This window comes from Scyliorhinus canicula, chromosome 13 (assembly GCF_902713615.1).
Source record: "Scyliorhinus canicula chromosome 13, sScyCan1.1, whole genome shotgun sequence".
NCBI classification, from domain to species: domain Eukaryota; kingdom Metazoa; phylum Chordata; class Chondrichthyes; order Carcharhiniformes; family Scyliorhinidae; genus Scyliorhinus; species Scyliorhinus canicula.
Window position 1 is genome coordinate 158,450,899 of NC_052158.1, and position 67,626 is coordinate 158,518,524.

Here is a 67,626-nt window from a genome sequence, read left to right on the forward strand (position 1 = left end):
ATATTCTGACCCTCTTGACATGAATGCTAACATTGCATTTGCCTTCTTAACTGCTGACTAAACCTGCCATTAACCTTAACATTAACCTTAAGAGAATCGTGAACAAGGACTCCTAAGTCTCTTTGTGCTTCTGCTTTCCGAAGCATTTCCCATTTAGAAAATTTTCTATGCCTAAATTCCTCCTTCCATACGTCATAACCTCACACTTTTCCACATTACATTTCATTTGCCACTTCATTACCCACTCTCCTAGCTTATCCAAGTCCTTCTGCAGCCCCCTTGCTTCCCCAATACTACCTGTCCCTCTACAGATCTTTGTTTCATCGGCAAAATTAGCAACAGTGCCTTCAGTACCTTCTTCCAGATCATTAATGTATGTAAAAAGTTGTGGTTCCAGCACAGACTCCTGAAGCACACCACTTGCCATCCTGAAAAATACCCCTCTATCCCCACCCTCTGCCTTCTGCCAGTCAGCCAATCCTCTATTCATGCCAGGATCTTACCCTGAACACCATGAGCTCTTTTAACAGTCTCCTACGTGCCGCCTTGTCAAAGGCCTTCTGGAAATCTAAATAAATCACATCCACTGTTTCTCCTTCGCCTAACGTGCTTGTTACCTCCTCAAACAACTCTAAAAGATTTCTCAGACACGACCTCCCTCTGACAAAGCTGTGCTGACTCAGTCCTACTTTACCCATGCACTTTCAAGTGCTTTGCGATCTCATCTTCAATAACAGACTCTAAAATCTTACCAATGACCAAAGTCAGGCTAACCGGCCTATATTTTCCCGTCTTCTGCCTCCCTCCCTTCTTAAACAGGGGTGTTACATTAGCCACCTTCCAGTCCTCTGGGACCCTTCCTGCCTCCAGTGATTCATGAGAGATTATCACTAATGCCTCCACAATTTCCTCCGCTATCTCTTTAAGGACCCTGGGGTGTAGTCCATTCATTCCAGGTGACTTATCCACCTTCAGACCTTTCAGTTTCCCCAGAATCTTCTCCTTAGTACTGGTCGCTGCACTCACCTCTGCCCCCTGGTTCTCCTGGAGCTCTGGCATCCCACTGGTGTTGTCCACCTTGAAGACTGATGCAAATTAACTATTCAGTTCATTGCCATTTCTTTGTTTCCTATTATTACTTCTCCAGCCATATTTTCTAGTGGTCCAAAGTCTATTTTTACCTCTCCCTTACCTGTTATATATTGAAAAAATATCTTCCTATCTTCCTTTATATTACTAGCTAACTTGCACACATACTTCTAGCACACTGGGCTAAATCACTGGTTTTTAAAGCAGACCAAGGCAGGCTAACAGCATGGTTCAATTCCCGTATCAGCCTCCCCAAACAGGCACCAGAATGTGGTGACTAGGGGCGTTTCACAGTAACTTCATTTGAAACCTACTTGTGACAATAAGCAATTTTCATTTCTCCCCCCCTTATTGCTTTTTTAGTTGTCCTCTGCTCACTTTTAAAGGCTCCCCAATCCTCTGGTTTTCCACTTATCCTCGCCACTTTGCATGCTTTCTCTTTAGCCTTTATGCTGTCCTTGACATCCCTCATCAACCATGGCTGCCTTGTCCTCTCCTCAGCATGTTTCCTCCTCCTTGAGATGAATTTCTGCTGTGCCTCCCTAATAACCTCCAAAAACTCCTGCCATTGCTGTTCCACTGTCTTCCCTGCTAGGCTCCATTTCCAATCAACTCTGGCCAGCTCCTCCCTCATGTCTTTGTAGTTACCCTTATTTAATTGTAATACCGTTAAATCTGATTACAGCTTCTCCCTCTCAAACTGAAGAGTAAATTCTTTCATATTGTCGTCACTGCTCCCGAAGGGTTCCTTTACCTTAAGTTCACTAACCAAGTCTGCCTCATTACACATCACCAAATCCAGAATTGCCTGTTCCCTAGTCGGCTCTGTCACAAACTGCTCCAAAAAAACATCTCTTAGACATTCCACAAATTCCATTTCTTGGGATCCACGACCAACCTAATTTTCACAGTCCACCTGCATATTAAAGCCCCCCATGATTATTATAATATTGCCTTTTTTACATGCCTTTTCTATCTTCTGATTATTTTCTGCCCCACATCCTGACTACTGCTAGGGGGCCTGTACATAACTCCCATCAGGGTCTTTTTACCTTTGTGATTCCTCAGCTCTACCCACAGAACTTCTGTACTCTCTGATCCTATATCGCTCCTTGCTATCGACTTAACTTCATTCCTTACTGACAATGCAACCACGCCCCTTTGCCCATCTGCCTGCCCTTTCAATAGGACATATATCCTTGGATATTTAGATACCAGCCCTGATCCCCATGCAGCCATGTCTCTGTGATGCCCACAACATCGTACCGGCCAATTTCAATGTGCACAACAAGCTCATTTACCTTGTTGCGTATACTGCATGCATTTAGGTACAACACCCTCAATCCTGCATTGGCCACCTCCCTTTTCACACTTTCCAGCTAAAACCCCCCCCCCCCCCCCCCCCCCCCCCCCCTTGCAGGACATTGGTTCCAGTCCTGCCAAGGTGCAGACCGTCCGGTTTGTACTGGTCTCACCTCCCCCAGTACCAGTTCCAATGCCCCAGGAATTTGAATCCCTCCCTGTTGCACCATCTCTTGAGCCACACATTCATCCTATCCATCCTGATATTTCTACTCTGACTAGCTCGTGGCACTGGTAGCAACCCTGAGATTACTACCTTTGAGGTCCTACTTTTTAGTTTAACTCCTAACTCCCTGAATTCAGCTTGTAGGACCTCATCCCGTCTTTTACCTACATCTTTGATGCCTATGTGTACCATGACAGCTGGCTGTTCACACTCCCCCCCCCCCCAGGATGTCCTGCAGCTGCTCCGAGACATCCTTGGCCCTTGCACCAGGGAGGCAACATACCATCCTGGAGCCTCGATTGCGTCCGCAGAACCGCCTGTCGATTCCCCTTATGATTGAGTCCCCTACCACCATCGCCCTGCCATTCTTCTTCCTGTCCTCCTGTGCAGCAGAGCCAGCCACGGTGCCTTGAACCTGGCTGATGCTGCCTTCCCCTGGTGAACCATCTCCCCCAACAGTATCCAAAGCGGTATATCTGTTTTGCAGGGAGATGACCGCAGGGGACACCTGCACTGCCTTCCTACTCTTGCTCTGTCTTTTGGTCACCCATTTGCTATCTCGCTCAATAATTTTCACCTGCTGTGTGACCAACTCACTAAACGTCCTCAGAATCACGGATGCTGCAAAGTGAGTCCATCTGCAGCTCCAAAGCCGTCAAGCAGTCTAACAGGAGCTGGACACGCTTCTTGCACGTGAAGGAGCCAGGATCAGTGGACATGTCCCTGAGCTCTCACATCGCACACGAAGAGCATGACACGGGTCTGGGATCTCCTGCCATGTCTTAAACCTGAAGTTAACTTATACAACTACAATTCCAAAAAACGAAATAAAAAATAATTAAATAAATAAATAGACAAATGAAAGTATAAACTACTTACCAGGGATAAAAAGCACCTCCTCCACAAAATTGTATCCTCTCCTTCTCAAAGTACTGACACAGACCAAGGGCCTTTAACATTTCTATGTATTAAATTTTACACCGGGATGCAGCAGTTAAAGAGTATCGTTCGAACCTATGAACATGCAAACATATAAATTAGAAGCAGGTGTAAACCATTCGACACATAGAACCCGCTTCACCATTGACAATAGTGGCCGATCAGATGTGGCCTCAACTGCACTTTCCTGTTTACCCTCGATACGTTTTGACCCTATTGTCTATCAACAAGTTATTTAACACCGTCTTAAAAAAAGAATTTTGCCATCCTGTGGAATTATCAATGGAGGAGAATTCTACAGCCCAACAACACTCTGAGAGAGAATAATAAACTCTGCATATCTCCATTTTAAATGAGAGACCATTGGTTTTTTAACTTGGTCCCCTAATTCTAAACTCTTACATAAGAGGAAAACTCTCTTTGAATTCATCTTATCAATTCCCTCAGCATCTTACATGTTTCATCTGAGATCACCATTAATTCTTCAGAATTCTACTATGGCCAGCCTATCCCACTGTGCCTCATAAGATAACAGCCTCACCTGAGGAATCAGTCAAATGAATCTTCTTTGATCTATTTCTGGGCTATTTCCCCTTTCTCAAATAAGGGGACAAAAACTGCATGCACCACTCCAGATGTGGTCGTACTAACACTTCATACAATTTTGCCAAACTTTCTTAATTGTATATTCTACTCCCCTTGTAATTACCTGTACCTTTCATTATCTTTCCCAATCTCTTGCTGTACCTGCACACTACTATTTTGTGATCCGTGTGTTAGAACAGTCAAAGCTCCTCTGCACTGAAGAATTTTGCAACATTTTACCATTTGTATCCTGCTCTCGATTCTTCTTTCAGATTATTTTGGCCTCAGGAATGTTCCTGATTTTGATGTTCTTTAAAAGGGAGATATTGAGCTATCGCCCATACCGCACGGTAAACTGTTAGGTATCTTGTGGTACTGTTGCTTCCATCAAAATTAGTAGGTCGAGCTGAATAAGTGTTTGCATCACTGTCAGAGGGGGATTAAAATGAGCTAAAAAAGCTATTTTAACTGCATACGAACTCGTACCTTTCGAGAAACATTAATAAATGTAGGGAAAGAAGCAGGTCAGGTGAATATATAAGTTGAAATAAGCAAACAAAATAATTTTATAAGCGGAAAGAGCATTAAAAATGTACCTAAATTAGGACGTACTGGGGGAAATGATTATTCTGGAGGCATTTAAGGATTCACTTCCTCTAGTTGTATGAAAGCATGTGGGGTTAACACTGCTCGACGGGCAGCAAATCATTTTGAATTAGATTTGATTTAGATTTATCATCATGTCGACTGAGGTACAGAGAACAGTATTGTTCTGGTTAGATTCCAGGCAGATCATTCCATACATGAAAAGCGTAGGATTATTCCTAAATCATGGTTTGGGGTTCGATATCATTTTCAGTCAGTGAAGGATAATAACTGGGGAATTGTAAAATCGGCAGGTGGTCAAGGCAAATGAGGTATACTTAGAGATATTAAAGAGTTAAAAGGGCAACTTATGAGTGGAAGAGAGATAAGAAAACGTCAATGTTTTCATTATCATAGAATTTACAGTGCAGAAGGAAGCCATTCGGCCCATCAAGTCCGCACCGGCCCTTGGTAAGAGCATCCTAGCTAAGGCCACACCTCCACCCTATAATCCCACCTAAGTTTTTGGGACGCAAAGGGCAATTTAGAATGGTCAATCCACCTAACCTGCACATCTTTGGACTGTGGGAGGAAACCGGAGCACCCGGAGGAAACCCACGCAAACACGGGGAGAACATGCAGACTCCGCACAGATAGTGACCCAAGCTTGGAATCGAACCTGTGACCCTGAGAGTTGTGAAGCAACTGCGCTAACCACTGTGCTACCGTCCTGTCCTAATGTAGTTGGGCACACAGTCATACTGTTGGGAGTTTATGAAAGGCACTGCAAAGACAGACTGTTTAAAACAGGATACGCCAGTGCAATTTATTCAAGTGCCAATGAAACCATGGTTCAGAGGAAGAGGTGCAAAAGTGCGTACAGCCTGTTCAGAGTTGGTTGACACTGATGTGTCAGAACTGTTGAAATATTTCATTTGTGATGGGAAAGTTTACTCGTGGAAAGATGGAGTAAGTATGAATTTTAAAATTTTGAGGTCTACGGGAACAAACCAATGTTTTTGATGAGAGACAAAGATAAATATAGTTCAGAAGGAGCATTCCCGAAAAAAGTTGATCATATGTGGGTCTAATGGTAAAGTGAGTAATATTCCATTGTGGACGGTAGTGTTAGAAAGTCCGCTGAAAACTGGTGAAGGAGTGGGTTGTAAGAAATTAGGTGGGATTCTCCAGTTTCCCAGCACGTGTGTCTCGATGGCGAGCCATTTGGTGGTGGCGTGACTCTATCTCATCGCCGCTTGTCAATGCGATTTCCCATTGCAACCACCCACCTGACCAGGAGCCGGGGGAGGGGGGGGAGGGGGCGGGGAGGGGGGGAGGGGGGGGGGGGGGGGCTGCACTGCCTACGGGAAAAGTGAATCACAACGGCCCAGATAATTCTTTTTTTTCAAATTTAGAGGAGCCAATAATTATTTTTTTTCCACTTAAGGGAACTTAGCGTGGCCAATCCACCTAACCTGCACATCTTTGGGCTGTGGGGGTGAAACCCACGCAGGCATGGGGAGAATGTGCAAATTCTACACGGCCTGTAACCCAGGGCCGGGGTTCTAACCCAGGTGCACAGTCCCAGCTCTAACCACTGTGCCACATACCGCCATAAGGACCAGATAATTCTGGTCATGACATTCTTAAAGGGCATACTTCATCCAGAGTTATGCTATAGCTGGATCAGAGGTCGGACCGATGCCTGCTGTAGTTGATGGGAAGTCAAATAGCTGAGGTGATGCAAGAAGAATATCCTGAGGTGCTTCCAGATTGTGTGTTTACAAGGTCACAAAGCCACACAGTGAGAAAAGATGAGGAGAGATCAAGGGTAACTATCGGGAGACTGAAGTTCAGTAATCAGAAACAATCTCAGATCAGAGCATTGATAAATAACAAGGGCAGGTGCAGGATTAAGCTGATATGTTTATATCAGAAAAGTTGGCAGAATAACAACAATGATTCAGAGATAGAGTGGTTGTATCAGAAACATACACAGAAATAGAGTCAGAAACTATATAGAACATAGAACATTTCAGCACAATACAGGCCCTTCAGCCCCGATGTTGTGCCGACCATTTATCCTAATCTAAGATCAACCTCGCCTACACCCCCTCAATTTACTGCTGACAATGTATCTGTCGAAGAGTCGCTTAAATATTCCTAATGATTCTGACTCCACCACCTTTGCTGGCAGTGCATTCCACACATCCAACACTCTCTCTGTAAAGAACCTACCTCTGACTCTCCTCTATACCTTCCTCCAAACGCCTTAAAATTATGTCCCCTCGTGACAGCCATTTCCCCCCGGGGAAAAATCTCTGGCTATCCACTCTATCCATGCCTCTCATCACCTTATACACATCTATAAAGTCACTTATCTGCCTTCTTCACTCCAGTGAGAAAAGCCCTAGCTCCCTCAAACATTCTTCATGAGACATGCCCTCCAGTCCATTCAGCATCCTGGTAAATCTCCTCTGTATCTTCTCCAAAGCATCCACATCCTTCCTATAATGAGGCGATCAGAACTGGACACAATATTCCAAGTGTAGTCTAACTAGAATTTTATAAAGCTGCAGCAAAACCACACGGCTCTTAAATTCAATCCCCCTGTTAATGAAAGCCAACACACCATACGTCTTCTTAACAATCCATCAACCTGGCTGGCAACTTTGAGGGATCTATGTACGTAGACCCCAAGATCCCTCTGTTCCTCCACACTTCCAAGAATCCTGCCTTTAACCCTGTATTCAGCATTCAAATTCGACCTTCCAAAATGAATCACTTCACATTTTTCAAGGTTGAACTCCACCTGCCCCTCACAAAACCATGCTGACTATCTTTAATCAAAGTATGCTTTTCTAAATAATGATATTATCCTATTTCTCAGAATCCCTTCCAATATTTTGCTCACCGCAGACATAAGACTGATGGGTCTGTAATTCCCAGGGATTTCCCTATTCCCTTTCTTGAACAGAGGAACAACATTCGCCTCCCTCCAATCATCCGGTACCACTCCAGTGGAAAGTGAGGATGCAAAGATCACCGCCAACGGCACAGCAATCTCATCCCTCACTTCTCGTAGTAACCTTGGGTATATCCTGTCAGGCCCAGGGGATTTATCTATCCTGATGCTTTTCAAAATTTCCAGCATATCCTCCTTCTTAATATCAACCTGTTCGAGTCTACTAACCTGGGGCGGATTCTCCCCTACCCGGCATGACGGGGGATCCCGGCGTAGGGGAGTGGCGCCAAACACTCCGGGGTCGGGCCTCCCCAAAGGTGGGGAATTCTCCGCACCTTTGGGGGCTAGCCCCGCGCCGGAGCGGTTGGCACCAGAAGACTGGCACAAAAAACCGGCACCCCCGGCAGCGGGGCTGGCCGAAAGGCTTTCGCCGGTCGGCGCATGCGCCGGCGGTGACGTCAGCGGCCAGCTGCAGCTGACGTCACCACCGGCGCATGCGCGATGTGGGTTTCTCTTCCGCTTCTGCCGTGGCGGCCGCGGAAGAGAAAGAGTGCACCCAGGGCACTGGCCCAGTGTCTGAGCGGGGGGGGGCCCTGATCGCAGGTCTGGCCACCGTGGGGGCACCCCCCGGGGTCGATCGCCCCGCGCCCCCCCAGGACCCCGGGGGCCCGGTCGCGCCGCCAATCCCGCCGCCACCAGAGGTGGTCAAACCTCGGCGACGGGAGAGGCCTCCCAGCGGCGGGACTTCGGCCCATCGCGGGCCGGAGAATCGCCGCAGGGGCCTCTCCGATCGGAGTGGCGTGATTCCCGCCGCCGCCACCTCCCGGGTGGCGGAGAATCTCTGCCACGGTGGGGGCGGGATTTTCGGCGGCCCCAGGCGATTCTCCGACCCTGCTGGGGGTCGGAGAATTTCGTCCCTGGTTCATGCTGTTCTCATGAGCATAAGGTCCCTCTTTCTAGTGAATACTGAAACAAAATATTCATTTTGGGCCTCCCCATCTCCTCGGACTCTAGGCACAATTTCCCTCCACTATCCCTGATCGGCCCTGTGATCGTCCTCTTATTTCTCACATAAGTGTAGAACGCCTTGGGGTTTTCCCTAATCCTTCCCGCCAGGGCTTTTTCATGCCCCCTTCTAGCTCTCCTCAGTCCATTTTTGAGTTCCTTCCTGGCTACCTTGTAACCCTCTAGAGCCGAGTCAGATCCTTGCTTCCTCAACCTTATATAAGCTTCCTTCTTCCTCTTGACTAGAAGTTCCACTTCACTTGTCATCCAAGGCTCCTTCACCTTACCATTCCTTCCTCACCTCAGTGGGATAAAACAATTCAGCACTCGCAGCAATTGCTACTTAAACAATCCCCACATTACTGTTTTGCATTTCCCCAAGAACAATTGTTCCCACTTTATGCTCCTCAGCTCCTGTCGAATAGCAGTATAATTTCCCCTCCCCCAATTGAATACCTTCCTATACTGTGTGTTCCTTTCCCTCTCCATGACTATGGTAAAGGCCAAGGGATTGTTGGTCACTGTCACCAAACTGCTCTCCCACTGAGACATCTGACACCTGGCCTGGTTCATTGCCGAGCACCAAGTCTACTATGACGTCTCCCCTAGGCGGCCTATCGACATATTGAGTCAGGAATCCTTCCTGTACACACCTGACAAAATCTGCTCCACCCATACCATTTGCGCCAAGGAGGTTCCAGTCAATATTGGGGAAGTTGAAGTTACCCATGACAACAACTCTGTTACTTCTGCACTTTTCCAAGATTTGCCGCCCAATCTGTTCCTCTATCTCTGCTGCTAGTGGGGCATTTATAGAAAACTCCCAATAAAGTGACTGCTCCTTTCATATTTCTACCTTTCACCCATACTGTTCAGTGGACAAACCCTCCGCAACTACCTCCTTTTCTGCAGCTGTGATGCACTCCCTAATTAACAGTGCCACTCCCCCTCCTCTTTTACCTAACTCCCTATTCTTCTGAAAACATCTAAACCCCGGAACATCTAACAACCATTCCTGCCCCTGTGAAATCTATGTCTCCACAATGGCCACAAAATCGTAGTTCCAAGTACTGATCCATGCTCTAAGTTCATCTCCCTTATTCCTGACACTCCTTGCACTGAAACAGACACACTTTAACCCATTCCACTGAGTGCAACTTTGGCTCGCTGCATACTATTTCTGCCAAATTCAACAGCTACCCTATGCTCTGATCCATATCTCTGGTTCCCACCCCCCTGCCAAACTAGTTTAAACCCTCCCGAAGAGCTCTGGCAAACCTCCTCCCCAGGATATTGGTGCCCCTCCAGTTTAGGGGCAATGCATCCGTCATGTACAGGTCCCACCATCCCAAGAGGATAACCCAATAATCCACATATCTGAAACCTTCCCTCCTGCACCAGCCCTGTAGCCACGTGCTCAGCTGCACTCACTCTCTCGTCCTTGCCTCACTTGCACATGGCACTGGGAGCAATCCTGAGATCACTACTCTGCTTGTCCTGCTCTTTAGCTTCCAACCTAACTCCCTAAAATCACTTTTTAGATCCTCATCCCTTTTCTTAATTATGTTGTTGGTGCCTATGTGCACCACGGCTTCTGGCTGCTCCCCCTCCCCCTTAATAACCCTGTCGACTTGATCCGAGACATCCCTGGCCCTGGCACCCGGGAGTCTTGCTCGCGACCACAGAATCTCCTATGCATTCCCCTAACTGCTCAGCCTCCTATCACTATTGCTTTTCTATTCTCCCCCCTTCCCTTCTGAGCCACAGAGCCAGACTCAGTGCCAGGGACCTGGCCGCTAGGGCCTTCCCCCAGTAGGTCATCCCTCCCAATAGCATCCAAAACAGTATACTTGTTTTGAAGGGGAACGGCCGCGAGGGATCCCTGCACTGTCTGCCCGTTCCTTTTCTTTCCCCTGACTGTAACCCAGCTACTCTTGTCCTGTACCTTGGGTGTGGCTATGTCTCTGTAACTCTTCTCTATCAACCCCTCTGCCTCCCGGATGATCTGAAGTTCATCCAGCTCCAGCTCCAGTTCCCTAACACGGTCTCTGAGGAGCTGGAGTTGGGTGCACTTCCCACAGGTATAGTCAGTGGGGACACCAGTGGTATCCCTCACCACCCACATCCTACAGGAAGAGCATCCACCTGCCCTAGCCTCCATCTCCTCTTATCTGAACTCACAAAGCGATTTAAAGGGGGGAAAAAAAAGAAAGATTAAACACCCTTTCGGCCCTTATACTGTTGCTACTCTCCCAAGTGAACCCTAAAAAGTTGGTGATTCTGCAAAATGAAAGGGTTTGCTGCCCATCCCAAAGAAAAACAAACACAACAAATAAAAAAATTTTAAATTAAAAATTAAAAACACCAAATTAAAAAACACAAAAACAAACAACTCTTCCCTTACATAATGTAGCTGCCCTGTGGATCAACTGGATCTCTGCCCTGGAATGCTATTCCGTTCAAAATAATGTATTCATGAGAAAATTGAGACCATCGCATATCCAGGTCGATGTGAAATGGGCAATCGTTCGTCAAGTTGTAGAAAGGCGGTTTTGCTGGGAGTTCTTGAGGTTCCAAGAAAGGACAATTAGGAGTAAGGAAACCTCAAGCAAAAAGAGGGGGTTTCAGGCCGGGCAGGGCGCCCTGGGGTGTGGAGAGGGGGGTGTAGGGGTGGGGTGCAGTTTCCGTGCCCCTGCCCCCCTCCAGTTGCTGAACCTGGAGGTGATCAGAGCATCCCCTGCACATTGGCCTAAGCACGCACGTCCTGTGGCCTCCCGTGCCTGCCTGGGCCACATGTCCTGCCCACCCTCGCCCTCCCTGAATCCTCCTTATTGGAGGTGGCCTCGTCCTCCAGCATGTTGGCCCTCTGCTGCGCAATGTTGTGGAGGGCGCCGCAGGCAGCCATGACAAAGGTGACCATATTAGCGTCATAAAGGAGGGCACCTCCGGGGCGGCCTTGGCATCTGACTTGCATCTCTAGGAGGCTGAAGCTCAATCATGCTCTTGGTTGCTGCATGGGCATCATTTTAGTGAGACTTGCATCAGTCTGTGGCCACGGGAGAGTCGTCACTGCAGTGAATAGCCCCAGTCCCGCAGGAGCCAACCCCCCAGCTTGTGGGGCGTCACGAATATGTCAGGAATCATCGGGGGGCCAGCATGAATGTGTTGGGCACACTGACCGGGTGTTGGGTGCAGACGTGTATGATGAGCAGCTTATGATCGTATGTCAGCTGCACATTCCTCAAGTGGAACTCTGTTCCCTTGTGTAGAGTGGCATGTCATCTGCAGGTGTCCATCGAGGTTAATGCATCCCACTGATGATGCCTTGGACTCCTCACCGACGATGGCAGTGAAACCCACTGCCGGAGAATACTGGTGGGCTTGTTCCACATTAAAATTGATGTATTGAGCTGCCTGGGCATATAGGGCCTCTGTGATGGCGCAGATGGACCTGTGCATCGAGGTCTCTGAGATTCTAGACAGGTTCCCATGCCTGGGCATTATGGCAAATGTCCATGTCGGCCATCAATTTGACGCCACCATGGGTGGATGTCCTCCCCCATACCCCCGCGGTGGCAGGTGTGCGTGCCATGATCTGGCAGCAATGTCGTACTGTCTACCTGCTCAGCCAGAGTTTTCAATGGCATGCCCACTCCAGCTGGTCTTCGAATAACAGGTGCAGCCAGTACACACGGGGCCTGATGAAGAATCTCCTTGGCACCTCCTCACCTGTTTGGCGGCCGGCTCTCCATCCTAGGTGTCTGCCACCTGTGACTATGAGGCACTCTTCGCTGCTGCATGCTCTGCTGCTGCAGATTCACCTTGATCCTAGAGCAGTTCCACCTTGTACAACTGCAGTGCATCCTCCAGGGTTGCGGCAACAAGCAGGAAGGCAACAATTGCTGTTTGAATTCTAACATCCATTACCGTCAGGAGGTGAAAAGCCAACATGTTAGCATGGTGTATGCCATGCCAAACCTGGTCCAACGGTCGACATGGTAGCCCTGATTGGCACTGCGGCTCTGCCCCTGCATGTCCCTATAAGACCATAACACCACAAGAGCAAAATTAAGCCATTTGGCCCATCAAATCTGCTCCGCCATTCAATGCTGATACAATTCTGATCCCCATTCCCCTGCCTTCTCCCCATGACCCCTGATCCCCTTATTAATCAATAACCTAGCTGTCTCTGTCTTAAAGGCACTCAGTCATTTGGTCGCCACAGCTTCTGTGGCAAAGAGTTCCACAGATTCACCACCCTCTGGCTGAAGACATTCCTCCTCATCTCAGTTTTAAAGGATCATCCTTTAGTCTGCGATTGTGCCCTCTGATTCTTGTTTTTCCTACCAGTGGACAAATCCTCTCCATGGCCACTCTATCCACTCCTCACAGTATCCTGTAAGTTTCAATAAGGTGCCCCCTCATCCTTCTAAACTCCATGAATACAGACCCAGACTCCTCAACCATTCCTCTTACCACAAGTTCTTCATTCCTGGGATCATTCTTGTGAAACTCCTGTGGACCCTTTCCAAGCCAACACATCCTTCCTCAGATACGGGGCCCAAAACTGCTCACAATATTCCAAATGGGGTCTGTCCAGAGCCTTAAACAGCCTCAGAAGCAGATCCCTGCTCTTGTATTCTAGCCGTCTTGACATGAATGCTAGCATTGCATTTGTCTTCCAAACAGTCAACTGAACCTGCACATTAACCTTAAGAGAATCATGAACAAGAACTCCCAAGTCCCTTTGTGCTTCTGATTTCCTAAGCATTTCCCCATTTAGAAAATAGTCAATGCCTCCATTCCTCCTTCCAAAGTGCATAAAATCACACTTTTCCACATTGCATTCCATCTGCCACTTCTTTGCCTACTCTCCGAGGCATGTCCAAGTCCTTCTGCAGCCACCCTACTTCCTCAATACTAGCTGTCATTTTACATATCTTTGGATCATCTGCAAACTTAGCAAGCGTATCTTCAGCTCCTTCTTCCAAATCATTAATGTATATTGTATAATGTGCATTTTGAAAAGTTGTCGCCCAGCACCGACTCCTGAGGCACACCACTAGTCACCGGCTTCCATCACTCCCCCCGTCCCCGTACCCCTGACCACATTGGTGCCCGGCACCATGGGGGCATCTGACCCTTGTTGGTCGTTCTGGGTGAGTGTGCTTGACACTCAATTTGGCTCTGTTTCTTTACTTAGTTCTGGAGTCGCCAGGTATCATTAAGACACCGCCACAAGTTCAAGGTGAAGTTCAAAGCAATAAAACCATACACCAATTAGTAAGTCCAAACAACTGAGTTTATTATAATACAATTATAATAACTACCCATGCACACGCTAAAAGGATTAAACTATTCCTACTGCTAAATAAACTAATACTTATCTCGAAGGAACTGCCGGGTCAGGGAACAAGGCCTCTTGCTCTGCTCTGGTCTGCAGACTTCAGGTTGGTATAAGTTAAAAGGGGTCAGGAGTGCCTGTCTCTGGTAGCGATCGTTGTGAGGCACTTACTTGCTGGCGGCTGCTGTCCGAACTGAACCTCTCTCTTGTTCAAGGTCTTCTTGGCAAAAGCTGGTCGAGGTGCTGGTCCACGGAGGAGTGTTGGTCAAAGAGAGAGAAGGGCTGGACGAGAAGACTGAACCATGTGTGGGTCCTGTCTTTTATAGGTACCAGGGATCCGCGCCCCTTTGGGCGGACTCCTTTACGTGCTCAGAATCGATTGGGTCTCTTCCCAATCGATATGTTTGAATCCCCCCAATACTGAGGCTGTTCCTTAGCTACTGGGCAGGCTTTCAGGCTCTTTGTTTTCGAACCTTGCTGGTGCCTGAGTGTCTGGTATCCTTTACAATGTTGCGGTTGCTTCCCCAATTGTGTCCATTGTCTCTGGAATCGTTCCATTAACATGCTAATTATCCCGGTGATTGCCTCATTAGTATGTGGAACGTTTGTTTCGGTGCTGTCTGCTTTCTTAGCAGACAGAATCCACACCTGCTAGGTGCAGCCTGCTGATGCTGCAAACATTGTCCATTTTATCCTGTATGCTTTGCATTCCTTCATTTTGTATTCAAGGAAATGGCCAACTTCGGTGGCTACACTCCCTCCTTGTGATCCTCATGAGAAATCATGAAGGATCACCTAACTACGGTGTCTTTGGGTCCCCTGACCTCAGCGAGTTCCATGATTTCTATTCTTTCCTCAACTATGGGAAAAAAATTTTAACTAACAGTTTCTGATTGGCGCTATGTCAAAGGGGACATGCATTACCAATTCGAATCGGGAACCTCTAATTATCTCAATAAACTATTCTCATCTCACATTTAAAACATCCTATAATATTCTAAACCCTTACTCATTCAGACAACAGCATCGTAACATTTCGTTTTCTGACTCGGCAGTCAAGCGCAGAACATTATAATACATCCGCAAAAATCTTTATTTACAGATCTTATCAAAATTTAATATTTTATTATACATCAAGGGGTTGGGGGATTGGTGGAATCCAAAAATGGGGGATTGTACTCTGTACACTGATGAGGCCCGCGAGCGGTGGGCTCTCCTTCTCCATTTCCTCATCCTGAGGGTCTGGACTATGATACATAGGACTGCAATCACCAAAAGTGATTCTATTACATATGACAAGGAGTACCATGTCAGAAATTTGGTACACCAGGTCGGTGTACTGTTAGCATTGACTGGGCTGGGGGTGGTCTGGGTTTGGGAGAAGTTAGCAAATGTTGTACTGTGGGAAAGTGGGCCCGCGTTAACGCGCAACCACACAGATGCCACAATAGCTAAAAACATAGCAATTCGAGTGCTCTTCATCTTCTCATCTCTTCTTTCCCCTTCTCTTCTGGGGTCTTGCTGTGCTGTTGCTTCGGTTCCTCTCGCGAACCTCCGAAAGCTAAGGGGATCAAGCATATTATCTGTTAGTTCAGCCTAATATCTTGACTTTAAGTATATCTGTCCTCTTGTTCCAATTTTCCCTTTATGATGGTCACCTCCATGTGACTCCCTCATTTTTTTTTCAAAACGAATTTTGGACCAGACATATACTTATCTCAAACCGGTGCGAGCCATCTCACAGAGTGTTGAAATTTACCATCCCAAAATGTTCTTGGATGTAAATAGCATATGGAATGGCGTCCGAAGGGCTACCTTAAACAAAAATGAAACCAAGGTTTAGAAACGAAAAGGTCGAATGAGTCGCGTATGGGCCGCGACGGGTAAGAGTTGTATGGGATCCCCGGGTAGGGCGTGCTGTGCTGTACTCGAGCTTAGCTGACCAAAGGGGGGTCCTCAGACAGGGCGGGTCCGCAATGCCGTTTCTCCACTGTCTGAGCAACCTGAAATGAACGGGCAAGAATGTAGTCGTAGTGGAATTGCAGCCTCTATTCCCAGAATAGAGGGGCACCAAAAAAAAGGGGAGGAGCCAAGATGCTCTAACATCTGTAAACAGAAGACAAGTCTTGAACATTGTCGGTTCACCAGAGGACATTTCAATTGAATGAAGTTCTCAGAAATATCGGCGGACAAACTAACGTGCATGTGAGGTGGTCACAAGCTTTTCAGCTGAAAAGTAAGTGGCCAATCTCCAAATCAAACAATTAACATACAAACAAACAAACATACGTGCAGGTTCCATCAGAAAGGACAGCGCTTCTCTCAAGCGGTTCCTCTTTTTACATCATATGGACACCTCACTTCTCTTCATTCTCTGCGAACAGGGTCGCAAAGGGGTTGCCGTGTCGGGAGTCAGACATCAAATCATCCTCTTCTCCCGGATCCCATACCCTTGTATGGATCAGGCATGCAATCTTTGCATTGTGTGACCGAGGGTCACTCTCGTCATTGCGGACAAGTCGCCAAGAATTGTCCCTGTGCCAAATCGTGGGGTCTAAAATTGAAGGAGCGTTGTCGGGGTCGTCAGTGTTGGGTGTAGGTGTGGGTCCGGATTTTTAATGTAGGTGATCTCCATGGGGTCACTGGAGTCGGGGTCGTAGTCGCCGAAGTGGGGGCTGTAGGGTGGAGTGCTGTGGCTGTCCTCAGTTTCACAGTCACTGTCACTGTCTCTGCTGTGGCAGCTTGTGGGCGTTCCGGGGCGTGGTCTGAAGTCAGTGGGCGGAGTCGAGGTCGAGTCCGATGAGGAACTGGTCTGTGAGGAGGAGGGTGGAAATGTGTCTCTTGTGGGCGGAGCGAGGTGTTCTGCCGCATCCAGCAGGACATGGTGCGTGTGGTTTGACTGTGTTCCATAAGCCTTTAACTGGTTAATATGAAACCACGCAGTCTTACCGTTTGGGTATTTTATTCTGTATACTGAGGGGCTGATTTTGTCTGAAAAACGTGCTGGGGTTATAAACAGATAGCATAACGTGTTGCCCAACCTGAAATTCTGTGGGGTGTACATTCTTGTTGAAACAGGCCCTGCTCTGTTACCGTCTTTTTCCCAATGTTACTGCGGCTGCTAACTGTGCAGACCTTACAGTCTCAACTACTTCTTTGACTGCTTTCTCGTGTGTGAGGGCCGTCACTTCGGGCTGGTCATGTCCAGTTCTAAAAGGAATTCTGATCCTTTCATAGGGCATCCAGTCATGAGTGTGTGTGGTGTGAAACCTGTAGATGATGAAACTGTATTTCGGATGAACATTAGTGTGAATGGGAGCACTGAATCCCAAGTCGAATTGTTCTCCTGTACCATCTTCCTATGGGTCGATTTTAGGGTCCGATTCATGTGCTCTACTTTCCCGCTTGACTGGGGGTGATACGCAATGTGGAAATTCTGTTTTATTCCGAATATGGTCAGGACGTTTTTCATGACCCATCCTGTAAAGTGGGATCCCTGATCTGACTCTATACTTCTGGGGAGACCCCACCTCGTAAAGATGTGGTGGGTCAGGATCTTTGCAGTTGTCTTAGCTGTGTTGGTGCGTGAAGGGAATGCCTCTACCCATTTGGCAAAGGTATCTATGACCACCAGAACATATTTATAGCCATTCCTGCAAGGGGGAAATGGTCCTATAAAATCGATCTGGAGGTTTGTCCAGGGGCCATTAACGGGGCGAATGTGGCTGAGTTGTGCCTTCTTTGAATACCTCTCCGGGTTATTCTGTGCGCAAATTAAACAATTCTCAATATAGTGGGTTACGTCTTGTCGTAAATTGGGCCACCAACAGAGTTGTCTAAGGTGTCTTGTGGTAGGGTCGATCCCTTGGTGTCCATGACTGACATGGAATAAGGCAATCATTTGATTCCTGTCCTGGTCAGGAACCACATGCAATTTATCTGTAATGATCACACCCTCATGTGTGGTCAAAGCATGTTTGAATCTATCATACTGGGCTACAAAGTTTCCTTTAAAAATCTCCCGGAGATTTTCGTCCTGCTTCTGTGCCTGTACTAAATCTTTGATTTCTGTCTGTGAGACCTGAACTGCACTCACAGGGGCGCTAGCTGGTGCGCTAGCTGGGGGTGTTCAAAAGTGACCTCGCCTGGAACCTGCTTTAGCCAGTGCGTCGGCTTTTATATTTCCAGGGGGGGATGACCTATGGTGACTTCTAACTTTAATAATGCCATACGTCCTATCCTTTGCCTTCTCTAGGATATGGTGGAGTAATGGGGCTGATGGAAGGGGCTTCCCATCTGCGGAGACAAAACCTGTTGTCCTCCACAGGGGTAGAAAGTCTGTTAAACTGTTACAGACGTGTAAACTGTCCGAATATATGTCTGCTGGGCTGGGGAACAAATCTGGGTGGTCCACTATATAAGCAATGGCTGCGAGCTCTGCTGCCTGCGTGCCTAAGTGACCAGGTAATTTTAATGCAATCTCTTCTAGTGCGCGACACTGCGCATCCTCAACATAGATCCCGCATCCAATGATGCGTTCTCCATCTAAAACTGTGGATGAACAGTCCACATATATTTTCAATGGGGCACACGTGTCTGTGTGCTGGGGGCTCTGGATTGAATTCCCTATCTTCCTGGGGGTGTGTCTTTGCAATGAAGGGTCCTGTGTTGTGTAGGGGTGCTACAATCTCGTATTCAAGGGGTTGTCCTGGATATTGGAGGTTGTCCGCTAAAAATGTGTGTGTTTTGGTCCGTTTAACTGTTCTGTCCCATCCTTGTAACAGTAGTGTCCACCTAGCTGCTCTTATCTGGCTCACTGAACCGTCCTTCAGTCGACCGTCTAAAAGTAACTGTGTGGGGGTGTGCTCGTTCAAAATGGTGATGGGATTAAGTCCGGTAATGTACGAGAAGTACTGAACTGCCCAAAAAACTGCTAGGAGGTGCCTCTCGCAGGCTGAAAATCCTTGTTCTACGGGGTCTAAAAGTCGTGAGGCATAAGCCACGGGTCGTAGCTGCTCGTGCCGTTCCTGAAGGAGCACGGCCGAGAGGGTCAGATCTGTGCTCGCTACCTCTATTACATAGGGGGAGAGTTGGTCTGGGACTTGTAGCGCGGGTGCTGCGCTAAGGGCCTTTTTTAACTCTTCCACAGCCTCTGTATGCTGCGGAAGCCATTCCCAAGGGGCTCCTTTCTTAAGGAGGTCTGAGAGTGGGGCTGCCTTTGTCGCAAAACCATCGATATGGTTCCAACAGTACCCAACCAGTCCTAAAAACGACCGGAGGGTTGAAACATTCTGGGGAAGGGGCAATTTGACAATCGATTCAATTCTTTTGAACTCGATCTCGCGTTTGCCGTGCGTGATGGCTGTACCCAAATACATCACTTGATTCTCTAATATTTGGGCCTTTCTGGGGTTAACTTTCCATCCAATGTCTTGTAAAATTTCCAGGAGTTTGGACAGAAGCATAATGTGCTCTGCCTTGGTGTCTGTCTGCAGTAATAGGTTGTTCACATACTGTACCAGACATTCAGGTAGGGAAAATTTTGCTGATCCATTTGCCAGCTGTCGGTGGAAAATGGAGGGGGAATTGTGGAATCCTTGTGGGAGGCATGTCCACGTAACCGGCTGTCCTTTAAATGTGAAGGCAAATTTGTACAGGCACGCTTTTGCCAATGGGATTGACCAGAAGCCATTGCTAATGTCCAATACCGTGAAATATTTGGAGTGGAGTCCCTGCTTGAGCATGGTCTCAGGACTTGTTGCTACCGTGGGGGCTACTGCTGGGGTTACTTTGTTGAGTTCCCGATAATCTATGGTCAGACGCCATGATCCATCGGGCTTCCTCACTGGCCAAATAGGGGCATTATTAGTTGCGGCTACTGCCCAAAGTACACCCTGCTCTAATAAGTTCTCTATAACTTTTCCAATGTCTCGCTCTGCTTCTAGGGGAAATCAGTACTGTCTCTGTGGTCTCGGGTCAGTTCCAGTAACTTGAACTTGTCCAGTCATTCTGCCGCAGTCGTGCCGGTGACTGGCAAATGCTGTCCTGTGTCGGGTCAAAACTGCCCTAACCTGTTTGTCCGTGCTAAGCGTGGTCGGGTCGAAACAATAGTCGCCTACTGCGCTAATCCTATTTCCATACTCTCCCACTGTGAGAGTTGCGGGTGCTCTGTCAGATTTTGCCATTCTCCAGACACACTGATTGACTGGATCGAACGAAAGGCTGTGGGCATTCATAAAATCAATACCCAGTATGTGTTCTGCTGTGCGGGGCAGATTAACTAAAACAATGGGGTGTCTGGTGGAGACGTTCCCTAGCTGAATTGATACAGGGGCTGTAATGTGTCCCTGCTGCGAGTGACCTGTAAATCCGCTGAGTGTAATTGTGGATGTGGTGGGCCACGTGTCTGCCTGTGCTGTAATGGATGAGTTAATGGATGCGCGGGACCCTCCTGTGTCCCAAAGTAATTCTATGGGCTTCCCTCTAATCTTTGCTGTGACCACCGGCCTTCCGGATCGGTCCCAGAGGGTGTCACAGACCCAAGTGGGGGAAGCCCGAACACTGTCAGTCCGTTCTGTCCACATTGGTCTGTCCTGACTGCGTCTCTATACTGTGTATTGGCTTTGCTTTGTTCCTGTTCAGAGTGCCTGTCTGCTGGCCTCTCTGAGATCTCTGTGGGCCGTTGCATTCCCTTGCAAAATGCCCTAACTGTCCGCAGTTGTAACATTCCTGCGACTTCTGTGGGGGGCTGTTCTTTCCTTCATTTACCCATGCGGGGTTTTGGTGCGCTCTTACTGCCTGTATATCTGCTGCAGCCTGAGCTTCTTCTGGGGTCTTTACTTTAACCTTGCCTTGGACGGATTGTTCCCAAGTGCGGGACAATCTTTTCAAAATCCATTTTTCATTATGGGCCTCTTCTGAGGGGTCATAACTACTGCAGACATTCTGTCCTGCATCTATGGCATGGGAGATTATGGTGCGGGTCCATTTAACCATATTATCGCGGGTTAAATGTGCGCGGTCTAAATCATCAAAATCGGCAGTGAAATGAATCCACAGCCTTCCTGCGAATGCTGTGGGATGCTCTGTCCTCTTTTGCCTACATTTATTTAGGCCTTCGACTGGGTCTCCTCTATTGTACCCTATCGCGTCTAAAATAGATGTATGCATTTCCTCTAGTGTGCCTCCTCCAACGTTCTGTGGGTCAGGGAGGGCTGCTACAACCGATGAGTCTAAACTCAAAACTGTGAGCTTCACTTGCTCTCGCTCATCCAGGCTGTACATGGTAGCCTGCTGTTTCACTTTTGCGAAAAATTGGTGGGGGTCTGCAGTGGGGAGGAACGGGGTGATTTTCTCACACGCGTCCCTGAGTTGTTACAGTTAAGGGGGTGGTGTAGGTGATGTCGGGTGCGCCTTCTGTGGTTGACTTTCTTTGGGTGGTGACTGGGTTCATAGGTGCGGGTGCTATCTGATCTGTGGGGGGTTGGGGTGCTTTCCTTTTCTGTTGCGCTGCTGGTGCACATGTTCCCTGAACATAGCGCTGCGCTGTCTCGCTCAATTCCTGCCAATCTGGGGCATTTTCCTCATCTAACTGGGTTTCAAATGTTTCTTGGAACCAATTCTGTACGGAAAGCAGAGATTGCAGCTGCGCAATCTGCTTCCTACATTTGGCATAATCCACTGTGCTTTGCCTTTGCTCAGTGGTGGCAGCATGGAGTGCTCTTAAAGCTGCCTTTAGGTCAGAGCATTGCCTTTGCAGTGCCTCTACCTGCTTCTCTGAATTTTCCCTTATCAGAACTGCTTGCTGCACATCCTGATAGGCTTTCTCAAACTGGGTTTGGGAACTGCTCAGATGGGCTTGACAAGACTGATGTGCCCTCTTGGCATCATCCACCTCTCTATCCTTCTCTGACAGCTTCCTTCTTACCTCTAGGTTTTCCTTTTCGATGTCCCTGACATCCACTTTGCTCATCCTATTCCTTTCCTCTAATTCTTTGCCGAGCGTCCGAACGACCTCCTCTGTGCCTCGCAATTGTGCCAAGCAGGACACAATTGCCATCGGCTTGCGTGCTTTTCCTAAACTCTTCTTGTGAATTTGAGAAAGGTTCTCCCACCAAGTATGTCCTATACTCCCGGGACCTGTCTCCTCATTCACACAAAACTCACTCCAAAGGGGCCATCCTTTCCCTTTGAGATATTTCCTGAGTTCCAGCTCCCATACGGGACACTGGCCTACTCTGCTACTGTTGGTCGCTGCGACCAAGAACTGCTCAGGGTTCATGAGGCGTTCCATTGCCTGCATGGCCATTTCCTCTTTCTCTCTTTAATTTGGAACAAGGGATGATAAGGTAATGCTTTTAAAATACGGGTACGGCTTTCGCTATGTTCCGATTATAAAACTCCCAACAGTTTGACGCAACAAAAATCTCTCGGGTTAACCTTCCAACCCTGTTAGTTACGCATGCAAAAACACACTTCCGAATTATGACTATTGATTTGAACTCCTTGAACACTTGTGGTTTTTCCTTTTCCCAATTGGATTTCTAATTCAAATTTCTGGGTTCTCCCGGAGTGGGGGGGGGGGGGGGGGGGGGGGGGGGGGGGGGGCACTTCTAATCGAGTCCCGGCTGAGTTCGCCACTAAATGTTGGTCGTTCTGGGTGAGTGTGCTTAACACTCAATTTGGCTCTTTTCTTTACTTAGTTCTGGAGTCGCCAGGTATCATTAAGACACCGCCACAAGTTCAAGGTGAAGTTCAAAGCAATAAAACCATACACCAATTAGTAAGTCCAAACAACTGAGTTTATTATAATACAATTATAATAACAACCCAGGCACACGCTAGAAGGATTAAACTTATTCCTACTGCTAAATAAACTAATACTTATCTCGAAGGAACTGCCGGGTCAGGGAACAAGGCCTCTTGCTCTGCTCTGGTCTGCAGACTTCAGGTTGGTATAAGTTAAAAGGGGTCAGGAGTGCCTGTCTCTGGTAGCGATCGTTGTGAGGCACTTACTTGCTGGCGGCTGCTGTCCGAACGCTCTCCTCTCTCTCGTTCAAGGTCTTCTTGGCAAAAGCTGGTCGAGGTGCTGGTCCACGGAGGAGTGTTGGTCAAAGAGAGAGAAGGGCTGGACGAGAAGACTGAACCATGTGTGGGTCCTGTCTTTTATAGGTCCCAGGGATCCGGCCCCTTTGGGCGGACTCCTTTACCTGCTTGGAATCGATTGGGTCTCTTCCCAATCGATATGTTTGAATCCCCCCAATACTGAGGCTGTTCCTTAGCTAATGGGCGGGCCTTCAGGCTCTTTGTTTTCGAACCTTGCTGGTGCCTGAGTGTCTGGTATCCTTTACAATGTTGCAGTTGCTTCCCCAATTGTGTCCATTGTCTCTGGAATCGTTCCATTAACATGCTAATTATCCCGGTAATTGCCTCATTAGTATGCGGAACGTTCGTTTCGGTGCTGTCTGCTTTCTTAGCAGACAGAATCCACACCTGCTAGGTGCAGCCTGCTGGGGCTGCAAACATTGTCCATTTTATCCTGTATGCTTTGCGTTCCTCCATTTTGTATTCAGGGAAATGGCCAACTTCGGTGGCTACACCCTGCAGCCTGTCCCAGGGTACAACCGGCTGGCACTGCTCTTGCCAGCAGTATGCTCCATTGCCCACGCCCGGTGCCTCCATGTGGTTACAGTGGGCGCTGCCCTGGTCAGGCCGCCTGATGGGGCATGGCGGCCACATTTGTTTGGGGTGGGAGGTGGCACAGGTTCAGTTTCAGGGGTGGATGGACGTGGGGTTACTTCTATGGGCGGTGTCACTAGCTAAATCGGACTGGAAAATGAGGTTCAGGGATAGGTCAACAGAGATGCAGTCGGCGACGCTGAAAGGATATTTACGAACACAGAGAATGGACACATTCGTTGAGAAGGAACAATTCCAAGAGGAGGATTCAGCCATCTGTGGTTAACTAAACAATTTAACGACAGTATCAAACTTATGGAAAAATCATACAACTGTGTAAAGACAGGTAGCAGATCAGAAGATTGGACGGGTATAAAGAGCAGCAAAAAAATTGCAAGTAAGAAGAGAAAAAATAGAGTACAAGCGAAATTTAAAGGCAGATATAAAAAGCTTTTATAAATATTTGAATAAGCGTTGACAGATTGAGCACCGGTTCTGTAGAAAGTATCCTGGGGGATTACGATCAGAAACGTAAGAGTTATCAGAGGCATTGAAGAGTTATTTACATCGATGTTTATAGAGGATGCAAATAGCGTAGCAGAAATAGCTGTAAGTGAGGAATTGTGATGGACGGAGGGACTCAGGAAAAACTGACAAATGCCCGCGTCCTAATGAGCTTTAACATTGTGTTTTAAAAGAAGTGGCCAATGATGTAATTGAAAATTATGAATTGCAATGGCAATTTCCCAACCTAATGGTGCATTTCTGGAACCCAGGGAAGTTTGGAATATTGAAACCAATGCATCAACTGCATGAAATGAAAATTTTTCATTTTCATTTCACGGAGTTGATGCATTGGTTTCAATTTTCCAAACTTCACTGGGTTACAGAAATGTACCATTGGGTTGGGAAATTCCCAGTGCAATTCATAATTTTAAAAGGGGATGGAGGGTGCAGGGTTTTGGGGAGACGGGAAGCAGGAAACTTGAGCTCAGTTCACTTAACACCTGTCATCGGAATTGCTGAAAGCTGTTATTAAATATGATATTGCACGGCACTCAGAAATATTGATGACAAACAGGCAGAGTCAAAGTGGATTGATCAAAGAGTAACCAATTTATTTCAGTTCATTGAAGGAGTGATGTGTTCTGTGGATGAAGTGGAACCAGATTGCGTAGATTGTCAGAGGGCATTCCACAATAACCTTCGAGGTGGTAAAGTGTCACCTTGAAGATTATTGTGGAAAATAAACGTTCGTGTTTAGGGGGTGTCACATTCGCATTGATCAAAGATTAGCCAGCCTACGGGAAGCAGTGGGTAGTTATAAATAATACTTTTTCTCATTGGTGAGATGTAATGTGTGATGTCCCACAAAAAGCAGTGCTGCGACCTCAGCATTTTACAATTTATATAAATATATTTGATGAAGGGACAGAAGGTACTGTTGTTAAATTTGCTAATAATACAAAATGTAGTTAGGAACGTAAGCTGTGAGGAAGATCTAAAGGCTACAAAGGCACATGAGTAATTTACTGGACTGGGCAAAGATCTGGCAAATGGAGTATAATGTGAACAAGTATAAAATTTCCATTTTGTCAGAAAAAATGGAAAATAAGTACTATATCTAAATGGTGAGAGATTGCAGAGCTCTGGGAGCCAAAGGGATCTGGTTGTCCTAGAGCATGACTCACATAATGTTCGCATACAAGTCCAATAAATAATTAGGAAACATTCAAAAATGTTATTGTTTATTGAGAGAGAATTGAATATAAAAGTCGGTCGATTATGCTTCAATCGTACATGACACTGGTGAGAATATATCTGTAGGATTGTGCACAATGTTGGTCTCCTTATTTAATGAAGGATGTAAATGCATTAGAAACAATTCTAATGCACGATCACGATTGACCAAAAATGATTCTGGGGCATTTGATGAGGTCTATGTGCAGAGGATGTTTGCTTTTGTGGAGAATACAGAACTACTCAAAATGCAGGGTCACCTATTTAAGTCAAAAACGAGATGAATGTTTTCTCAGAAGGTGGTGAACCTCTGGAGCTCCCTCCCTCAAAACATAGTGGAAGCCGTAACTTTGAATGTTTTAAGTGCAGAGGGAGATAGATTCTTGATAAGTGTGTGAGATGAAATGTCACTGTGGTTGTAGAGGAGGTTACAGTCAGATCAGCCATGATCTTATAGAAAAGCGAAACCGGCAGTAGGAGGCCTAGAGGCCTATTCCTGCTCTTAATTTGTATACTCGGATGTTAACCTTGGTGATGGTTTCAGAGTTATGTAAGAATCATAGAATTTACAGTGCAGAAGGACCCCACTTGGCCCATCGAGTCTCTACCGGCCCTTGGAATGAGCACTGTACTTAAGCCCACTGGTCCACCTTATCTCCCTAACCCAGTAACCTGTACTGACTTTTGGACACTGAGGGGAAATTTAGCACCGCCAATCCACCTAACTTGCATATCTTTGGACTGCAGGGGGAAACTGGAGTGCCCGGAGGAGGCAGCAATGGGGAGAAAGAGCAAACTCCAAACAGTCATCCGAGGCCGAAATTGAACCTTGGTCACTGGAGCTGCAGTAAATAAGGCAATATTGCTCGGCTCTAAATTGTTAGAATACAAAAGGTGGCCCAGGCTGGCACGATGTAAATATTACTTTAAACTTGATGCGAGGATCGTGTTGTTCGACATGCTCAGTAAACTTTGAGGTAACATTGGTGATGCCGGTTCTTTAATAAGTGAATAATTTCACAGACGGTAGAAATTTATGTGGTGTTGGGACTTCAATGGATGGATACATTAAGATGAATGGACTTGTAATTCCCATCTGTACTGTAGTTATGTTGTCAAAATGCATTCTTCCTGTCCTGTTTTCGGAGTTTTCATTGTTATAATGTGAAGGAGCTAAACCTCAAAAATGATCACGGCCAAGCTCGGCCTCATGGTAACCAGGTAGTGGCAGCCTGTTCCAACTGAAATAGTATCAATTCCTGCAGCACTTAAAGCTGCAAGTGTTGGAGAGCTACGGTGTAAGATTAAGGATGCGGGAAGATTAATGGGTATCACTACCAAAGAGGAAATAATTGAAGTTCACCGAGAAACCTTGGCCGGGATTCTCCCCTACCCGGCGGGGCAGGGGGTCCCAGCGTTGTGGAGTGGTGAAAACCACTCTGGCGTCGGGCCTCCCCAAAGGTGTGGAATTCTCTGCACCTTTAGGGGCTAGGCCCGCGCCGGAGTGGTTTCCGCTCCGCCGGCTGACGTGAACGGCCTTTGGCACCCCTCCAGCCGGGGCCGAAAGGCATTCGCTGGCCGGCGGACGTCCGCGCATGCGCCAGAGTGTCAGCAGCTGCTGATGTCATCCCGGCGCATGCGCGGTGGAGGGGGTCTCTTCCGCCTCCGCCATGGTAGAGACTGTGGCAGAGGCGAAAGAAAAAGAGTGCCCCCACGGCACAGGCCCGCCCTTCGATCGGTGGGCCCCGATCACGGGCCTGGCCACCAAGGGGGCACCCCTCGGGCCAGATCGCCCCGCGCCCACTCAGGACCCCATCGCCCGCCCGCGCTGCCAATCCCGTCGGCACCAGAGGTACTTTGATTCCCACCGGCGGGAAAGGATGTACAGTGGCGGGACTTCGGCCCATCCCAGGCCGGAGAAACGCCGCGGGGGGCCCACCAACCAGCGCAGTGCAATACCCGCCCCTGCTGATTCCCGGGTGGCGGAGAATTCGGCCCACGGCGGTAGCGGGATTGACGCCGGCCCCGGGCGATTCTCCGAACACCCGGCCACCCCTTCTTCTGTGTTGTATGCAGGGTGAGATGAAACATAGTTCTAAAGGATCATGGCCGGGATTCTCCCCTACCCGGCGGGGGGGGGGGGGGGGGGGTCCCGGCATAGCGGAGTGTCACCAACCACTCTGGCGTTGGGCCTCCCCAAAGGTGCGGAAGTTTCCGGACTTTTAGGGGCAAGGGCCGGAGTGGTTGGCGCCAACGGCCTTTGACGCCCATCGCCCGGCGTTGGGGCTGGCCTAAAGGCCTTTGCCGGTTCGCGCATGCGCCAGTGCGATGCCTCTGCCATGGTGGAGGCTGTGGCTGTGGCACAGGCCCACCCGCCGATCGGTGGGCCCCGACTGCCACCATTGGGGCACCCCCCGGGTCCGATCGCCACCCCCCCCAGGATCCCGGGGGCCCGTTCGCGCTGCCAATCCCGCCGGCACCAGAGGTGCTCCAATTCCCGCCGGCGGGAGAGGCCTGTCAGCAGCGGGACTTCGGGCCATCGCGGGCAGGAGAATCGCCACGGGGGGCACCCCACTCGGCGCGGCATGATTCCCACTCCCACCGATTCCCGGGTGGCGGAGAATTCCGGCCACGGCGGGGGCGGGATTTACACCGGCCCCGGGCGATTCCCCTACCCTGCGGGAGGTCGGAGAATTCCGCCCATGTATCTGTTAATCTGCCACAATTAATTCAATCTCGTCAACCTCTTCCCAACAAGGCCGCCATCCCCCCCCCCCCCCCCCCCCCCCCCCCCCCCCATCCTAAACAACTGCTGGCCGGTTACATACTTTCAAAATAAACCAAAATCACAGTATCTATGAATTAAATGCAGCCTTGGAAGATTGGTAACGTGATCAATGCACCCATTTGATTCTCGTTTAAACTGCACTATTGACAAAACAAAACGGAGGTGAACTTACAACTTCCCAGATCGAGGTTCCAAATCCAAGACCATAATGGATTTACACCGATTTCTAAATGGGAACCACAGGTTTGGTAGAATTTTTTCCAAGTGAAATCGTCATCCTCGTTGACAAACTGATAAGATACCATTTCCATCAGTTTTGTCATCTTTGTGTCAGAGATAATATCGGATTCTCTTCGGTCTCTAAATCTGTGAAGCAGCCTTGTCTCTCCACTGGTTTCTTTCTATATTTATATATATATAAAAAAGAATTTTTGTTATTTCCATAGATTGGAAATGGCATTTGTTCTTGACAGAACATCAAATATGCTTGTCAAATTTTAGTCACATTAATGTCGAGATTCGTCTCATACATTAGACTAAAATAGATGGTGTTGAGTGGGCTGACTGTTGCACCCTCCACAATTCTGCTAGAATTGAAATGAATGGCAAGGGATATCGAGCAGGTCGAATGACAAGTGGTGGATTTGATGAGGTCTAGTCTTCCACAACTGTCCAAGCAACCCATTGGCTGAACTGAATAATGAAAAGTAACATTGAATAAGAGAACAGTGGAACAGTGAGCTGATACAATTATAACCACTCCAAAAAAAACATTTTGTTCTGAACATGAAGCCTTGATTTGTTTCAACAAATGAAATTGTTACGAGAATAAAGAAAAACATTTATCAAGCAAAAGCATAAATTACATTCAGTAATGAACAACTTAAAATGTTGACCTTGCTGTGCTGAAAGTTATTCAAATTTTCCAGATATTCTACTCAGAATTGTTGACCTACCGACACTGGCCAGTCGAGATAACCATCGTTACAAGCCAGCGGTTACATAAGCAAATAGATTGCACAAATTCATGCACCAAGATATATTTTCTTCTTTTGCAGCATCCAACATCTTTCGTAAAAATCTTGATGATTCTCTTGCCAAATCGGATATGCCACTCAGCCGATTGGCTGAGGAAGTCATGTGCCTCGCAAGGCGGGCTATAAGAACCCGTGCTGCCCGGCAGTCGGCCTTTCTTCTGTACGTCTGCTACCGGGCACACATCTTGTGCATTAAAGCCTACCATTTGGATCTCATCTACGTTTCGTGTCCATTGATTGTGCATCAATAAATGAGCAGTTTTCTCCATTTAAATCGGCCGGTGGCTTCCCGACGCTAACCGGAAGTTACGGGCCAATGTCTCCCATATTCATGTGAATCCTTCCCAGAAACCCATTTCTGAATTCTTACAATCAGGGTTCCATCCGCGCCAGAGCACTGAAATGGATCCTGTCTAAGTCGCAAATGATAGTGTGTTTTATTGTGTCAAAGGTAAACCATTGCTTCTTGTTCTTCTCAACTTATCTCCATTCTTTGACATAATTAATCCTTCAGTGTGTCTCCACCATCAGTCACCATCAGCATGTTTGTACTTGCAAGATTCCATTCTTATTTATCTCTTTATCGCCAGACATTAACCAACAATAGCTACCTTTCCATCCCTGCGCTGTTGCTACTGATATACCAACGAACTTGTCCTTATCCCCAATTATGTGTCGTCTATCTGCTCCCTCTCAGTGACCTCATTGAAGACACTCAACATAAACTCCGACATGCCCACTTGCGACGTTGGGCTTTACAACGCTATCACCACTTATGATCAGTTTAAATGCTTGTCCAATATCCAGTAACGAATGGCCATACATTCCCTACACTTAAATATTGGGAAGACGGAAGCCATTGGCTATGGGCACTGCCAAAGCCCTTGTTCTTGCCACTGACACCATTTTCCCTCTTGTCAACAGTTTGAGATTGAACCAGACTTTTGGCAACTGAGGTGTTTACTTCTCGTGTGGAGCCTCATAATACACATTTTCACAACCACTATTTCCATCAATTCCACATCGGTATCAGCCTTCCTGATATTCAAACTTTCATCATATCCGGAACACTAGGCTTGAACATAGAATATAGAACATAGAACATTACAGCGCAGTACAGGCCCTTCGGCCCTCGATGTTGCGCTGACCCGTGAAAACACTCCAAAGCCCATCTACACTATTCCCTTATCGTCCATATGTCTATCCAATGATCATTTGAATGCCCTTAGTGTTGGCGAGTCCAGTACTGTTGCAGGCAGGGCATTGCATGCCCTTACTACTCTCTGAGTAAAGAACCTACCTCTGACATCTGTCCTATATCTATATCCCCTCAATTTAAAGTTATGTCCCCTCGTGCTAGACATGACCATCCAAGGAAAAAGGCTCTCACTGCCCACCCTATCTAATCCTCTGATCATCTTGTATGCCTCAATTAAGTCACCTCTTAACCTTCTTCTCTCTAACGAAAACAGCCTCAAGTCCCTCAGCCTTCCCTCATAAGATCTTCCCTCCATACCAGGCAACATACTGGTAAATCTCCTCTGCACCGTTTCCAATGCTCCCACATCCTTCCTATAATGCGGCGACCAGAATTGCACACAATACTCCAAATGTGCCCACTCCAGAGTTTTGTACAACTGCAACATGACCTCATGACTCTGAAACTCAATCCCTCGACCAATAAAAGCTAACACACCGTACGCCTTCTTAACAACCCTCTCAACCTGGGTGGCAACTTTCAGGGATCTATGCACATGGACACCGAGATCTCTCTGCTTATCCACATTACCAAGAATCTTACAATTAGCCCAGTACTCTGTCTTCCTGTTATTCCTTCCAAAATGAATCACTTCACACTTTTCTGTATTAAACTCCATTTGCCACCTCTCAGCCCAGCTCTGCAGCTTATCTATGTCCCTCTGTAACTTGGAACATTCTTCCGCACTGTCCACAACTCCACCGACGTTAGTGTCATCTGCAAATTTACTCACCCATCCTTCTACGCCCTCCTCCAGATCATTTATAAAAATGACAAACAGCAGTGGCTGTTACAAGTTAGCTAGGGAGGACCTAAAGATAGAGCTAAGAAGAGCCAGGTGGCGACATGAGATGTCTTTGGCAGTTAGGATTAAGGATAACTCTAAAGCTTTCTATACATACATCAGGAATAAAAGAATGACTAGGATAAGAGGAGGGCTAGTAACTGGACTCCAGGCAGAACAGAGAGTAGTAAGGGCATGGCTGAACATATCCCATCAACCACCACAATTTGTCTTCTTCCAGCTGGCCAATTTCTGATCCAAACTGCTAAATCACCCTGAATCCCATGCCTCTGTATTCTCTGCAATAGTCTACCGTGGGGAACCTTATCAAATGCTTTACTGAAATCCATATACATCACATCAACTGCTTTACCCTCATCCACCTGTTTGGTCACCTTCTCAAATAACTCAGTAAGGTTTGTGAGGCAAGACCTACCCTTCACAAAACCGTGTTGACTATCTCTAATCAAATTATTCCTTTCCAAATGATTATACATCCTATCTCTTGTAAACCTTTCCAAGACTTTGCCTACAACAGAAGTAAGGCTTACTGATCTACAGTTACCGGGATTGTCTCTACTCCCCTTCTTGAACAAGAGGACAACATTTGCTATCCTCCAGTCTTCTGGCACTATTCCTGTAGACAATGATGACATAAAGATCAAAGCAAAAGGCTCAGCAATCTCCTCCCTAGCTTCCCAGAGAATCCTAGGATAAATCCCATCCGGCCCAGGGGACTTATCTATTTCCACACTTTCCAGAATTGCTAACACCTCCTCCTTATGAACCTCAAGCCCTTCTAGTTTAGTAACCTGTATCTCAGTATTCTCCTCGACAACATTGTATTTTTCCTGTGTGAATGCTGATGAAAAATACTCATTTAGCACCTCTCCTATCTCCTTGGACTCCATGCACAACTTCCCACTACTGTCCTTGACTGGCCTAACTCTTACCCTAGTCATTCTTTTATTCCTGACATATCTATAGAACGCTTTAGGGTTATCCTTGATCTTACCTGCCAAAGACTTCTCATGTCCCCTCCTGGCTCTTCTTAGCTCTCTCTTTAGGTCCTTCCTAGCTAACTTGTAACTCTCGAGCGCCCAAACTGGACCTTCATGTCTCATCTTTACATAAGCCTCCTTCTTCCTCTTGACAAGTGTTTTAACTACTTTAGTAAACCACGGTTCCCTAGCTCGACCACTTCCTCCCTGCCTGACAGGTACATACTTATCAAGGACACGCAGTAGCTGTTCCTTGAACAAGCTCCACATTTCAATTGTGCCCATCCCCTGCAGTTTCCCTCCCCATCCGATGCATCCTTAGTCTTGCCTCATCGCATCATAATTGCCTTTCCCCCTGATATAACTCTTGCCCTGCAGTATATACCTATCCCTTTCCATCACTAAAGTAAACATAATCGAATTATCATCATAGATTATCATAGAATTTACAGTGCAGAAGGACGCCATTCAGCCCATCGAGTCTGCACCGGCTCTTGGAAAGAGCACCCTAACCGAGGTCAACACCTCCACCCTATCTCCATAACCCAGTAACCCCACCCAACACTAAGGGCAATTTTGGACGCTAAGGGCAATTTATCATGGCCAATCCACCTAACCTGCACATCTTTGGACTGTGGGAAGAAACCGGAGCACACGGCGGAAACCCACGCGCAGACGGAGAGGATGTGCAGACTCCCCTCAGACAGTGACCCAAACCAGAATCGAACCTAGGACCCTGGAGCTGTGATGCAATTGTGCTAACCACTATGCTACTGTGCTGCCCTATTGTGGTCACTATTACCAAAGTGCTCACCTACCTCCAAATCTAACACCTAACATCTAACATACTCCAGCCAGCCTCCCATTTTCTTCTCTCCATACACTTGAGGTAATCTAAAACTAATTTCCCATAACCTAATTTGGAATAAATCCACAACTATTGTGCTTGTTACCTATATGGGCTTCACCTGTGCATCATCTTGATTTTAAATGTCTAATTCCTGTTTTCAAGCTCCTTCACAGTCTTGCCCTTTCCCATCTCTATAAAATCCTCCACTGACACATTATCCAGTGTCCTTTAACATTGGAGTGTTTACCTTGCCCACTAACAATCGGTGTCCCTGCCTGCAACTTTAAAGCCAACAACGCTGGAATTCTGCTCCAAATTAACTCTGTCCCTATACTACACTTTTCTCATTTAATAGGCTCATTAAAGCCTATCTCATGGTAACACTTTGAGTCATGCGCCCAAATATATCATTAATTTGCCACCTTAGAATCATAGAATAAAATTCCTATCGTGAAGAACAAGGCCATTTGGTCCACCTGGACTGCAAAGTCCCTCGGAAAGAACAACCTACCTATGCCCAATCCACCACCTAGCCCCATAAACTCAACTCCTGGGACTCCATCCCTCACAGTAGAGTGGGTGTACCTACACCTCAGTGGCTGCAGCTGTTCGAGAAAGTAACTCGCCACCACCTTCCAAATGACAACTAGGGCTGGGCAATAAATGCTCACCTAAGCAGCGATGTCCACGTCCCATTAATGAATAAACAAATAATTTTCGCTTCCGGCAAGAAATTGGAGACGTGATTTTTGAAGAATGTTGAACCCATGGCAGTGAAACTGTTACTCATTTTGATGTATGCATCATTAATTGTCTGTGAACTTTTGATTCTAATATATTTGTGCTAGATAGCTGTCATGAAGTTGGCATTCTCCAGTTAATTCTTCTTCTTTTTGATGGTTCTTTGTTATTTTGCCAAGCCAAGCAAAAACTTATGATCCAAAAATCATATTCCCCCAAATATTTTGTTCAATGAGAAGAGATTCTTCCTGCTCAGTAAGTATATGAAGCATTGCCTCCTTTCTCGTTGATTCTCCCACGTACTTTGTCGAAAGGTGTCCTGAACATACTCGAGGAACCAATGCATCATTTTACCCTTTATTCTGCTGCTTTCCCACTCTATATTAGGTTAATTAAATATCCGTATTATTACATTTTTATCATTCTGACATCCATCTGTAATTCCCTAAAGATGTTTCATCTACAAATTCATGGTTTTGAAATGCACAAAGTAACATTAGTACATCTTTTCCTTCTATAATCTTTATTATTGTCACAAATCGGCTTAAATAATATAATAATAATCACTTATTGTCACAAATAGGCTTCAATGAAGTTACTGTGAACAGCCCCTAGTCGCCACATTCCAGCACCTGTTTGGGGAGGCTGGTCCGGGAATTATCGCTGCATTGAAGTTATTGTGAAAATCCACACTACGGCGTCTGTTTCGGTACACTGAGGGAAAAATCATAATATCTATTTCACGGAACAAGCACTTCTTCCTTGTGGGGGGAAACCGGAGTACCCGGAGGAAACCAACGGGGAGAACGTGCAGACTCCGCAACAGAAGGTGACTCAAGCCAGGAATTGAAACCTGGTCCTTCGCTAACCACTGTGCCAGCACCGCCCACATCAAGCACTTATCAAATATTCACCTGAGGAAGGAGCAGTGTTCTGAACGCTAGTGATTTGAAACAAACCTGTTGTACTTTAACCTGGTGTTGTAAGACTTCTTTCTGCCCAGTCCAACGCCCCCATCTCACATCTTATCAAATGTGTTACTAGATTGTATTTCCAAGCTCTCTGGCGTTGGACATGGCGACAAGCCCCGAGGATCGCTGGGGAATCCTTCTTGGAACTTTACAGCTCATGGCCATTTCCCAAAAGTGACAGCTTCCCCTGTACAATCGTGCTGCGCTGTGAAACATCGGATTTAAATGCATAACTTCGGATTGTTCCTCCGGGGCTACACCAATAGCTACTCCGAAAAATGGAAACAGTTTCTATTATCCGGAGAAACTACCGTCAGTACCAGCCAAGGCGCCATCAGCACTCATCACGCACCCAAGATCCTTTTCAGGACACCACATACACATCAGAAGTCTTACAACAGCAGGTTAAAGCCCAACAGGTTTGTTTCGAATCACTAGCTTTGGAAACAAACCTGTTGGACTTTAAGCTGGTGTTGTCAGACTTCTTACTGTGCTCACCCCAGTCCAACGCCGGCATCTCCATAACATTAGACTATAGCCCCCCGCCGCGTTATCCCCACTATTATACCCGCGAAAGGCTCCCCCATTACCCCACCCACACCCTCCCCCGCACAGGCCCTAACCGCATTTTTCCTGTGGACCCCGACCACCCCGACGAACATCTCCCGCGATGAGGCTCCGACCCGAGCCGACATCCGACAGCTTCCTCCCCTGAATTTCCAGGCCATGTGTTTTTGTTTATCTTACATGCAGCACCCACTCACGGATTTATTTCACCCTGTAATTCATGTGGCAAAGCATCATACAGGACACATGTTGGCGTTTGTCTAACGGCCATTCTATTCACTGTTGATCAAATGTCCCATCCTAACAAAATTTCTACATTTAATCCGCCTCAGTATGTGCATGTGGATATGTTTATGATTGCCTTTTCACAAGCTCCGTCAGCCTGATTGACAGTCAGCGCCCGAGTCCAAACACGTGCACAATCGTGCACTCTTCCTGTGATCTGGAAGGACAACTCTAGTAAGATCCACAGAGCAGTAGATACATGGGAAACCCACCACCAGGAGGGTCCCCTCCAAGTCACTCAGCACGCCGACCTGAAACTATATCCCACTTCCTTCAGTGTGGCTGGGTTAAAATCCTGGAAGTACCTTCCTAACAGCTCTATGGGTGTACCTCAGGGACTGCAGTGGTTTAAGAAGGCAACACGCCACAACCTTCTATAGGCCAACTAAGGATGGGCAATAACTGGGCAAAACCAGCGACGCCCACATCCGGTAAATTATTTTGTTTAAACTGGCTATACCTGCTGCGAGACCACCTCCACAAATTTAACAGCTTCCCCATGTCGCATTAACCTTAACCGCTTTTGAAATTCACAAAATCTGAGGTTTAGAAAGCGCGAAATTTATTTCCGTATTTATGTTTAGCCAAGCTACCAGGGTTTCCAGGAGTTTCCGTAACATGCAAACATTGCAGGCAACGAATCTGAGCTGTCTCAATATTTTGCTTCGAATCACTTTTCGGTATAGATGCTCCCAAAGATTACTTACCAAAAATTGGTATTGGTATTTCCCTCGCCGCTTTTGATTTCACCCCTGCAGTTATTCGCCCAGCTGTGAGACTGGAAGGTCGCGCGTTTGTGGATGAGTTGCGGTCCCGACCTTAGCCAATCACTTGAAGTGTTTGTGCAACAATTGCTCAGATCTGCATCTTTGGCTGAAGGCTGATAAACAATCGTGCACTAAGGTCCTTTTGATGCGATGCCTGCATTTGTTTGCAAGGTCCATTTAGTAGAAGCAAGCTGCTGAACAGTGAGTTGGGTTGCAGTGCAGAGTATAACTTGTGTATTCCTGGGCTTTCGAAAATAGTGCAAGAGAAAAAAAAAATCCTCAGCAAAACCGCAAGTACTTTCATTCTCCAAAGAAAAAGGCGTTTATTAGCAAAAGCAGTACATAATTCCGTTTCTTCTCTTCTGTCAAAGGTAATCCTACTGAACGTCTGTCATTCAGACAGAGCTTTTTACGTGGTAAAAGTCTCCAAGACCCTTCAGGTCGCGTCCAATACCGATGGCAGCGCATAAGATGCTTAGAGATTGGTATTTAGACACAATAAGAATACAATTCTGCCAGGGACTATCCTTAGTTCAAGAATCTACGCAGCCATTATTCTGGGCTCCAAATGTCGTTGGATTTGTTATGGGCCGTTTTATAGAATCGCATAACTATAGAGCAGAAAAGGGGACCGATCCAGACCCATCTATGTCCTTAATTGCCTATCCTGTATCCACAGACAGTGACCCCTGGTTCTGGACTCTACCACAATCGGGGACATTCTTCTCGCATCTCACCCCGTCTAGTCCTGTTAGTTTTTTTTTTCCTTTTCTATGAGATCTTCTCTCATTCTTCTGAACTCCAACAAATGCAATCCTCTGCTACAAATTCGTAGATAATGGATTCTAAAATATTCCCCATTACCGACATGAGGTTACTGGTCTATAATTCCCTTTTCTTCTCAAAAGCTCCTTTGTAAATAGTGGGGTTACATTAGCTACCATGCAATCTGTTAGAACTGTTCCAGAGCCTTTACAATCCTGGAAGATGAAATGAAATGAAATGAAATGAAAATGAATGCACATTTCCAAAGTCAATTCGTTAAGTACTTTGGGATGTAGATTTTCTGGCCTGGGATTTATCAGCATCTATCCCATCAATTTCTGCAACACCATTTATCTACGAATGTTGAACACCTTTACTTCCTCCTGCTGCTAGGCAGTTCTGAGTGATACGTGGAAGTCAACTTGCAGGCCTCCTTGTCACTGTAGACCTTTAAAACTGTACTATTTACTTTATACCCCTTCTCTTCAAACTTGTTTCTAAAATATATCAACCCACAGTTATCTGCATCAATTTATAATCTGCCAGATTAACCGTTTAACTGAGAATATCGTTTAACAGTTAGATGGCATTTTCTATTTATTTTTCTAATATAACTTGTAGCTTTTTAAAAGCATTTCACGAAAACAATTTGATTGTTTATTCCTATAAACAGTCTTTTCAGCATAGCTTCATTTTTTAAATCATGATTTAATGCCAACCCAGTGCAGTTCATACCTGAGCTCCAAGATACATCGCTTCTGAAAAAGCGCTCTATTTTTTTGTTTAGAAAATTTTAAGGCATGATTCTCTGCATGCATTTCTCTGATTAACATAATGCTCATCTGTTTTACAAAATAAATGCCAGAATAAATGACATAAATGAGAGAGGGGCTGGTTTAGCACAGGGTTAAATCGCTGGCTTTGAAAGCGGACCAAGGCAGGTCAGCAGCATGGTTCAATTCCCGTACCAGCCTCCCTGAACAGGCGCCGGAATGTGGTGACTGTGGGTTTTTCACGGTAATTAATTGGAAGACTACTTGTGACAACAAGCAATTTTCATTTCATTTTCAGAATAGTGAGCAAAGTAGTTAATTTAATTTACTACAACAATTTAATTGCACATTTCATCATATGTGGGTATCGCACTGAAGACCAACATTTTTCATCCTTCAGTAATGTCCCTTGAACTGAAGCGTTTCTTTGGTCCTTTCAGAAGCATTTGAGCGTTAACCACATTGTTTTTGGTAAGGAGTAACATGCAGGCCAGATCGGGTAAGGAATGGCAATTTTCTTTCCTAAAGTGTATTCGTGAACCGGGTGTGTTTTAAACACAATTGACGATAGTTTCATGGTCACCATTCCTAAGAAAAGCATTCAATTCCATATTTTATGAATCAAACTTAGTGGTAACATTTGGACCCTAATGCGCTGAGCATTAAACTGGGCGTTTGCATTCCTAGTGTAGCGACTTTACATTAAAGCCACCATCGTCGGTCACTTAAATACACGTGTTACTCTAAAATATACATAAGTGCATAGCATCCTCAAAAACGCAAATTTTGGTTGTACAGTCGTGCACACATGAACTCAACCATGGAGATTTTAACCTGAATAGTGTAGATCATTCATTATTACTCTAAAGTCTGCATGATACATTTGCAATAACTGTTAGTGAACGAATAGACAAAATTGCCAACCTATAACATTATCATGTTGGTGACTGCAGGGTGGACAACATACAGGTATGACAATATTAATATTATATTTCCAAACTGGCAGTGTTTTTTTTGGTAGGAAATGTAAATCAGTTGAGACAAGCCAAAAATGTTAGTTGATTTATTACAGAATCAGAATATTGCACTTCCTATTTTAGTATTTGAGATATATAATTTCGGGCAGTTACAATTTCAGTATTCCCATCTCATTTAAAATGTATCTTTGTGTTTTCTACCGTGGTCACATTAGCACTCATTCCTGAGATGATGCAAGATTACCTTAATACTTCAAAATGTTTCTCATATTGAGTAAAAAATAATTCTCAAATGGCATACCCTTATAATAGCTTAGAGCTGTATAACATTTTTAGAGTTCAATGATCTTCGCACTGTACCAAACCTGAGAACTCCATTCAACATGTTTTTCTGAAATGATTGCTTTCTGTTGTAGGTGATCAACTCAAATGTGCAATGGATGACGTGATGAACTTATGTCATGAATTATATTAACTCAATTTACGTAATTAACAGTATACAGTGGTGAAACACAGAAAAGTAGAATTCCATTTTAATTTGTTTGAATACAAGTTCGCTTGGTAAGCTCAATTTATTTTGTACCACTGACTGTAACCGAGTTCAGAACTTAAAAAGCAAGATTTTAACTCAATCAACATAATCAATTACACAAGGTTTAAATGCCTGCAATATTGGAGAATAACAGGTATACAGCTATCCATATAAGGGCATAAATTGCAAAAAATGGCTAGTTTACACATTACTTTAGGTTTAATGAAAACTATAAATCCAATGGATGCAATGATTGAAATAAACCATGCCAGTAAGATATGATATCAACAGATTGCAACAATGTATTGTTCCCCAGAATGATTTCGAGAATGAAGAAGAGAGACTGAAATGAAAATCGCTTATTGTCACGAGTAGGCTTCAAATGAAGTTACTGTGAAAAGTCCCTAGTCGCCACATTCCGGCGCCTGTTTGGGGAGGCTGTTACGGGAATTGAACCGTGCTGTTGAGCTTGCCTTGGTCTGCCTTCAAAGCCAGCGATTAGCCCAGTGAGCTAAACAGCCCCATCAATTTAGGTCTGTACTCGCTGGAGTTTAGAAGAAAGAGAGGGGATCAACTGACACATAATATGCAAATAGGGTTTTCAGTTTAGAGGTAGAGGGATGTTTCCCTTGTTGGACATTCTGGAACCAGACACCATAGTTTCCGGCTAAGGGGCGACTTATTTAAAACAGAAATGTGGAGGAATTCCTTAATTCAAGGGATTGTGAATCTGCGGAAATGTCTCTTCAGAGAGAAGTGGATGGCGGAAACCCAAACAAAATTATGGGGGAGATAGATGAGCATTTAATTAGTTGAGGGATGAAGGATCATGGGAAGAAAGCTGGAGGTGAGGCCGAGTTGAGATCAGCCATGATCGTAATGGAAGGCGAAGCGGGCTCGAGAGGCTGAACTGCCGACTGTTCCGAGTTCTTTATGTCGTTAACAACTTACATTTTAATTAAACTGAGATCGAGGGAAGGTATAATGTTGCAACCTAAGCATGACTTGATACCGGTAGAGGCCTCACGCTCCGAATTAAGGTGATGTTCAGCTGAAAAGCAAATAAGTCCTGGAGCTTTTAACACATAGAACGCGACATATTCATGATTCTGTGTATCCTTTCTCATATAAAACATGTGTTTCTGTTTTGTTGAATGCTTCTTTCATGATTGGATGATATAAATCGTAGATTTAATTAATCAGATTTGTAATTGATTGATACCTAATTCAAGGAGATGAAATATCATTTTATGGGTTTCGGGCAGACGAGCAGAAAGGCAAATCCCATATTGCCCAATGCATTATTTTGAGCTCTACACTCATGGCGACTATCACGTTTTCCAGTACTGCAGCAACGCCGGAGTTCTCATTCTACGGCTCGGCCTCAACAACATCACTTATAATTATTTTAGTCATCATGTAAACATGGACATCTTTGACTTTATTTTGATAAACAAGCTTGGTGTTAAAATGCCGAGAAAGATACTGATATCCGGTAATAATCATTGTTTGGCATATTGACATTGTACTGGCGAAATAAATAATAGTATTTTCATTGCTGAGGTGCAGAAGCGTCTTTAAGATTAACGGAACACTTTCATAAGAGTACATGATATCGGCACAAAGGATGTAGTCGTAGTCTGATGGAAACAAAGTTTGATCGTAACCCCAGGAGAGGGCACGGACTCTGATACGAGATCTGCAGCACGAAGGAATATTGACTGAAACGTTCCATTCCATTTGCTCCAGAAGCTCCGACTTGTCTGTAATAGTAACATCTCCGCCTGAAACAAGATAAAGAACAATATCGCTCTGCTACTTAGGAAATAAGTTGTACCTGCGATCCTCGATCTGACAGAATGCGACCCAGATCGAAAGTTACGTGGTTGACCCCGAACCTGCCTCTGAAATATACAAGTACGCCACTTCGGCAAAGGGTAAAATAATAAAATGGGTGGACTAGCCAGCTACATACTAGACATAAAAATAAGAGACGTCTAGTACTGGCCAGAAGAGCCAGCAAAGTGCTTCTCAATAATATCTGTGGAGCTGTGCAAAAGCTAGGAGAAATATTTTTAAAAATAAATTTAGAGTACCCAACTCAATTAAGGGGCAATTTACCATGGCCAATCCGCCTACTCTGCACATCTTTGGGTTGTTTGAGCAAAACCCACGCAAACACGGGGAGAATGTTCAAACTCCACACGGACAGTGACCCAGGGCGTGGATTCGAGCCCGGGTCCTCAGCACCTTAGGCAGCAATGTTAACTATTGTGCCACCATACTGCCTGAAGCTAGTAGAAATATGCGACATACCAGTGAAGCAAATTCTCAAATAGCTTTAAAACACCATACCGTACAGTTAATGATCCATTATCTTCAAACAGCATCCCTGGCAATGTTGTGCCCCATAGGGACATGCGGCTATGCTAATTAGTGGCAGGTTAGGCCTCCAATCCTTTCGAAGCTGATAATGGGTAATCTAATTGCATCGTCAACCCCGCCTTGCTGCCTACCCCTAAAAATCTTCCACCCCGTTATTAAAAAAGTAGTTGGCTGGCTCTGCCTTCAAAGTGTTCAAACATTCTGTTCCCACTGCCTTTTCAGAAAGAGAGTTCCAGAAACACCAGAAAATTTGAGATAAACAATTTCTTCTCAACCCCTCCTTCAACGTGCGACTCCTCAATTTGAACAAGTGAACCCGAGCTCTAGATTCTCCGACAAGAGGAAATGTCCACCCCACAACCAACCTCTCGATATCATTCGAGGTCTTAAAGGTTTTGATCAAATTGCCTGTTACTCTTATCACTTTAGTCGATAAAAACCTAACCTCATAAAGGTTTGCTCATAAAACAACCTTCCCATTCTGGCATTGGTCAGGGATACCTTCTCTGTACTGCTTCTCATGAGCTTCGATCTTTCCTTAAATAAGGAGGCAAGCACTGTACACAAAATACTCCAGATGGTGGTCCCACCAATGCCCTCTATAGCTTAACCATAGCCTCCCTACTTATGGAATAAATTCCCCTCACAATAAACAATTGCTCTATAAGTTTTCGGTTAGGCACGCTACAGCCTTCCGGCCTGAACATCGAATTCAACAACTTCAGATGATCAGCCCCACCTCGACCCTTTTGTTTTCATTTTATTTTAACTGTCTTTTACCATTTCTTTCTTTCTTAATATACATTAACCCACCCCCCCCCCCCCAATCTTATCCACCTTTCCTGCACCTTTCTCCTCTTTGCTTCCCACTTCCCCTCCCCCCACACCTACAGTTCGTCCTCTGATGTTAGTTACCCTGTTGTTTGACCTTTCTCATCTTTTGTCCTCTCTGGGGTCTGCCATTAGCACTCTTTCACCTTGGTATCTGTGACCATTAGCACCCGGTTTCCCTGGGTTTCTGTGGCTATGACTCATCTTTCATTCTCACTTCACAGTATAAATATTTCCCACTTTCTCTGTCTGCTAGCTTTGACAAAGAGTCATCGGACTCAAAACGTTAACTCTTTTCTCTCTCTGCAGATGCTGCCAGACTTGCTGAGATTTTCCAGCATTTTTGCTTTCTGCTCTATTAGTTTTCTGTTTACTTGCTGTCCCTGTATACTGTATACTGTATAATAGCATTTTGTATATCGTCAAGTCAGACACCCACATTTTTCTTCATCTCAGCGTTTTGCAGTCTCTCACCATTTAGAAAATAATCTGATTTTTATTTCTTCTTGTCAAATTAGGGGCTAGTTTAGCACAGGGCTAAAGAGCTGGCTTTTAAAGCAGACCAAAGCAGGCCAGCAGCACATCATTCAATTCCCGTACCAGCCTCCCCGAACAGGTGCCGGAATGTGGCGACTAGGGGCTTTTCACAGTAACTTCATTTGAAGCCGACTTGTGCAATAAGCGATTTTCATTTCATTTTTCGTTTTGGACAATTATCGTACTCAATTTAAAACGAATTTTACTCACTTATGCAAACTAACAGTACCTGTTTGTAGCCTCCTTACCTCCTCTTCACAATTTACTTTTTGAACTCTTTTTATGTCACGACCAATATAACAATAATATCTTCAGACCCTTCACACAATTCATTGACATAAATTGTAAAAAGCTAAGGCCACAGAACTGATCGTCAACCAGGAAAAGACAAATTTGCCAACCCTGTTTGCTGTTAACTGGCCACCCTTCAATCCATGCAGCTATGTTACCCATGGAGCCAACAGAAGTGGTGTCACATTTCAATACCGTGCAGTTTAGCAGTCCCTGGGTGCCCTCATCATTGAATATGGACCCCAAGAGACCTCTGATCAGCACGTAGCTTGCAATTGATTATTCCATTCAATCTTTGGTCATCTTCAGCTGCAGCAGGCTGTGACATAATCGACATGTTATTTAACGACTAACCAGGAAGGCAGATACAGAAGAGAAACACGAGCCAAAATGACAGGAACAAACGGCGCTGAGGACCCGATTCGATCCCAGCCCCAGGTCACTATCCATAAGACCATGTGACCATAAGATATAGGAGCAGAATTAGACCACTCGGCCCATCAATTCTGCTCCGACATTCAATCATTACTGATATTTTTCTCATCCCCATTCTCCTGCCTTCTCCCCATAGCTCCTGATTCCCTTATTAATCAAGAACCTATCTATCTCTGTCTTAAAGACACTCAGTGATGTGGCCTCCACAGCCTTCTGCAGTAAAGAGATCTGCAGATTCACCACCCTCTGGATGAAGAAATTCCTCCTCATCTCTGTTTTAATGGATCGTCCCTTTAGTCTGAGATTGTGTCCTCTGGTTCTAGATTTTCCTATGTGCAAACATCTTCTACACTCTATTCAGGCGTCACAGAATCCATTACGTTTCCATAAGATCCCCCCTCAAACTTCTGAACTCCAATGAGTACAAATTCAGAGTCCTCAAACGTTCCTCATACGACAAGTTCTTTATTCAGGGATCATTCTTGTGAACCTCCTCTGGACCCTTTCCAGGGCTATCACATCCTTCCTTAGATACGGGGCCCAGAACTACTCACAATACTCCAAATGGGGTCTCTCCTTATGCAGCCTCAGAAGTACTTGCCTGGTCTTGTATTTTAACCCCCTCGACATGAATGTGAACATTGCATTTGCCTTCCAAACTGCCGACTGACCCTGCATGTTAACCTCAAGAGAATCGTGAACAAAGACTCCCAAGTCCCTTGGTGCTTCTGGTTTCCTGAGAATTTCCCCATTTAGAAAATTGTCTGTGCCTCAATTCCTCCTTCCAAAATACATAACCTCACACTTTTTCACATTGTAATTCATCTGTCACTTCATTGCCCACTCTCCTGGCTTGTACAAGTCCTTCTGTAGCACCTTTGCTTCCTCAATACTACCTGTCCTCTACAGATCACCTGCAAATTTCGCAACTGTGCCTTCAGTTCCTTCTTCCAGACCATTAATGTATATTGTGAAGAGTTGTGGTCCCAGCACAGACCCCTGAGGCACACCAGTCGTCACCAGCTGACATCCTTAAAAAGACCCCTTTGTACCCACTCCATGCCTTCTATTGGTCAGCCAATCCTCTATCCATGCCAGGATCTTACCCTTAACACCACGGGCTCTTAAATTATTCAACAGTCACCTATGCGGCACCTGGTCAATGGCCTTCTGGAAATCTAAATAAATCACATCCACTGGGTCTCTTTGTCTAACTTCCTTTTTACCTCCTCAAAGAATTATAACAGATTTGGCAGACATGGCTTCCCTTTGATAAAGCCGTGCTGAATCAGTCCTATTTTATCATGCACTTTCAAGTACTCCACGATTTAATCGATAATAATGACTCTAAAATCTTACTAATGACCAAAGTCAGGGTATCGGCCTATAATTTCCCGTCTTCTGCTTCCCTCCCTTCTTAAACAGCGGTGTTATATTAGCAACTTTCCAGTCCTGTGGGACCCTTCCTGCCTCCAGTGATTCCTGGAGGATCACCACCAATGCCTCCACAATCTCCCAGCTATCTCTTTTGGAACCCTGGGGTGTAGTCCATCGGTCCAGGTGTCCATATGGTGGATGCACATTGTTAGCATGGGTCACTCCCACAACACCAATGATGTGCACAGTACGTGAATTGGATATGCAAAATTGCTCCTTAATTGGAAAGATTAAATCAAAAGAAAATAAATAATGTGAATGGGTTGGAAAGCAAATTAAGTTAACTCATCAAGTTCACTAATGTCCTTTACAAAAGACATCTTTCATCCTTAACTCTACTGTTCTCCATGTGAGCCTGCCCCCTCCCCTCCACACACACCTCACGACAACACCGATGCAATTACTCTTACATGTACTGTGGGTGGGGATCTACAATGTCCATCACCATGAGTGGCTCGGTAACACCACGGCTGACCGGGCTGGACGAGTCCTCAAGGGCATAGCTGTCAGACTGTGTCTGCCAAGTGGTGAGGAAAATAATGAGAGGGGAAATATTATTTACCTTTTCTTCACCAGTCTATATGTTGCAGATACATTTTTCCAAGGCTGCATTGCTAGGATTGGCCAGGGCAATAGCAAAGGGTTTGATGAAACAAAGTCTCTTTGACATACACCCAATCGGTTTGTCTGTCAACCACCATGCAGAATGGGAAATACTTCAAATGCATCGAGCAACACAAATTTGGGCATTGATCCCTTTGGACAATCAGCAGCAAAATAATATTCAACGACGATATGTCCTACATAACGTTGGAAATTAGGAAATGCAGTGAGCCATTTGTCCGTCTCGTGTGCTCTGTCATTCAAACAGGTCATACTCCTTATCTATCTCAACACCATTTTGTCACTATTTCCCGAGCCTTGATGTGACTTGATCCATAAACCTTTCTGTTTTTGTCCTCAACATTCTAAATGGTTGAGCTTCCACGACCCTCTCCAAAGAGAAGTCCCATCTCATCTAATCTTAAATGACCTGTTCCTTAGTCAGAGACTTCCCTGGTTCTACTCAAGATTCAGTGCGAAAATACTGTCTACACAGACATAGTCACAGGCAGGAAGAATTTTGTAACTTTCAATTAGATCACATGTCATTCTTTGAAATTCTAAAGAATGTCGGAGCAGTTTCCTCTATCTCTCCCCATAAGACAAATCATCGATCCTTTTGATTAGTCCGGTGAGCCTCCATCACATTCCCTAACTGGGAAGTATATTCTTACTGAGACAAGGAGACCAGCCATGTAAACAATATTCCAGGTGCATATTCACCAAGGCTCTATATTCTCCTTTTCTTGGTGATCACTTGCTAATGAGTATGATTGTCTACCTAAGAAACTCCTTGTTAATTGTCATGGGTTCTGTGGATTTTTGCATGATTGATTAGTCCAGTCTAAGGCCGCATCTTCGCCCGTAGACTTGGCATGTTTTTAGGGGAGGTGGGGTCGATCCTTCCACTCTAGATCACTTGTATTCCATTGTTAGGATTCTGTTCCGGGACTCCTCTTGTCACTCGGCTGACCTCGAAGAATTGTGTCCTTTCAACAGAAGTTCCTCCAAGTAGATAACTTCTGAGCAAGGGTCGCCGAGGCGTTGATGCCTATGTTGCATTTTGTGAGGTCAGAGTGCGAGACATCTTTGAAGCGCTTCCTTTCTCCACCTTTTGTTCAATAGTTTTCCTTGAGCTGGACGGTGAAGATTTGCTTTGCAGTCAGGTCTGTGGCATTCTAAACATATGGCTGGCCCAGCTTAGTTGCTCTCACAAGATCGTGGCTTCGATGTTGGTGCTCTTGGCTCCATCAAGGATGCTGATGTAAGTAAGCCTATGCTCACAGCTGATGCGGACAGTTTCAGATAGCATTGATGGTACCTCTCCAGATCCTTGAGGTGGCATCTGTACATAGTCCAGATTTTTCAGCCATTTAGAATAGCAAGCGGAATGACTGCCTAGTATATGAGGATCTTGGTTTCAACACAAATGTCACAGCCATCAAAGTCTTGGAACCTGAGACAACCAAAGGAGGTGCTCGTGGATTGAAGACAATGTAGAACCTCCACGTCGATGTGAGCCTAGGAGCAGGCCATCTGGTCCCTCGAACCTGCTCCTCCATTCAATAAATGAAATGAAATGAAAATGGCTTATTGTCATGAGTAGGCTTCAATGAAGTTACTGTGAAAAGCCCCTAGTCGCCACATTCCGGTGCCTGTCCGGGGAGGCTGGTACGAGAATTGAACCGTGCTGCTGGCCTGCTTGGTCTGCTTTAAAAGCCAGCGATTTAGCTGAGTGAGCTAAACCAGCCCCAATAAGATAACAGCTGATCTTTTTGTGGACTCAGCTCCACTTACCCGCCCACTCACTATAACCTTTCATTCCTTTACTGTTCAAAAATCTATCTATCTTTTCCAGAAAAACATTTAACGAGTTAGCCTCAAATGCTTCACTGGGCAGGGTTTTCCACAGATTCACGACCAATTGGGTGAAGAGGTTCCCTCTCCGCTCAATAATAAATCTGCTCCCCCTCATTTTAAGTCTATGCTGCAGAGTTCTAGTTTCATCCACCAGTGGAAACAATTTCCCTGCTTCTAACGTATCTATTCCCTTCATAATTTTATATGTTTCTATAAGATCCCCCCTCATTCTTCTAAGTCCCAATGAGTATAGACCCAGTCTACTTAGCCTCTTCTCATACACTAATCCTCTCAACTCTGGAATCAACATAGTGGATCTCCTCTGCACACCCTCCAGTGCCAGTACATCCTTGCCTTGGAGAATCCCCTCTCAGAGAGAGAAGTCAATATCATCCATATACTGAAATCCCACGAGCGTTATCAGTGTCTTTTTCTTCTTGAATTTCAACCGGTTGAGGTTGAATGGTATTCTTTCCATCTTGTAGGCAATGTGCATTCCACTGGGAAGACTGTTCTTGACAAGGTGAAAGTTGGTGACGAAGGAGATGGGAAAAAGAATGGGGTCCTGCTTGACTACATTTGGCCTCAAGGTTTCTGTCTTTTTTCCGTCAGTGAGGACTGTCACCGGCATCTTGATGCAGAGGAGTCAGAGGATGTTTTAAAATTATTCTCGACAGCACACCTTTGACCGGGTCTGCCATAATACTTCCAGATTGACTGAGTCAAGCCTTGTTCACATCGATGCAGGCCATATAGAGTAGTTGCTATTGCTCCTGGTATTCCCTTTAAAGTTGTTGAGTAGTAAAATTTTGTCTGCTGTTCCATGGTTTGTTCAGAAGCCATACAGGCTTTCCAGAAGGATTTCTTCACAGACTGTGAGAAGGCGGCTTGTGAGATTTTGGACAATGATCTTCCCGGCAATGAAGTACAGGGAGATTACACAGAGACTGCTTTGTCTCATTTTTTGAAGATGATGAAGATGGCGGAATCCCAGAGGTCGGCAGGAATTTTCTCTCTGCCCCAGGTTTTGAGAAAAAGCTGATGGAGGTGACGATGATCTATTTAACTCCCAGTATGAAAAACCCAGATGTAATCCTGTGATCTTTCCATTCTTCACGTGTTCAATGCTGTATTTGACTTTGTCCACGCCTGGTGAGAGTGTAACATCATCTTAGATGGGAGCTTGGAGATTTCTTCAAAAACGTCCACATCTATGATTGTATCACAGTTTAGGAGTTCTTTGAAGTATTTTCTCCATCGAAGGCTGACATTTTCACTGGCCGTCGAGAGAGTTCTTGCTATCGAGGGTGTCCACCGAAGGTTCATGAGGCTATTTTCCTGGATGGCAGGACTGTCATATGAAGAAAGACTGGATCGACTGGGCTTTTACACATTGGAGTTTGGAAGAATGAGAGGGGCTCTCATGGAAACCTATAAAATCCTGACTGGACTGGACAGGCGAGATGCAGGAAGAATGATCCCGATGTTGGGAACGTCCCAAACTGGGGGTCACAGCCGACGAATACAGGGAAAAGACATTTACGACCGAGATGAGGAAGAACTTCTCTCAGAGCTTGTGGAATTCACTACCACAGAAAGCTGTTGAAGGCCAGTTCGTTGGATGCATTCAAGAGGGAACTGGACATGGCCCTTGCGGCTAAAATAATCAAGTGGTATGGAGAGAAAGCGGGAGTGGGATAATGAATTTTCATGATCAGCCACGATCATATTGTATGGTGTTTCAGTTTCGAAGGGACGCATGGCTTACTCCTGTACCTGTTTTCCATGTTTCTATGTTTCCAAGTGTACACAGATGTCTAAGAAAACAAAAACTGCAGAATATATATGTAATACAACAATTTTATTAGTCAGTACTCAGTCCCTCTAAAGCAATACGTCAAATGTCGTCAGAAACACCCAGACTGAATCTAAATGGCAGACGCCTCATAATACAACTTTTGTGGATTTCTTGCCCCGATACTTATCAAACTGCAAGTCAACTAGACTCTGGCTTCCCCATGAGTGTTTCCAAACTCTGTTCTTCTAAACACAAATCCCGGAACCTTCTCCCAAACATTCTCTTAGATACCTTCCCCATATATCCATTTCCAAGATTGCTTTTTTTCTGCATTCATTCTCTTTGGATTGCCACGTGCATTCAGGTTTCCACACAAACTCTCAGTTATCCAGCCATGCCAACAGAACACCTGTATTAAGGTGACACCCTTGGAGTTACTTCAGATGCCCGGGTTCTCACTTCACCATATCTGCAGATTCAGTTCCATCTTTAACTGGAGCCTCTCCCTTTCCCCAACTTTGGTGAACAGTGCCTTGTTCAATTTCAAGTCCATTTGTACATTTAACTTCAGTCTCTCTTTGACCCTTTTTCCATTCCATGATTTCTAGAACTATATGTTCTTTAGCTGCTGGCGTTTGCTTCCTGCACCTTACACTCGCGTGCTTGTTCTGTTCTGACAAATTTTGTAAGAGCTGCTTCCTTTCCAGTTATCTACCTCTAACTGCCTTTATTCCAGCTATAAAGTAAAATTCAAAATTGATTTTAACATAAAGTGGCCCCTAATTTCTAAGATTAACCCAGACTTTCTTTAACACCTGTTTTGTTTCATGGCATATACCCTTTAATTGTAATACAGGCAGAGATTGAAATTAAACCAGAACCCACAGACATGCAAACGCTTTGTTTACCATGAATCTAACCAAGGTTTTAGCACTTTCGTACACAGAAACACAAAACTAAACTCACTTAAATCTAAAAATGTTCCGAACAATCAAGTATAAAAACACACATTACTAAAAAAGCTACGCCTATTTCATGACAAAGGTAATCCATGAGAAAACAGTTCTGCAGCAATCCTTCTGCGACTGCAAGGTTGCCTTTGAGTGCCTTATTAGCACAGAAATACTAGCGTCTCTTCAGTTGGAGATGTTGGACAAGGGTTCGCCCAGGGGATCACATTGTTCTGGTTTGGAGTACCGGAAATACGGGAACACGGGACAGAAGAGAAGATGGGGCACTCTTTCTTTGTTGCTATAAGTACTTAGTGCTTGACATATTTTCTCTACATTTTATAACATTTAACATCTAACATTTTATAACTACTACTATGCAGCACGGTAGCATTGTGGATAGCACAATCGCTTCACAGCTCCAGGGTCCCAGGTTCGATTCCGGCTTCGGTCACTGTGCGGAGTCTGTACATCCTCCCCGTGTGTGCGTGGGTTTCTTCTGGGTACTCTGGTTTCCTCCCACAGTCCAAAAATGTGCAGGTTAGGTGGATTGGCCATGTTAAATTGCCCTTAGTGTCCAAAATTGCCCTTAATGTTGGGTGGGGTTACTGGGTTATGGGGATAGGGTGGAGGTGTTGACCTTGGGTAGGATGCTCTTTCCAAGAGCCAGTGCAGACTCGATGGGCCGAATGGCCTCCTTCTGCACTGTAAATTCTATATATATCTATCCAGTCTCACTTTGTTGCATCACCGTTTTTTCATATGAATAGATTCCCTGTTCCTGATCTTAGTAATTGCCTATTGTTCTTTCCAAAGCAATGCGTCACCTCCCACATTTTTACTCTGCTCTAAATTGACGTATTGCTAAATATTAAATGATCCCCAGTTCTGAAAAGTCCACCTGAAATTTTACCTCTTCTGCCCCCTCCAAAGTTACCATATTAACATTTTGATTGATTGGTTTAATTTATTTCCTCTTCAATTCATGTGTTGTCCCTACAATTTTGAAAATTATTTTCTGAAATATGCCTGCATCGCCAGCATTTGATATCCATCGGTTATTTCCTTGAGCTTAATGATTTATTCGGACATTTCAGGGGACATTCAAGAGTCAACTGTTGTTTATTTGAAGTGATATATCGGCCAGATCATGGAGATGGACAGGAGCAACAGATAGCTTGGTAACCCCTGGAGGTTCCTGTCCAAGTCACTCACCATGCCGACCTGGGACTATATCGCTTGTCCTTCACTGTCGCTGAGGCAAATCGTGGAAATCCCACCTTAACTGCACTGTGCGTGTACCTACACCTCAGGGACTACAGCTGTTCAAGAATGCAGCTCCCTACCATCTTCTGAAGGGCAACTAAGGATGGGTGACAAATGCTGGCCTGGTCAGCGACGGCCACATCCCATAAATGATTATAAAGGACGTCCATGAATCAGAAGAGTTCCGCAATAACGAATAGTAGTTTCTTGTTTACCATGATTCAATTTCAGACATTTTAAATTAAATTTAAATTCTCCCGGCTTCCATGATGGAATTTTACGCCTGTCCCGAGAATATTAAAGTGGGATTCCGGTGTACATGGATTTCCTTTTACTTGCCGAGAAGGACTGTTAGAATGCCCAAAGCTCCAGTGCCTGAGCCCATTTCAATCACTTTCTTCCCCAGAAAACTTGCGTTCTGTTCCTCAAAGTACTTCATCAAAGCGACAGCCTATGAAGAAAACGGCACACATTATTAATGTTACAACATTGTTCACGTCAAGAATTGTAACAAGGAAATGAATCCGTGGATAATGTGCCACTGGAAGCAGTCCCGAAAAACGATTCCACCCGTCCTTTGGGTAGCAGAATATTTAAATAGCTGCTTGTTTCCGAGTGGAAAATGTTTCACATTCACACCCACACAACGGTCGAGCAGAGAGCAGGATGTAATGGACTATCACATACCTTGGGACTGGACAGTCGATGGAAAATAGAACATAGAACATAGAACATTACAGCGCAGTACAGGCCCTTCGGCCCTCGATGTTGCGCACTCCTGTGAAACCCCTCGAAAGTCCGTCTACACTATTCCGTCCGCTAATTGGTTCTCTCTGGTAATATCTGAGTGGCTGAGAGGAATAATGGAATCGAAGATGTATTTCAGGTCTCCTGTTTCAGACATTTAACATTGAGTTGAGTTTTCTGTCTTCAATGCACCAGTTCATATGTGGTCCAGGATATGAACGTTAAAAGAAACCGAAGAAATATAGCCACTGTTGTGATAACTGCGCATCGTGATTATAAGATTACAGACTGCGGTGCAACCCGTTAGGTCCCGCTATAGATGAGGTAGGTGGAAGGGAAATGGTTTCAAAAATTTCGGGACAAAGGGACAATTGCGCTCGGAATTTTAGAGACCCGCAATCCACGGGTCACAGTCAGTCTTAAAATGCTAATTGAAGAATAGAAACCTTTTTGTATTCCATATAAATCGGCAGCTGCCTGTCCTTGGATACACCTCTTGAAATGAAAATCGCTTATTGTCACGAGTAGGCTTCAATGAAGTTACTGTGAAAAGCCCCTAGTCGCCACATTCCGGCGCCTGTCCGGGGAGGCTGGTACGGGAATCGAACCGTGCTGCTGGCCTGCTTGGTCAACTTTAAAGGCCAACGATTTAGCCCAGAGAGCTAAACCAGCCCCATTGTGGTCACGCCAACAATACTTTCAAAATAGGCTAAAACACCAGGCTGTGGAGGATGGAAATCAATGCATGTGTTCCCTCTTAGGGACGGTTTCATTTTCATTAAAATATAAAGGACGTCCATGTCAGAAAATAAAGTACTGGATCAATTTAAATGCCTGTAATAAATTGAATCATTGTGTCCACACAAGTGTTCGACTACTTCCCATTGTTTTTATTTTTCGTATTGAGATCTGTCTATCTAAACGTCTTACGCTACAATTGCACGGAAATCTTACAATTAGAGATGCAGTGCTCAGGGGCGGAAAGGGCGAGTTGCATCCCTCCCACCCGTAACTGCCAGGAAATTTAATTCTGGTCCATAGGGCTCCGATTCTATTTGTAGCACGTGTTCAGAGGGCGAGGGGCTGTTCGTTTTGTCGGTGCAACAGGAACCCTTCAGTTTAACACGTTGAGATAGGAGAGTCTTTAAGATGAGGTTTTTAGACTGAATTGTGGGGAATATAATACTTTTTTAAGTGCACTGCAGATAATGGCAGCAATTTTAGGTCCTGTGCCAACGCACATTAGCGGCAATTATTTATAAATCTTCTTTCATGTGTTTAATGAATGTCATTAACATGTTCCATCGTTTCCATCCAGCGGTAAATCCTTGGAAATCAATGTGGCCCTTCATCTCTGACATTTATCATAACATCAGAGGACTTTTGATTAGGATGGGAAGTAAAGAAGTCCGATCTGAAACTAGGGTCCGAAATCTAAACAAATTTATGAGGCCTAAGTTGGCCAAGATATATTGGGGGATTTCATTAACGTGCATGACGGTGCTAATATTTACGGAAAGAATGCATGCACTGGTTCTCAAAAGAAAATAAAAGTAGTACTGGATCCAAAGAGGCACATAGGTTAGCACAGTTGCTTCACAGCCCCAGGGTGTTAAGTAATGGGTGAAGAGATATTCCAAATAGTTGTCTCATTTATGTTAAGTATCCAATAATTGACACATATGTAAAGGGGCTTCAGGTGGCCTTTGTGTCGGGTGATGTGATTTTAGAGTGTTGTGCAGAGTCTGTTGAAGTGAAATAAAGGTGCTGGTGAAAAGGAAAAGAACTTTTGACTCTTTATACAACAGCAGCTAAATGTCTAATACAGGATCCCAGGTTCGATTGCCAGCTTGGGTCACTGTCTGTGCATGTTCTCCCCATGTCTGTTTCGGTTTCTTCCATGTGCTCTGGTTTCCTCCTACAGTCCAAAGCTGTGCAGGTTAGGTGGATTGGCCATTCTAAATTGGCCTTAGTGTCCAAAAAGGTTAGGTGGGATTACTGGGTAACGGGGATTGACTGGAGGTGTGGGTTTGGTTGGGGTGCTCTTTTCAAGCCACGGCGCAGACTCAATGGACCGAATGGTCTCCTTCTACACTGTAAATTCTATGATATAAAGTCACTAGAAAAAGTACTATGGCTGAAGATTTGGAGCAGTTCAGAAATCAGGCGAGGAGTACTAATGAGTGGAGAAACAATGTGTGAGACTAAGCTTGCTAGGAACATAAAAGGCGACTACTGTATAACCATTTATATCGGTCTGTAAAACAAAGAACAGTGAAGACAGAACAGTAGGTCCTGTGCAGTCAAAACATGTGAGTTTGTATGAGGGAATAAGGAAATGGCAGAACAATTAAATTAATACTTTACTTCTGTATTCATGAACATAAATAACGTCCCAGATATGCAAAGGAACAAGAATCCAGTGGGAAAACAAAGTGAGGAACAGTATTATTAAAGAGATATTTTAGGAGAAATAATGGGAACACTAGTTATTAAATTCCCATGGGACTTAAGGAGATGGCAGTTGAAATAATGGATGGGTTGTTTATCATCTTCCAAAATACTAAAATTCTAGGATAGTCGCGGCAGACTTGAGGGTGGAAAATGTAATCCCACTATTTACAAAAGAAACGAAGGGGACGGCAGACTGGTAAGCCTGATGTTAATAGTCAGGAAAATGCTAGAGTCTATTATAAAGAAGACGGTAACAGAACATTTAGAAAATATCAATAAGTTCAATGAAGTTCGACTTGCCTGTGTCAAAGGGAAATCATTGGGTCGCACGGTGGCGCAGTGGGTTAGCCCTTTTGCCTCACAGTGCTGAGGTGCCAGGTTCGATCCCAGCTCAGGGTCACTGTCTGTGTGGAGTTTGCACATTCTCCCCGTGTCTGCGTGGGTTTCGCCCCCACAACCCAAAGATGTGCAGGGTAGGTGAATTGGCCACGCTAAATTGGCCCTTAATTGAAAAAAATAATTGGGTACACTAAATTTATAAAAAAAAGAAATGGCATGTCCAGCGGGATTATTTTTACAAATGTGGGCAATAATTTTCTCAAAACATGTTTGTTTGTTCTTAAACCTATAACAAATCGACCCAATAATCAATTTTATGTAATAACCTTATTATCTCCTGATTATCTCCTTATTATACTTAACACTTGGCTTGTAATGCAGAACAATGCCAGCAGCGCGGGTTCACTTCCCGTACCGGCCTCCATGAACAGGCGCCAGAATGTGGTGACTAGGGGCTTTTCACAGTAACTTAATTGAAGCTTACTTGTGACAATAAACGATTGTTATTATATTTTTCATCTTGCTAGAGATCCATACTGGTATCAGACTCATACCTCGGTGCCATTATAGAATCATAGAATTTACAGTGCAGAAGGAGGCCATTCGGCTCATCGAGTCTGCATTGGCACTTGGAAAGAGCACCGTACCCAACCCACACCCCCACCTCATCCCCGTAACCTAGCAACCCCACCCAACCTTGTTTTGGACACTAAGGGCAATTTAGCATGGCCATTGCACCTAGCCCACACATATTTGGACTGTGGGAGGAAGCTGGAGCACCCAGAAGAAACCCACGCACACACGGGAAGAACGTGCAGACTCTGCAGAGCCAGTGAACCAAGCCGGGAATCGAACCTGGGAACCTGGAGCTGTGAAGCAACTGTGCTAACCACTGTGCTACCGTGCGTCCCTCGTGATATCAACTTCGAGCACGCGAGTCAATCACATTGCTGTGGATGCGATGTGGAGCTACATATGGACCAGACCAGGTTAGGGCGACAGATTTCTTTCCTAATGGATATTAGTCAACCAGACGGGTTGTACCGCTAATCGTACTTACCTTTACACTTAATTTCAGATTTGTATTGAATTCGAGCTCTACGATCTGCGATGGTGGGATTCGAACCTAGATCCCCAGGGCAAAATCTGGGGCTCTGGATTACTGGTGACAATTCCAAATACCACTGCCTCCCCAGGGGCAACCGCCGACCTCTGGCTTTGTGCCGCAGCCTCAACATCTAAAACAAAATGTTGTGTCTACAGTTTAGCCCTTTACAGAAAGATGTGGAAGAAGTCTGGGAAATTATGTCGGCAAGTGCATCAATACCACTGAGTTGGATCCCCCCATATATAACAAGAGCTCGACTTACTGCGTCCCAGACTACAGAACCAACGCCCATTTTAGCAAACGAGAACATGCCAATATTTAAATCGAAACCGCATGCCTTATACGCATGCTGGAAAATTAAATCTTCGTCTTGTGGAAGAGGCTGAGCTTCATTGTGTGTCTGTCCAGTCGTCATCTTCTACGTCCTTCACTGAGAGGATCTTAGTTACTGGTACAGCTCGGAAGATTGTGGCAAATCTCTGGCACGTCAGTTTTGATCCTGAATAACAAACTGGTCATCAAGTAATTCTTATGAAAACTATTTCGATGCGGAATGTTTGGATTCCTCACGTAATTTCATAATTTTTTCAGAAAATCGGAAAAGAATCAGAGGTCGCCCGAGATGCGCAAGTACGGGTTCAAATAAATCACAGAGAACTAACAGAACAAAGAGTCAATGAACCCAATGGGTTCACATCGGAACTTATGCTTCTCAAGAGCCTGCTGAATCTTCATCTCGCTTGCTGGCACATTATTTTGTTTGTTTTTCTTTCGAGTGTCTATTTATTTGGCGGTTATGATTTAACAGGGGCATTGTGGCAACAAATTGATACATTTAAGACATTGAGTTCAAAAATAGGACATTTGAAATTCACCAGCAAAACTTGTGCTTCTTGAACCAAGTTTGGTATTGCGTCAAGAAAATAATGCTGTAGAAAACAATGTAACGATCTTTTATCTCAAGAAACTCAATTCATTGCTATGCAATGTCAAAAGTCCAAATGTCAGGTCTGCAAATACGTCTCATGTGCAGAGGACGCTACAGCTGACTACAGTATAACCCCAAAAGCAGTTCAGCGTGATTAGTTGGCCAGTAATGGAGGCATCTTGCGATACTGCACGATGACAAGACGCACAAGTAATTCGAAGGATGGGGGGAGGGCGGAGCGTGGGCTGGTGTATAAAACTCCTGACAACAACTGGAAAAGACAAAGAAAAGATGAGAAAAAAAGTAAAAAATGAAGATGAAAATACAAACCAAGATAACATAGCATACTTAATAATCAGAGAGAGGAAAATATTCAGGGGGAATTTTGCGGGGGACATCGACGAATGATTCTTGATCTACCAGTGAGACATAGTCTCATGTTTCTCATATCGGCAGCACAGTGGTTAGCACTATTGTTTCACAGCGCCAGGGACCTGGGTTCCATTCCCGGTCTGGGCTGTAAAGAGTTTGCACGTTCTCCCCGTTTCTGCGTGGGCTTCCTCCGGGTGCTCCGATCTCTTCCCACAAGTCCTAAAAGACGTGATTGTTTGCTTAATTGGACATTCTGAATTCTCCCTCAGTGTACCCCAACAGGCGCTGGAGTGTGGCTCCCAGGAGATTTTCACAGTAACTTCATTGCAGTGTAAATGTTTGCCGACTTGTGATACTAATGAAGAGTATTATTATGGCTGCCAGTAACTACAAACCTGACATGAGGTCATCTAAACTCAACCTTCCGTCTGCAAAAGAATGACATTAAATTAATTGGATAGTTGATGTAATGCCTGCAAAAAGAAAAAAAAACATATCAGTGCCCCAGAGTTGTTGGAAGAGTTCCAATTCAGTTACAGGCAGCCTTTGTGTCCACACATTGATGCAACGCCAAAAATCAGATAACCTTTGGTGTTACATTGTGGAAAGTTATTTGCTGCTCTGTGTATTGCACAGTGCCATTAATTCAGAAGTGGAGTCCGGAAGTCAAAGAGACAACAGTTGCGGATAACTAGAATAATGCTCGAAGTAATAAGCCGTGGAGATACAATAGAGTACGTGAATGAATAGAACAAGATTGCCTTTGACCTTGTTCAGAAAACATTGTCTCAATTATCATTTAGACGAGTGTGAAATCGAGCAATGTGTTGAATTTTCAGGAAGTTGGAAGAAAAATATGGTTGCACAATGGGATAAAAGTACGGGCAAGGCTGAGAGAGAATTGCTTGTAATCAGTAAGGCAATGAAGAATTATGGGTATAAGGCGAGAAAGTGTAGCTGAGGAATATCATATAAGATCAGTCACGATCTCGAAGAAACGTGGAGCAAATTCGTGCGTCCAATGGCTTAAATTCGTCTGATGGCTACTGGAGGAAGGACACATATCCAGACTGGAAATTCCAAAATTGATGAAAATGATCGTAAGCACTTTTTTCAGTGAGTTTCAAATTGCATAGTGTTATTGTTACTGGGCTAATAGTCTAAAGACTCAGGTCAATGCCCTGTGGACCTAGACTCGCGGCCCAGTCAGGGCACATTGTGATATTTTTATTATATAGTAAAATTTGGAATTAAAAGACTAATGATCATAAAATGATTGCTGATTGCCGGAAAAATCCCATTTGATTCATTAATGTCTTTCAGTGATGGGAATCTACCCTCTTCAATTGGTCTGCTCTGTATGTGACTTCAGATTCACAGAAACGTGGCTGCCTTTCAGAGGCTGGCCACTCAGTTAAAGATAAAATAGCGATGGGCAAAAAATGCTGGCTCAGCCTGTAACGTTCACATTCTGTGAATGAATTTAGGAAATAGCTAAAAAGAAATTAAATATTCATAAGGGATTTGAACTTTGCTCTTAGAGAGTAAACTGATAGCTGTGGTAGTGATGTGTATGTGTATTTTGTCACAAGAAACCTCCCGGGCGTATGATGCAGTGAAGGAAGATATATTGTGTGCTTATGAGTTGGTACCAGTGTCTAATAGCCCCCCAAAAATAGTCTGCAGAGACTTATATTGAATTCAAAAATGTAAAACAGAGTAATTTTGAAAAATTGGACAAAAGGATTAAATCTAGAAGGAATGTATGAGCTTCTCAGAGAAAAAATAATTTGGAATAATTTAAATATTCATCATCTTCATTGATGATTACTCATGTGTCAGAAGAATGTAAAATGGGCAAGCAAATCCCGAGCTTACTGTTATTTTTAGTTATTTACGGGATGTGGGCGGTGCTAGTTATGTCAGCATTTATTGCCCATCCCTAGTTGCCCTTCAGAAGTGGTGGTAAATTGCCTTCTTGAACCGCTGCGGTCTTTGATGTGTAGGTACACTCACTGTGCTGTTAGGGAGGAGTTCCAGGATGTTCCCTCAGTGACAGTGAAAGAACGGTCATATATTTCCAGGTCAGGATGGTGAGTGACTTTGAGGGGCACCTCCAGGTGGTGGGGTTCCCATATATCGGCTATTCTTGCACTTATAGATGGCAATGGTCGTGGGATGGAAGGTGTTGTCTGAGGAACTTTGTAGATGGTAAACATGGCTGCCACTATTCATCGGTGGTGGGGAGTGTTATGTCCTGAATAGTGTCGGCCTTCTTGAGTGTTGTTGGAGCTGCACTAATCCAAGCAAGTGGTGAGTATTCCATTGCACTCTTGACGTCTGCCTCGTAGCTGGCAGACAGGTTTGGTGGGGGTCAGCAAGTGAATCGCCATCGGATTCCTAGCCTGTGACTTGCCCTGAGAGCCACAGTATTTATACTGCCAGGCCAGTTTAGTTCCGATCAATGATAACACACAGGAGGTTCATTTTGGGGGATTTAGCGATGGTAATGCCATTGAATGTGTTGGTGGCATGCTGACACAGTACCAGGGACCCAAATTTGATTCCCAGCTTGAGTCACGATCTGTGTGGAGTCTGCACATTCTCCCCGTGAATGCGTGGGTTTCCTCTGGGTAGTCCAGTTTACACCCACAAGTCCCAAAAGCCGTGCTTGTCAGGTGAATTGGACATTCTGAAAAGTCATTGCCTGCCACTTGTGTGGCGCAAACATAACTTGCCACTTGTCAGCCCAAGCCTGGATATTGTCCAGGCCTTGCTGCATTTGCACATGGAATGCTTCATTATCTGAGGAGTCACGAATGGTGCTGAACATTGTGCAGTCATCCGCAAACATTCCTTATTCTGACCTTATGGTTGAAGAGAGGTCATTGATGAAGCAGCTGGAGATGGTTGGTCCGAGGAAACTACCCTGTGGAACACCTGCTGTGATGCCCTGGAGGTGAAATGATTGATCTCCATCCACCACAACCATCTCCATTTGTGCCAGGTATGACTCCAACCAGCAGAAAGCTTTCCGCCTGATTCCCATTGACTGTAAAGTAATTCCTAGATCAAAGCCTTTTTTCGCCATCCTTTTAGGTCTGCAAGGGAGAGAAAAGGGGAAATTAAGAAAAACGTAAGTCAGATAAGTGAAGAAATAGTTAAAATTTTCAAAAAAACTGCGCCTTGGAATAAAAAAGAAGCGACTGTGAGTACAAGGCAAATGATGAAGGTTAGATATGGTGGCATGCTGACACAGTACCAGGGACCCGAATTCGATTCCCGTGAGTCACGATCTGTGTGGAGTCTGCACATTCTCCCCGTGAATGTGTGGGTTTCCTCTGCGTAGTCCAGTTTACACCCACAAGTCCCAAAAGCCGTGCTTGTCAGGTGAATTGGACATTCTGAACTTTCCCTCAGTGTATGTCAACCAGCGCCTGAGTATGGCGACTGGAGAATTTTCACAGTAACTTAATTGCAGTGTTAATGTAAGATACTTGCGACACTATTAAAGATTATTATTATTATACTTTCATTGTAATTAACTGGGCTATACAAAGTGTGTGTGTTGGAGTTTTGACTGAAAACTGACTGGAATTATGGGATCTAAGAAAATATATATTAATTTACTAATTAATGAATATATTCATTAATTAACTAAACCAGGGGCTGGTTTAGCTCACCAGGCTAAATTGCTCTCCCCCCACCACCCCCCCCCCCCCCATAGCGGCTGGGCCCATATGCAATTTATGGGTGAGTTAACAGTGTCCAATATAATTAAACAACTCGGTTATAATGGTGAAATATAATAGGCAGGTCGCTCATCTATCTGTCAAATGTGTTTTTTCTGGAATAGCTATGCCAACGGACTCCTGGATGTCACAGATACCTTCTTCGGCAGTTAATTGTAACCACTTTGAAACATGATAGCGCATTGTAAATGTTACAGTTGGTGGTTTGTGAGTATGAATTTGCGGTACTGAACGTCCTGCATAATAATTGACTCGGAAGATTCCCCTACAGAACAATGGAACTTGAAGAAACATCCTTATCTTCTTACTCAGCCTTGAAATCGAAACAAAACGTGCATTTCTTGACGGACGCACTTCCTGTCAAGCAGTGACATGACGCATGTCAATCATTACAATGATGCATCTATTTGGATTGTTTCACCAAACCCTAAAGTAGTGGGATACACTTGATTGGGGAACTAAATGGGACTGTGCTGGAACTGGAAGAACTTGAACTTGAATAATGAATGAAGAATGAATGCACCGCCACCGACATATGCTAACAAGGCAGGTGCCAAACTCTTTGGGTGAATATGACTTCCCATAGGTTCCAAGCACAATCACACGCTCGAATTCACCTTACTTTATTGGTTACAATGGGAGCGGCAATGCCGCCTACCAATATAAATTTGCAAACTCTGCAGTTCGTTTGAAGGGGACATTGCGTTCATTCTTGGATACGTCTGGAACACGAACACCAGCGCTTAGTCTTGCTACCGCTAGCCTGAAGGAAAATCAAATCATTGGCCTCCTCAAAAGAAAGACTACGTGCTGTGTAATAGAAACAATGACAGTAATGTCTCTGAAGCTGAGGCCCAGTGGAAGCCATCAAGAAGAGAAGTCCCCTTGTTTAAGATGTGTTTTTTAAAAAAGCTAGTAAATGCTTGTTATAGATGCAGTAAGTTTTAAATGAAATGAAATTGAAAATCGCTTATTGTCACAAGTAGGCCTCAAATAAAGTTACTGTGAAAAGCCCCTAGTCGCCACATTCCAGTGCCTGTTCGGGGAGGCTGGTACGGGAATCAAACCGTGCTGCTGGCCTGCCTTGGTCTGCTTTCAAAGCCACCGATTTAGCCCTGTGCTTAACAGCCCCAAGTCTTTATGTAATTTAAGAGCTGTTAATGCTCAATCATATTTACACCCAGCCTCTACGCATCATGGGAGGAATATCGTCAATGCCTATTTCCGGACGATCTTCTGTTTGGCTTCACAGGCAATACCTTACAAGAAAATGGCAAACTTGCCATGTGACACTTTATTAAGTGCCTCTCAGAGGTCCAAAAACACTATTAAACTAATTACACGAAGCAAACCTCTTTTTTGCCTTTTGAAATACAATAAAATCAGTTGAACACGATGTGCATTTACATATATTTACCCTTGAATGATCCGTGGAGGCTTTCGTTCATATATCCACATTTAGCCCAGTGGTTGTTTCGGATATTTTTGCGTAAAGCATTCGCGAATGCTCGGAGCCTTTGTGCAGTATTGGCAAAACCCATTCTGAGGAAGGTTGCAAACATTATGATGCGCCTGACCTTGTGCACCGCCTGTCTCTTTACGTGGATACCGAAGATAATGGTCAGCCGCGCTAAAATGTCGAAATTTACTTTCCAAACTATCTTCGGTTGCATTCGTTATGATATGGTGGGTGCTAATTGCCAGGCTGATCGCTCAAAAATGAAAAATTTGGGAGAAGCAGTCGCAACTATTTGCCATTTGTATTTTATATTGAAAATGTATCGGAACTGGCGTCAGGAGCCAGAATTCCAAACCGGCGAAATTTCAGAGATGAAAATTACAGATTTATTTGAAAGATTACATTTTAACACACAGGATTACACTCACATAGTTGACCGTAGGTCTACAAAAAAAAGCAGAAATATTTCTGCTTAATACAAATCAGAGATGAACACCCCTCCCAGGCAAAAGACCGGGTAGATTTTCTTCATAAATATTTGGGTAAGATTATCACAAACATTTTTGTTGTTAGATTGTCTCCGAGGCTGGCTTCAAGCTACTTGCTTCGCATACCTAGTTTAACACAAATGCTGAACACCGACATGACTTGCATGTCAATTTAAACTGTTTGTTCTAATTGTGTGCTGCTAAAATGGGCGTAGTCATCAGAAAAGTGCTGAAACTGTCGAATGCAATCTGAGGCGCTGGTGTCCATTTATATTTCTTATTCTTTGTTTAATGGTTCAGTCAATGGAGCAACCGCACTGCTAAAATTTGACAGAAAGTTTCCATAAAACCCACTCTGGCTTAGAAATCTCAATACTTTCCATTTCGTTGCAAGGACTGGTAATTTTACGATTGCCTTTAATTTCACACCTCGTGGGGCCAATTGACCATTGCTGAATTGTGTTATCCAAAAATGTTACTTGTCTATTCACAGATTCACTCCCAGCCAAGTTCACCACCTAATTAACTTCGTGCAGTCAATCGAAGGGTTCTTCTAAATGTTGTAAATGCTCCTCAATATTTGATTCAACACCATCAAGTCGACAATGCCAACAACTGTTTCCTTGTCTTACTTATCTTCTTTTCAGATTCACTCTAAACTTTCCATCACAAGCCTCATCATCACTTAAATTTTCAACCTGAACATTGACATAGACTGGTGTATTCATATTTATCTCCTTGTTGCTGTGAAGCACGCTGATGTTAAATTCGAGCGTGTCTCAGAACCTAGAAGGGTAACTTGGAACACCCGTCCGTACAGGCGCGTGCGTTCTTTCGGTGACACAGTGGTTAGCACTGTTGCCTCACAGCACCTGGGACCTGGATTCGATTCCCGGCTTAGATCACTGTCTGTGCAGAGTCTGCAAGGTTTCCCCGTGTCTGCGTTTTAAAGTCGTGAACTGGGAGCCAGTCAAGTGGGCTAGATTAATCGGATGTTGTCCACCTTCTTGGCTATTGTTAGAGCTGCATTCAGCGAGGCAAGTGGTGAATATTCAATCATAGTCATAATTCATGAATTATAAAATGTGGACAGGATTTGAGGAGTCATGAGCTGGGGTTTTCGCCTCAACATTCGAACTCGCTGACCTGCTCTTTTAGTCAGGGCATTTTTACGGCTGATCCAGTTTAGGTTCACGTCAATAGTAACCCTGAGATGTTATGTGGGTAAACAGTGATGGCAATGCTGATGAATGTCAAGGGGAGATGGTTAACATTTCGCTTGTTGGAGAAGGTCCTGGTCTGGCACCTGTACGGCAAAAACGTTACTTACCAATTATTTGCCAAAGTATGAATATTTGCCAGCTCTTACACTTTATGATCACGGACTGTTCCGGAATCTGAGCAGTTGCAGGTTGTGCTGAAAAGTCATCAGTGAAAATCCCTGCTTCTGAAATAAAGATGACTGGAAAGTCTTTGATAAAGCAGCTGTTAATTGTGGGGTCCAGGAAATTACTCTTCGGAACTTGTTCAGAATGTTCTGAGACTTGAGATATGCGATCGTCTTCATCTTCATCGTCCTCTGTATGAATACAACCAGTGGAGAGTTTTTCCCGATTGCCATTGGTTCCAGTTTTGCTGCAGCACTTTGACGTCAAGTTCAGAAAAATGCTGTCTTAATTACAAGGGCAGTCAGTTTCATCTCACCTCTTGACTTCTGCTACTTTGCCCAGATTTGGGCCAAAGCATTAATTAGATCAACAGCAGAATGGCCCTGGCGGACGGCAGACATAGGGCGAAATTCTCCCAAAACGGGAGAAATCGTCAAACTGCCGTAAAACCCGGGCGGGTTTTACGGCATCACGCCCCTTCCCGACGGGGGACCGATTCTGGTCCCCCGTCGGGGCTAGCAGCCCGACGTCGGAGGCTCCGACAAGTCGGGCTTAACGAAAATCGTTAAGCCCGCTTGTCGGACTTAGCGCCGGCTGACGCGTCATATGACGTCAGCCGCGCATGCGCAGGTGGGAAGACTCCACCCGCGCATGCGCGGGTGACGTCATCGCGTTTTTGCGCGAAATCCGCGCATGCGCGGTCCGGGTTGCCCCTCAGCCGCCCCGCGTATTGATACTGCGGGGCGGTGGAAGGACAAATAGTGCGCGGGCATCGGGCCCGCTGCCCGCGATCGGTGGGCACCGATCGCGGGCCCATGGCACCCTTGGCACGGCCGTGGTACTGCCGTGCCAATCGGTGCCATGGTTATTTTTTTCCAGGTGGTCACGACGTTTTTACGAACGGCAGGACCAGGTGTGTTTGCCGTTCGTAAAAAGGTCGTAAAGGGCTGGGACTTCGGCCCTTCTAACAGCTGTGAATCGCTGCCGGCCGTAAAAAAACGGCGGCAGCGATTCGTGTCGGGATTTCGGCGGGGGGGGGGGGGGGGGAGAATAGCGGGAGGGCGTCAAAAAAGTCGGGAAGGCCCTCCCGCTATTCTCCCACCCGTCGTGGGGGGGGGGGGAGAATTTCGCCCTTAGTTCGAGAGAGAATTGTGGGGAAGTGTGTGGTGATGCAATTACAGAATCACAGAATAATACAGTGCAGAAAAGGCCCTTCAGCCCATCGAGCCTGCACCACCACATGAAAGGCCAATGATCTGCCAATCCTAATCCAATTCACCAGCACTTGGCTCATAGCCTCGAATGTTAAGACGTGCCAAGTGCTCATCCAGGTACTTTTCAAGGGTGTGAGGTAACTCGTCTCTACCACCCTCCCAGGCAGTGCATTCCAGACCAGCAATACCCTCTGGGTAAAAACGTTTTTCCTGAAATCCCCCCTGAACTTCCCGCCCTCACCTTGAACTTGTGTCCCCTCGTAACCTTGTGCCCCCCTTCAACTAAAGGGAAGTGCTGTTCCCTTACACCCTGTCCATGCCCCACATAATCTTGTACACATCGATCAGGTCGCCCCTCAGCCTTCCCTGCTCCAGCAAAAAGAACCCAAGCCCATCCAACCTAGCTTCATATCAGAAAGGTTCTATACCAGGCAATATCCCGGTGAATTGCCTCTGTACCGGCTCCAGTGCAATCACATCCTTCCTAAGGGTGGCATGGAAACACACTGGTCAGGACTGTTGTTTCACAGCGTCAGGGTCCTAGGTTTGATCCCGGCTTGAGTTACTGTATGTGCGAAGTCTGCCTGTTCTCCCCATATCTGCATGGGGTTCCTCCGGGAGCTCCGGTTTCCTCCCACAAGTCCTGGAAGATATGCTCTCAGGTGGATTAGACATTCTGAATTCTCTGTACCAGAACCGACACTGGAGTGTGGAGTGTGAGTACTAGTGGATTTTCATAGTAACTTCATTACAGTATTAATGTAAGCCTACTTGTGATACTTATTAAGATTATTCTAATGTGTTGACCAGAACTGCACACAGTACTCCAGTTGTGGCTTCACCATTGTTCTATATAACTCCAACATGACCTCCTTGCGTTTGTAATCTATGCCTCGATTGACAAAGGCAAATATACATATGCCTTTTTGAACACCCTATTAACCTGCCCTTCAGTCTTTAGAGATCTATTTACAAACACACAAAGGTCTCTTGGCTCCTCAGAACTTCCCATTGTGGTACCATTCATTTAATATTCCATTGTCAAATTGGTACTTCCAAAGTGTAACATCTCACACTTTTCAGGATTAAATTCCATCTGCCACTTTTCTGCCCATTTGACCATCCCGTCAATATCTTCCAGTAACGCAAGAATCTCAGCCTTACTGTTAACCAAAGGGCCTTTGTGTCATCCGCAAACTTACTGATCCCACTCCCCACATTGTCATCAAAGTAATTTACATAACTGACAAAGTTAAAGAGCAGGGCATTTATTCAATGGTGAGCTGGATGGAATTGTGCCAGCAAAAGATATTTAAACATCTCAGTACAGGAACCATTATAGCCTGTGGATAAGTAGGAGATGAATGAGAGTTTGCCCAGACTCGCACAGATGCAGAGTCCATTAATCTTCTTCTCAGTATATTTTATTT

The 67,626-nt window shown here is 45.1% G+C and overlaps 1 protein-coding gene across 2 annotated transcripts; it reads right to left on the bottom strand.

The window, feature by feature from the left end:
- Nucleotides 1–40,050: 40,050 nt before the first annotated feature.
- LOC119976197 (EEF1A lysine methyltransferase 3-like) lies at nt 40,051–57,356 on the bottom strand. Of its 2 annotated transcripts, none has more exons than XM_038816508.1 (3): nt 56,858–57,356; nt 52,287–52,398; nt 40,051–41,338 (listed from the first exon to the last, which is right to left on the bottom strand). In XM_038816508.1, exons 1-3 carry the CDS (start codon nt 57,008–57,010, stop codon nt 40,926–40,928), a joined length of 678 nt encoding a protein of 225 aa, XP_038672436.1. In that variant the 5' UTR covers nt 57,011–57,356; the 3' UTR covers nt 40,051–40,925. The 2 variants fall into 2 exon arrangements, with proteins under 2 accessions (XP_038672436.1, XP_038672437.1); XM_038816509.1 differs by lacking the exon at nt 56,858–57,356 and adding an exon at nt 52,635–52,713.
- Between the last annotated feature and the right edge of the window lie 10,270 nt (nt 57,357–67,626).

What these genes read in the sequence shown, in the direction of transcription:
- LOC119976197 (XM_038816508.1), bottom strand. Translation starts at nt 57,010, where the DNA reads ATGACGACTGGACAGACACACAATGAAGCTCAGCCTCTTCCACAAGAC. An exon ending in GTTCTGTAGTCTGGGACGCA is followed by an intron (nt 52,399 to 56,857) that starts GTAAGTCGAGCT and finishes TTTTCTTCATAG; the next exon opens with GCTGTCGCTTTGATGAAGTA. An exon ending in CATTCTAACAGTCCTTCTCG is followed by an intron (nt 41,339 to 52,286) that starts GCAAGTAAAAGG and finishes ATCTTGTTTCAG; the next exon opens with GCGGAGATGTTACTATTACA.